Raw genomic sequence first — 72,089 nt, 5'->3', positions numbered from 1 at the left:
TTGATGTTTTAGGAGCACTCCCAAACTCTGTACCTCTTCTTTCTGAGAGAGTTCAACCCTACTTAGAACAGGTAAGCTCCCCAGGTTCACCTCTGGGAACTACCACCCATGAAGTCTCCATCTTGTCAGGATTCATTCTCAATTTATTGGCCCTCATCCGCCCCATCACTGTATTCAGACATTGTTCCAGACATGCACACCCTCTCCTGATTCATGAAGTAGTGCTTAGTGTCATCTGCATATTGCTGACACCCAACTCCAAAGCCCTTGATGAGCACCTCTGATGTTAAATAGGATTGGGGGTAAAATAACACCCCCAAGGAGAACTTCCAGGGCAGTTTTTCTCAGCCTTGGCAACTTTAAGATTGGTGGACTTCAACTCCCAGAATTCCCCAGCCAACTCCCAGGAATTCTGGGAGTTGAAGTCCACCTATCTTAAAGTTGCCAAGATTGAGAGACATTGTTCCAGGGGTAGAGGCAATTCATAGAATCATAGGTTTGGGAAGGACTTTGGAGGTCTCCTAATCCAACCCCCTGCCTAAGCCCAAGGCAGGATGCCTAAGCCCATTCAATACTGCTTTCTGGGACCTCCCCTGCAAGTAGGAGCACACGCATTATAATGCGTCCCCAATTTCCAACTCATACAATGTTCCACAAGAATACCTTGTGGTGATACAGATTGGTGAGTACCGATCTATTTTGCTTTAGTTATTTAAAAATATTAGTTTAAACACTTTATGATTTTATTGTCAATTGACCCGAACACCCATAAAGGGAGCTATTTTAAAAAATTGAATAAATAAACAGGAATCTGAAAATGCTTCCTCTCCTGTGACATACTCTCTGTAGGCACATTATGCCAACACAGAGCCTGAAGTAGTAGTGTTCATTTTATTTCATCAGCAATTATAGCCACTGCTGTTTGTTCAGCACTGCATATGAGGTTTCTTGTTGTGATACTTTTTTGTGTGTGGGGAAGAGAATATTCCTTGACTAATTTTAATAATATCTAAGAGGTTGAACCCAGAGACGTTCCATAAACATCTGTGCAGTTCTGTGCAATTGAAGTCCTTCTATGATCAGGACCAGGTAAGCATGCAAAGAATTACAGTCTTTCAAGAATTACAGCCTAAAAACTAAAGTCTACATCAAACAAATGTCTTTGAAAATCATAGGGACTGAAGTTGTCCTCACTTATGATCTTACTTTGTACAAGTTTCTACAAAATAGGCATAATTTTTATGGAAGTTTAAATGCCCCATTTTTCATATGACTCTCCCAGCTGCAAAATCTTTGTGCAAATGCCCCGACTTACATATTGGTGCCAGACATCAGGATGTGAACATGTGCCATTATTTTGGTGACCTTGCTTTTTGCTGCAGGTGTCCCTGACCTTTTACTGACATGATTATAGGAAACAAGACTTTTGTTGTCACTTACTACCACTTTATTTATGTTTAATAAGTAATTTTGTCCCTCTGCCTCTCACCTCTAAAGTAATTCCATCTCTCTGTCTCTGAACTCTCCATTCTTGGCTTTTTCCTCTTCCCCTTTCCCAAGGAACAATTGGTTGTGTAGAAAGAGGTCATCTGTCAGAAATCTGATCAAATGGTCTATAATCTATGGAAGCTTCTGAGGCATTACAGTGCTGTACAACTCCTGATTTTGTACATTCCTTTATATTTAAAAGTGGTTTTAAAATAAAACAGTGTTGGAACCAGGTATTATCAATGCCCAGAACAGATGATTCACACAAAGGTTTTAAAAGACCTTCCTCCCCACTGTCTGATCTTCTGCTCCCACCCACACCATGAGCAAGGAGGACCCTCTCTTCCTTTGAGTCTACTATTATGCAAGCAAGAAACTTCCTTGTGATAGAAATATAACCAACAACTGCTAGATACAGACAAATTAATGAATGAATCATGGAGCAATGAATCAAGGAACAGAAGCAGCAGTAGGCAAGTAGCAAGACAAGTTTGCTGGTTCTGATTTCCTTTTGCATCTTTTTGGTCCCTCTGAGAAACAATTATACTGTCTTAATTCTGTTCCATTGCAGAAAGGACATGAACCTATTGCATGACAGTGCTTATTTTCTTAAGTTAGGATGTAAAGTCCTCTTTCAGATAAGATTCAGCCCTGGTAACTTCATGGAGCTGTCCTTGTAGGCCTTTTGGCAAAGACAAAAAAGTGGCTTGCCACTTCCTTCTTGTGGATGTTTTTTTCATTTCCAGGTCTACCCTGCAGTACTGTTCTTTCCTGGCAGTTCCATCCAAATGCTACCCTGGCTCAACCCAGCTTAGCTTCTAAATGCAAAGGTCAGTCTGATGCTGCCCCCTGCTGAAACTCTGGTTAGTTCTCGTAAAAGGAAGAAATGCAGCATGAGCTTCTTAGTGTGACTTCTTCACTAAAACAATTCTGGTTGCAAAAGGATGAGGTGCCAGCATGCTTCCCAACCCTTTTGCAACCTTGAATTAGGCCACTTGCTCCCATGCATTATGGCTGATAATTGTGCTGCCTAGGGAGGATGAGATACTGTTGAACAATATTGTTGAACAACAGCAGGGTGGGGATGGCTGCAATAGACATTGGGCTGACAAAAAAAAATATTTGAATACCATCTGGGAAGCAGTGAAGCTATTCCAATATACTTCACTAATGTGTGTAATTTGATGGTGCAACAGAAGAAGCTCTTGATATTCATTTCTGTTCCTTGAAAGGTAGGATTGCTCCAGTGTGGCCAATCAGGAAAATAAAAAGTGATAACAAACAGCATTCCCATGGGAAAGTGAAAGCAAATAGATCAGAACTCCAATCCGCAGATTCAGTGAAGAAGAGAAAGTTTTATATTCCTCAAAAATCACTTTAATAAAAAAGCAGTAAAAAACAAAATTCTTTAAATCTCAATTTAAAAAATTGTATATAAAAAGCCAAATTACCAAGTTAATAATTTTCAAAAATAATGAACGTCACCAAGAGATTCCGCATTTCTTTGTTGTAGAAAGCCTCTGTTTGGTACAAGTCAAACAACAAAAAAAGCTTCATGCTATAGAAATGGGGTGGGCAGCTTTAAGGTCTGTTTTTGGCTTCAGAGCGGCTTGGGAAGATGACTCCCAGCTGATCACTTACCAGTCGATCGTGAAATGCTGTTTGGGGTCTTCTGGCTGTGACCAGCCACCTGGAGAACACATGGGGTGATTCCTGGAGTTCTCCTTAATCGGGAGAATACTTCTGGGCTCCAAGGAAGCCCGCCTGAGCCCAAGAAAAAAAAAGCCACTCTGCCAGGTCAGTCCGCAGACAGCGGAAAAAACCAGCTCAATCTGTCGTTGTCCCCACCGGAAGTCCCACAGAATATATTTCTTAACTTCTTCCTTTTTTAATGCTTGGAGGCTGGAGAGAGTGTTCAGTTACAGCATTAATGACTTTACCTTCCTGAGGCACTAGAGGGTGCCATAATCTTACTGTTAAGAAATATGGAGGAAATTAATTTGATATTTAAAGATCTGTACAATGCTGCTATTCAAGTCCTGGAGCATTTCTCAGAATTTTTGGAGTCCAAATTGTCAGAAGAATCAAAAGAAACTGATAAGGCTGAAAACTACCTTAAAAATAAAGTGGTTTCTCCAAAGAAAAAGATGAGAATTGGTGACTTATGTTTAAATAGTCAAAGGAAAATTGAGTTGTTTGAAAGTTAAAGATAAGAAGACACCATTGCCACCACACCATGATCAAGAAAGAGAATTAAACTCTAGAAGCTACAAGATTTTGGACAAGAATTTGGGCTTTTTAAAGCAGGCTGTAGAATTTGAAATTGACAAGAAGAAAGCAGTTGGGGGCTGCCAGGCTATTAACTGGAATATACAGATCTTCAGGCTACATGCTAGGCTAAAGTGTGGTCTCATAGTTTGTGGCTTAGTGTACTGCATCTACCAAACAAGTGTGATTTGGCTTAAAGTGCTGTGTGAATCCAGGCAATGGGATTAAGTCAGCAAACCATGGCTGCTGGGCTAGCATGGAGTGGACAATATTCTTGCTGCTGGAGACCAGTTTTTAATTGCTTTGGCCTCCAAAGGCCATGGCGGGAATGCGGGGGTATGTGTGATGCCTGGTGATCTCATGTTGATGCTAGAGTGAGTGGAGATAAAATGTGTGGTCCTTCCCAAAAAGCAAAAGTCACCACTTTGCCCTTTCAAGTAAAACAACCACCCTTTGAGGTTTAGAACTTATCAAGCCCCCTGGGGACTGCAACCATTTCCTTTGCAACGGCTGCTTCGAAAGCTGTCCCTGGTCGTCTGCACAGGCAGCGTTTCCACTTGGACCATCAGTGAAGTAAAGCAGCTCTCTACAGATAGATGGGACAGCTTGCAAAGCAGCTGTGAGAGCCTCGTGAAGGGCAGAGCTGTTGCACCCTTCCGAAAGAGATATTTTGTTTGTGCTGATATGCTCTGCAAAAGACCATCTTTTCCATTTCTGTACAGGCCTAGTGTGCATTTTACATTATGTCTGAATGGTATTCCTTTAGGTTTGCTTTTATTTTAATTTTTTTCTTGTTATTTATCTTAAGCATCCTTGCAGATGGGAAAGTAGGACTCTAATAAATAAATCGGTTGATCAATTAAAACGTGACCCAAACAAATGTTGGTCTTATCTGACCATCTGGAGCATGGTTATTAGCTTTACGATGATCGGTTCTTTCCTTGAAATACAGCCTTTCTCACTCTGGTATTCAGACCTTGAAACTTCCTCCCTGGGGGGAGGGAGGCGTTGGCTACTGGATCGTCCCTTTTCTGACATTTTTCAAAAGACATTTATTTATTTATTTATTTATTTATTCTTCAAATTTCTATCACCGCCCATCTCTTCCAAAAAGGGGACTCTTTTTGCGGACCACCAAATCTGAGCAAACCATAAGTCCATAAAATTGATACTCAAGGCCACAAAAACTGCTACTCCTCCCTCCCTCCCTTGTTATTTTATTTGTTTTGTTTGTTTGTTTGTTTTACAGTATATTGCTCCCCTTACTATATAAACAGGGGGACCTGCAGGGGGGCTCCAAAAAGTCAAGATGGCAACCACAATCATGCAATCAAAGTCTCACCCTTTTTTAGGTGTGGGGCTTCAATCCCATGGCTGTGGTGCAACAGTAAGAAGAACAGCAACATTTATAGGCTGCCTGACTCCCAGCAACTTTGTCCCTGCAACCCCCCATCCCTGTTTTGAAGTCTTCATCAAAAAGCAACATAGAAAACTGTGTGAGTGAGTGAATGAAGAGCTGTTCCCCAACTATGTCCAAATAAAAAAAAGGGATCTAATTTGAAAATAATTTACAAATATAAATAATAATTAACGAAGAATAACAAAGTAAGCAGTAATTTTTTTTTCGGGTACGTAGACTGTGCCAGCAGAGGTTTATGCTAGCTTGGAGTTACTCACTATCTATATTGTTTATGCATGTATTGTGGCAACCGGCTATACATGCCAGGCTGTGCAGTGAGTACTGACTGAGCAAGGCTTTCTCCTCAGGGCAGAATAATATTGTGGGTTGGCATTTACAATTCCTTCTTTGAGCCTTTCCATGTGTCCTAATTTGCTTCCTCATATGAGATAATTAAGATGCCAGTGATAATAGCACGATCTTTGGAAACCATCAGCTGAATACCCTTTGAACCCTAGAACCCAAGCAAAGGTTGAAGGATCACTGATACTGAGGAAACAGGACGTGGGACAGGCAGTTACATTCATTAAGCCTGGGACAAAGTGCGCATTTTCATGACATCCCTATGTCATTCTGCATATGTCACGCAGGTATCACCAGTTTGCTATTCACCTCATGTTAAAAATAGATCTTCAGATCTCCAGGCAAATTAAATAGATCTTCAGGCAAATTAAATTAGTCCCACAAACTACCATGTTAGAATCAGAAATGGAAAGGATTCATAGCTGAAGAAACTTGGACTCCCGTCCTGAGCCAGACACTGCCAATTACCATCACCACAGTATAGAAAGGCACTTGGGTTTAGATTAAGCTATACTACAGAAATTGTGTTAGCTGATGTTTGGTTGTTTGTTTTCTTCAAGGGTAGTCCCGTATAGAATGCATTACAGAAATCCAAAAACGAGATGACTAAAACAGGAACAACTGTGAACATTACCAAGGCAGTAATGGCTGCATTTAACACCCAAGATATAACTGTGTGAATGCCCTCCTAGCAATAGCTCCCTCCTGCTCATCAGACAAGAGGCGTGAGTCCAGGAGAAACACCAGATTGTGAACCACCTCTAAATGGGGGGATACAACTCCATTCAGAGTCACAGAAGGTATTTCTCTGGAATTTTTAAGCCCACAGATCCAAAGCCATCTTGGAGGGATTCTGAATCTATTCCTCCTCATCCAGTCCCTGAGAGCCTCCAGAAACTGGTCAGCATTTCTACTACATGGCCTACAGTATTTGACCTGGAACTGAGATATATAGCTGGGTATCATCACCATACTCATGATACCAGACCTTGTGCCTATGGATGACCCCTTACCCCAGCTGTTTTATGTCAAAAAGAAGTGGGGAAAGGAGAGAGAAGAGGTCTGTAGGTGGAACTTCCTTCCCCCAACTGAAACTGCCACTTCAGAAAGGAGGAGAATCACTGCAGGGCAGTGCCACCGGCTCTAATCTCTCAGAGATGATCCAGAAGGATACTATGGTTGATTGTACTGAAAACTGTTGAGGGATCAAGAAGGACCAAGAGGGTTGCATTGTCTTGATTCTGGTCATGCTATAGTTGATCCACAAGTATAACCAATGCAGTTTCCATAGTACACAGTGGCCTGAAACCTGCCACAGATCCAAATAATCCACTTACTTTAGGGCTATTGGAGCTGCAGGGCACCTCTCTCTCTAAAGCCTTTCCAAGAAAGTTGGAAGACAGGTCTAAAATGTTCCAAAACAGGTAGAGTGAAGGCTTCTTGAGCAAGGGCCACACCACAGCCTCTTCCAGGGGTGACAGAAATGCATCCTCCTTCCTCAAATAAGCATTCCCTACTGCCTGAATCCAACCTCTTGTCACCTCATGGGAGGCCCTAGTCAACCATGAGGATCAGGCGTCCAAATGGCAAGAGGCGGAAGTGACCCTACAGGAAGTCTTGTCTGCTCCTTTGTCTTTGAGAACCTTTAAAAATAATCCATTACCTCCAGAAGCAGACTGTCCCTTTGTTGAACAGCACTTACTGTGACAAAAAATTTTCAGCTGAAATCTACTGCCCTGTCATTTAAATCCATTGTTTCTTGTACAGTTGTCTTCTGGAACAACCCTGAACAATTCTGCCTCATCTTCTACATGACAATCCTTTAGATAATTGAAGAAAGCTATCATATCTATCCAGTTTTTTCTTCTCCAGACTGGATATGCCCAAGATCTCCAAATGTCCCTCATAAGTTTTTCTTTTCAGGCCTTTTATCATCTTGTTTGCTCTCCTTTGGACATGCTCTGGTCTATCAAAATCCTTCCTAAAATGCATTGTCCAGAACTGGATGCAACATTTTATTCAGGTGTGATCTGAACTAGACAGAATAGAGAGAGTGTTAACTTCTCTTTAGTTTGATACAGTATTTATGTTGATGCATCCTAGGATTGCATTTGCTTTTTTTTTTTTTTGCAGCAATATCACACTGTTGGCTCATATTCAGCTTGTTTTCCACCAAGATTCCTGGATCTTTTTATGTCTACTGCTGCCCAGTATCCCTCCAGTATGATTTACCATGCAATACTTCCCCCCAGCTCAATACAGAGCTGTTGAGGGTATAATTGTTCAACAAGTGCTGTGTCCATCTATTGAGAGCATAGTCCAGCCCACATTTTTCTCAGCTTCTCTACAGGATCCAAGAGACTAATCAAATCTCCTTGGAGACAATTACAAATTATTATTAAGGTCAGATAAAGATGGCAAGAATCACCAAAATCAAGAGTCCATACAGTCACTGGAAGACAAACACCAGTCAATAGTATAACCAACTTAGTACTTGAACTGTAAGACTACAAACACTCTAGTTATAAAGCAAAATGAAGTTTTGAATGGAGTGAAGCAACATACCAGAGTTGGTAAGATACGAAAAGCAAAAAAGCCAACTCTACAACTGGCCAGTGGAACTATAAAAAAAAAAAGATCTTTAGAGGGTTAGAGTCTGGACAACCAAACTGTGTAGAATACTTTGCAGCTGCAGGAATCATAGTAAAAGTATTTGCAGACAGATCTGTACGCAGAAGGAAATCTCACACACTCTTGAGATTTGGACCACATGACTGCTGTCTATGGAGTGATGCCCTTTTGCTTTCTGCCTGGTTGGCTCTGCTGACATTGTCACACCAACAGTGTACATCCCACAGCCAGGCAAGAGTCTTCTCCATATTGAAATATTAGATAAGGAAACTCAGATTACTTATCTGCAAGCAGAGGACAAATCAAACTACCATGTGTGTGTTTAGAAATAAACCACTTCCCTATAACCAGCAAAGAGGAAAGATAGGGAGATACCTGATGATTGAATGTCTGCTATCTATGACCCTTTCTGCTCTGTTGAAAGGCTGCCCTGCCAAAGGCGTATCTAACACATATGTACACTTAGGCCCAGGTACAGCTCCTTGCTTTGAAGTTGCAAGGAACTGCATTCTGTGAATGCCAAAGCATCAAAAGTAATTATGTGTGTCACACCCAAGGAGGACACACATGGGGCAATGAGTTAGTAGAATGCAATCCTTATTAGCACTATATGTTCATGAGAATGTTGCAAAATAATGTCTGTTGTGAAATATAAACTCCAATGTATAGTTATAGGGGGAGTTTAAAGCTCTAAATTTGGAATGGTCATCTTCTAGCTGTCCACAAATACAGTCTCTGTACTCTCAAACAAATAAACTTTTAAATGTTCTATACTTATCTGGTCTAAGGATAATTTTAAGCAGATGGCAAACATATTCTCAGTGTCTGAAGTTCTGGACACTAGAAGAGAGTCAGAAAGATTAACTCAGTTCAAATCCTCAGTCGGAAGATGTTTAAAATTTTTCCAGAACTGGACTTCAGCTACTTGGTAAAACTTTGAAGGGAAGTCATTATTTTCTTCCGGAGCAACATTTAATATAAGCAGGAAAGAATTATATTACATGACTATAACATCACATTATTATGAAACAGCTAAGTTTAAATAAAATTAGCATGAGCTATTAGCATACAGCTTTTGCAATTCGTAACAAAACCTATGAGTAATAACTAAATCCGGTCAAACCGTCTAAAGCAGGAAGAGAAGTCAGGCTAGAAAGATTTGTTTATGGGATGTTTCCTCTAGGAGTTTACTAGCCTTCTGTATTACTATTTCAACCAAACTTTTATTTGGCTGTGGATATATTTGGATGACTCTCTGATGCAAGCCCAAGTTTTTTACTGGTAAGTGATTTCTTTTGAGATACATCTAACCTGATGAAAGCTTTTGGTTCTCCTTGTTAAATTCTATGGTATCTGCCTTTGTCTTTAGTAAAGATGATCAGGTTAGTGCCTTCTTGTGTTACGTGATTCCTGTTTAATTAAGAAAGGTTTCAAATTCATCTGCCTTGATCTCAGCAAAGGAAACTAAGGTATAATGGAAATCTGCTGTGCTGATTTTTGTACACTCTATGTAAGCGTATATGTTTTACCAGGATTTAAAACTATTTAATACTAATTGCTTTGAATCAGTATAAATTGTGCTTTTTTAACATCTCATTTCAACTGCCCTCACAGAGACATAATTTCAAAGGATCAAGGGATAAACAAAGACAATGCCTGGGTTCACATGCCATATTTATTTGCTTTTGGTTTAGTATGTTGTGCGAATCCAGCCACTGTGGCATGTAAATCATGGCTAATGGTGTAGCATATTACTGTATATAAATTCAGCTAACCGAATTTTATTCAGTGAAGTATGTTTAAGTAAATAATGTCTTACTGTGAACCATGATTAAGCAAGCTGTTGTTTAGTAATCTGCAAACACAGCCAATCAAACCAATTCAAAGTGGTACAAATTTCTAAGGTAGATGAACCCCAAATATTTAGGGGATAGTAAGCATTTCAGAGCAAAAGAGAAGATGACATTTTAGAATTCCTTGCATCAGTAGTTTGATCCCTACCCTGGCACACCCCTAGCATCTCTCATAAAACTTATTATTCATCTCATTTCCATTTTCTTACACATTTTTCTGGTGGCCAGACTGGGTTATAGCAGAAATTAAAGCCAAAGCAATTAAAATTAAAATGAGAATAAGAGTGGGTAAAAAGTGGGAAAAATACTTTTATTTTTATTGTTTGTGCCTTTGAGTCAGCACTGATTCCTGGTGACTGCCTGGACAAGTCCCTGCAGTTTTCTTGGCAAGGTTTCTCAGAAGTGGTTTGCCATTGCCTCCTTCTTCCTAGGGCTGAGAGGGAGTGACTGGCCCAGGGTCACCCAGCTGGCTTTGGGCCTAAGGCTGGACTTGAACTCACAGTCTCCTGGTTTCTAGCCTGGTGCCTTAACCATGACTGGCTCCCTGGGAAAAATAATAGGACACAGGGAACCCCCCCCCAAAGAAATAGATCACTAGCTAATAAAGCATTTCATAGCCTTGGGATCAAATCAAGCCAGTTGTTATCTGTAAGGGGGCTGGCAGCAGCACTCAGCTTTCTCATATAGCTGCCAGGGAGTGAATAGACAGCTGAATGAAGGAGTGAGCAGTCCAGGGTCCATCCCAGTGGGGGAGGCTCAGCAGCAAGTACCTTCCTAACCTGAATAAGATGAAGGAGTATTTAGCTGCCATGATTTATAGCCTTCTAGACTGAAGAGGTCCTTGCCTTCTCTGTCATGGTGCCTGCCCTCTGGAATAAGTTCTCCCCAGAGAGCCATTTGTTCCCATCATGATGATGTTCCAGAAGTCTTAGAAAACTTGGCTATTCTCCTAAGTCTTGGGGTAGGGTGCTTGTGGAGCCCTTATTAATTATGTTTTCTGTCATAGGGAGTGTATTTGTCCAGATGCATGGGATTTTCTTCTGCTTTCTATTTTTTAGGGTTAGCCCCCCAGAGTTGTTCTGGAGTTGAGTGACCTCTACTTCTCATAAATAAATAAATACAGAGCTGTTACCACAGTATGTTTCAAAGAGTGACATATTTAGCATCAGTTTGAAACATACTTCATCATGGAATAAATGGAAATATAGTGTTTTTCATACAATATCATCTTTAGGTGCTATAGTAAATCTTCATATGCTCTATGGATGGTGAGCATGTGTTTCTTTCCTTGTCTCTGCACGGGATGTTTCTCAGTAAACACAATACCATTATATTGTATTCCCACCATCTGATTCTGCATGCAGATGCTGAAAAGATCCGGAGTGTTAGTCCTTATGCCTTTCACAACATTCACAACAAAATAATCACTTTATTTTTGAAACAACAGAATTTTAAAGAGAAAAAAAATACAGACTGAACAAAGAACAAAAAGAGAAACAACCAAAAACTTGGGAGGACTGTGTGTACACCCCCTCTTAAGGAAAAATACAAAAATTTAAAAATCTTTATCCAATATTTTTATCTGGAAAGGTATTTGACCAGTTGAAGGTAACACATTACAAAATGTTTGTAAATACTGTATACAATTAGTGGCCCACTTTGAATAAAACTATCCTTAGTTCTATTAAAGCTTGTTGTGTTAATTTTTCAGCCAAAGGTTTCCCACATTTTTAAATACCACTGGTTCAAAAATATGTGTACTTCTGTTTTCTGGTCCTTTGCAATAACAAACCTGGCAATTATCAACAAATTTGAGTCAATTTATTATGTTGCATCAGTATGTCTTAGGAAAATGGTAAATAAATCAACAACAGGATTCATTACCTGACACCAATTCTGAGGGTAGATTAATCATTTTTTAAAAGAGTTACCATTTTTAAAAGGTGGGCAGATTAATCATTTTTAAAAGGTGATTCTTGGTTTGCCCTTTGATAGTTGTGCTCTAGGCCTCTGTTTAGATGCAGGGCAATATTTGGCCTCAGCCAGAAGTAATGATCAGTACTTATATAGAACTGATGAGTGTGTTGATCTGGGTATTCAGGCTTGCTCACAACACCTAACACCATCTCTCTTCTTCCTCTAAAGCACATGATAGAAGATGTGTCAAATGAAAGGTCTGGTTTCATGGATTCGATGAGGGTTAATGCAGTAAAATTCAGAGAAGGCCTAGATGACCTTGCTGATCTCAGAAATAAAGCAGGATTGTAGGCTGAAAAGCTGAAAAAAACACCCAGGAATAAGGCATAAAGTAACAATGCCAAGAAAACTGTATGGACACAGTCACCCAGAATCATGTTCAGCTTGTGGCAAACCTAATTTTAGTGAAGATAAGACAGTGGTATTGTTGGTAGATAGCTTCTTTGGAAGAACTGATGCTCATTGGTACAGTACATGCATTGAAACCCAGATTCCACCACTGGTATCTTCAGCAAGTCAACCACTTTGGCCATTTCCCCAGTAGTAGTATAGAGAACCTTCTAGAGTCACCCAGATTCTAAAGAATAATAAGGGCAGATTTTATATTGTGTCATTAATTACTGGTTGATACTAGAAGACACTCTAAGTCCCTAGAGGGGAAATGGCCTCTGAGTCAGATCTTTTTGACTTCAGACTAAATCTCTGTTATTACCATGATGCAGCCAGTTGACTGTTAACTAAGTAGCCAGGCCTCCTGAGTTCCAGCCTTAGACTTGATACCAATATAGATGAGGACAGAAACTGCCTCATGTGTTTAATTGTGTGCTTGTCCTCAATTCTGAACTGTAACTGGCAAACAGGGGCAGGGAACTTCAGCCTTACCTGTCTTTCCTTTCTGTAATTGGTCCACGAAGGTTTGTCCTTCCAGCCCAGTCCCACTAAAGAAGCAAACCAGGATGGCAGGAATACATCCAGAGTGATCAATCTCAGGGAAATAAGGCAAGAAGGTTTTGATCCATTTCATATATTAATAATGTTTCCATGCAGTGACCAGGAATTACACTCAATGGAGCTTTCACCCTTTTACCGAAGATATAGGATTGGTTGCATCCTCATTCATCTAGTCTAGTTTGATCCTGAGGAAAGGGATGGAAGTTCAAGATTGTCATGTTGTCAATGAATCATCTGGCAACCCTTGAGTATTTTTCTCCAAAAGTCTTTCATTCTACCTCAGGCTGTGCCAGTCCACTGCTCTCCAGATCTTTGGAACTTCACATCACATAATTCCTAGCCAGCGTGATTGTCAGGACTTGAATGTCAACACATCTGTTGAAATGCCAAGTTGGCAAAGGCTATTCCAACTGATTTCCAATACTTTATGGCAGTCCTTTTTATGTCTTTTTCCTGTATGCTTATTGCCTGCAGTATTTCTGTCCCTCGCACATGAACAGAGAAAAAGCTACTACAAATTAAACAAGTGTGCTGTAAATTTTTAAAACTGATAAAAATGGCCCCAGTGTGTTACAAAATTGCTTCTGGTTCTTTCCTTAGGAAATAGCATCTTCTTCTTCCTGGAAAGGTATCTAAAATCCTAGAATGTCTGATCAAAGGTGAGAGTTGACAACTGCACTATAAAATAAGACCTGGCTCTGAGATTTTGTTTTTCTTAATCAGGAATAACTGCCCTTCAAAGATCAGAAAAGAAGTGAATAGATCCAAGCCAACTATAACTGAAAACTATATTTTAAAAGGCCACTATTCCTTTTGACAGGATGGTGAAAGTGTAACTTCTCTTTTCCTTTCAAGCTCAATCCATGGTCACTTCCATGTGGCCTGCAACAGAGGTGATGTGTTGGGACTGTTCTTCATGGTAGGAGTCAGGTGGCCTGGAACAACTTCTCTCACAACATCCATAACTTAGTTGTGACTTGCTGCACCCCACCCCAGATTTGCTGTATGATTGATTTTCTGACACAGAAAGACACACACCCACTTCTCGTAGCTTCGAGAAGGATTATTCATTAGCTCTCTATATGACCTTCAGGCTGAGGAGTTTGCCTTTAAACAGCAAGGCCAACAGAGGATTCCCACACCACAAGAGAATTTTACACACTAGCATTACTAGTTAGTTGGGTTATTCAGCTGTTGCAGATTGTTTTCTTTCTGAAATTGCTTGCTTCATGCACACAGTAGTTTTTCACTTGAAAACATGGCACTTCTACAGCTACATAGATTCATACACAACTTATTTCATGCAATAAATATTTTCTATCATCCTGTAGGATGAAAACAGATCATTTGAAAGACTCAAATGCATTAGTTATGGACAATGTCATGGAAGGGGTTCCTTCATGGGAGTGTTAGATGGATGTCTAAAAGCATTTTCAGATCACAGATACCCAAACAAAGTAAATCTGCACTCAGTGTAAACTTCACTGATTTAATTGGATCTTGCTCCCAGATAAGTAGGACTGTAGTCTTCATTTGATAGCCCACTGACTTTCTACATACAAAAGCAATTATATAAGGAAAAAGAAATCAACATAGTCTAAATTCTTAATATAAGAGTGAATGTATTCCAAATCCCTAATCAATGTTCCTGAGTAGCTTCATGTAGCACTATAGAACACAAGGGAAGTCTTGGCCTTAAAAAAATTAAATGCAAGGCTATTGTCCTGTGCTGCTGTTAAGGGGAATGAAAAAGAACTGAGGGACTTAACCTGTTTTGCAAAATTTCTTTCTGTTTTTATAGCACAACAACGAATGGTTCAGATTCTGCTGCTTCACTTCATGAAGCAAAACAGCAAGGTAATACAAACAGTACAGAGTTGTTAGCAACTGGTTTGGGGACAAATAGAACTGTTTATGTTCTTGAATTAACCATCCATCAGTGCAGTGACACACACACATTCCTTACATATTCATACAAAGATAGGCAAGCCAGGAGGTAGGCAGACTTTATATATTGGGTGCCTGGCTTTGCTAAAATGAGCACCTCTAAAAAGCAGACATCCATTTTGTTTCAGCATTTTTTTCCCGTGAACATTTGAAAGGAATGGCTATTTTAAGCCATAGTTTGAGTCAGGTTGATATGGTAACAGCTTGACATCCCTTTGGAACTCTAAATTTAGACTTTCCTGATTAGTTCCTTTTAATATTTGGATGTAAATCACTTTCTGAACAGGTCAAAATCTGAATGAATTAAACAATCATATGAAAAATTACTTTTGTCTTTAGGGATGTCAGCAGTATCACAAATCTGCAGATCTGATCTGAGTATAAGTGAGTTTAGTGCTCTGTGGATTCAGTGCAGTAAACCAATGAAACTAATGGCTGTGTCTCCTGTGGTTTTATTCCACTGATGTCCACTTTTGTAGACACTAAAAATTATAGGGTGGCTTCAGGCGTGAAAATACAACATAAGGCCAAAAGCCTTGAGTCCAATGCCCAGAACCCCTCTAAAAGTGTAATTTTAATGTAACAGAAGAAAATGATAAAGTACATTCATATTGATTGCATTTTCTTAATAACTTTTTTTTAAAAAGCCTTGGTCCCACCTTCTTGTGATAGAACAGCCTGTGGCCTGAGGAAGGTTGTGCACCAATTGCTTAGGGATATCCTGTGTCATTAAAGCTGTAAAGCCCTGAAATAATAGCCAATCTGAGCAAGAAATCAGAGGAATGTTATTAATATTTGGTCCATCCTGTCCCTAGCAGCTGTTGCAGGTATGTAAAACTACACATCTTTCATCATGCTTCATGATAAGTAAATTCTTAAAGATCCTTTTTCTCCCATCATTTCAAAGGCAGGAAACCAAAACCGAATAAAAAAACAGAAGTGCAAGAAGAAAGTGAGGACGAAAGTTCTTTGGGGGAGTTAACAGAGAGTCAGACGCAAGGTAAAACAAGCTGGTCCTTATAGTTATCTTACCAGGAGTGAGGCCCCAGAGACTTAATGGGTGCGCTTAGCTGACAGATTGCGGAGCAACTTTCAGGGGCAAGGTACAAGAGAGCGGACTCATTCACACACTCATTCATCCCTCTTCCCACCTTTCCCAGGGAGCAGGGTTGTGCCAGGGGAGAGAAAAGTGACAAAAACTTCCTTCCTCATGACTATCAAATCAACGATCTGTGGGTGGAAAGCAGCAATTTTCAGTAATACCATTTGGGGGGGAAGTTTAAGTCCCCTCCATCTCAACTTCAGAGATCATGGATAGTAAGACTGAGAAGAGGGAAGAGCAACAGTGGATTCCTCCCCTTTTGAGCAATATATTGTGGGTTACTGGTTTCCTGCTGTGATTAACAGAAAAAACAATCTGTTCCTTTCCAGGCAGTTGACTATGTAGAAAAGTGGGTGCGTATCATTTCTGCAGAGAACGTGTGTGTGCAAATATACAGTACACATACACATTCTCACACACACACACACCCCATTTCTGAAAATGGCAGAAAAATCTAATATCCACATAAGCTCATAACCATATGGGAACTGTCTCAAATATTTTTGCATGCACTTGTGCAAAAAGGGTGCTAGGATTGCCATGTCTTTATGCATGCCCCAGACACATATTCACTCTTTCCCTTCCTAGAGTCTGGCCCTAAATAGCACTTCAGAAGGATCTTTTCTGCAAGTCCAGATGGCTGCTGCTCATATGAAATCATTTTTTCTTTGTTCTTGAATCAGCCTTTTCCTAGCAAGTGTTTCCACAAATGGGCTGCGTTCCTTTGAAAGCAGGCCAGATTTCTATCCTTCTCATCATGAGGACTTACCTTTTGAAGATTCATGAAGGCTGAACACTAAAAAAAAAGAAAAAAAGGATACAGTTTCATTCATATGAAAATCTTTCTATTACTTCTCAAATCCTCATTGTTTGAAAACCCTCCATGCTTTAATACCAACTTCAGTTGGAACAAGTTTGAATTTAAACAAACATGAACTAATTTTGTCAATTTTGTGCATTTCTGTCATTTTAGATGTGTCCAGTGAGGTTGTTCCATACACTGAAACAGGTATGAGGGCTCAAATCACAAGCAGTCTGTTTGTTAAAGAATCTTAGGGCTTCTAAGTAAGCCCAACCCATTTTCCTCCTCCTCATCCTTTGGCATTCCCCATTTTCATGTATCTCCCATCTCCTCATGACCTAATTGGCATGTTGAGAGACCAAGAGAACAAAATGAAGGCATTTGGAAGTGAATTCTCTTGGCTTCTCTGGTTGCCTGTGGCTTCCCTCTGCCAATGCAAATAAGCAAGTAGCAAAACAAGGTGGAAGAGCTGTGCAGCCAGGAAGCGCAAAAATTCAGCCCTGAACCTCCTGCAGGGGTGCAGCTCTGGAAAGGTACTCAGTGCAACTTTTCCCCAACTGGGGCCTTCTACTTCTACACTTATTCCCACCCTCAGCTTGGCCTTGGAGCAATGGGATTTAACCTGCAGCTCACCTGGAGGACAGCAAGTTGGGGAAAGATGCCCAATAATTATTAATTCTTGAAACCACCCCTGATCACGGCATTCTATTCTTGGGCACATTCACTTAAATAGGTATAAGAAAACCCCGCCACAGCTATTTTTAATGAAAAAGAAAAGAGCAGTAAAGTGGAATTCAAAGCAGAAAAGTTGCTGATGGGTAACTTCCACCCCAGCTCAACTGAGCTGTTAAACGTCTGTACAGTATCTTTGATGGTGCCAATGAATCTGTGGTTTTGCAGGCCATAATAGCTACATCCCCAACTAGTGGATGAAAGGCAGGATTGATTCCTGGGGGAAGAGGGTATGAGACGCAAGGACGCTGTAGAAAGTAAAGGTTGTGGAGCTGCTTAGAACGAGGTCTAATTATCTTGGGAGAATGCTTTCAGTACACTTTTATGAGGGAGGAAAGTGAACATGAACCTGCAGGGGGATCATAAAATCTTATGAATTTCTACCATCAAAACATTTCACACATTTCACAGAAGTGATGGTCATATCACTTCTGTATCAAGTCCAACCAAGCTGTGAGAAGCCTACAAAAGAACTGATAATTCACTTTCTTGACAGATGGTATAATTCTGTAACATACCGTAAAATGTCCTAAGCATCTGGTAAAAATCCAGAATGAGTTAAAAACTGAGGACCAAAACACATAATGCTTTTTGTTGTGGTGGTTTTGCACATGTACACTTTCATCACAGATTACAGAAATGCTTAATTGAAATTTTCAGTGTTTTTGGCAGACAACTGAGATCGGATAAAAGATGCGGACTGACATTTGTTTGTTTTTATGAAAGTGATATAAACGTTCATACAAACCATACTTATATAAACTTTCATATAAACTTTCATACAAATCGTAAAAAGCCTTATAACCAAGGCTTTTTACATGAATATGAATGAAGAGTATTCATATACTCTTGGCCAGGATGCCATGCCCTACCCCCTGCCCCCAAGAAAAGAAAAAGCTAAGCTTGAACAAAGCAGCTATTTTTTAAAAATTTTCTGTTTCAAGTCTCTCATTGCTCCCTCTAATGGAGTCCCTGGTGCTCTCTGAGCTTGGTTGTTTGCTTGCAGACATTTCATTCCCCACCTAGGTAACATCATCAGTGCGAGTGAGTGTGGGGTTTGCTCCCTGTTTGTAGGCAGTAGCTTGCCCTGCCAGTGTTGGTGGGGGTGTGGTTTTACTCCTTGTAGTTTCTTAATTAGGGTATTGTTTTCTGCTTGATTGTCTGTCTGGTGTTAACCCTCTAGTGGTTACTGCAACCAAGGTTTTGTTTTGGTTTTTGCATATTTTAAAAGACAATACTGCTGTTTGAGTCAATAAGTTACAATCACAACAGGTTGATGAACGAGAAAAGTGGTATTTCACAATTAACAAATCTTTGTGGTTGAAAAAAAGCTTTCTATATAACCCACACATCTTGGCTTGCAAACATTCTAAACATACCAGGCTTGTGGGTTCTAAACAGGTTTTGTTTTTTTTAAGGAAAAGCCTAGATTATTGAGCTCCAACAATACATACCTTCAAAACTAAAGATTCTGAGCTTAAGAAAGTTTGTGTTTCAGAGCTAAAGAAAACTTATGGCCATCCAACAAAAGAATTCTGGTAACCTAAGGTTTTTGTTTAATGTTAGCAATATAATATTTGGAATTATTTTGTTGCAGTGAATATTAAATAATATATTTTATTTAAGAAAGCAGTAAACAGAATATCACTGTAAATAAAAATAATATATAATGAAGAACACACACCACACCCAATATTCAGAATGAATAACTAGATGAAAATATCTTGTTATCTCTGCTGGCCTCCAGGTGCGCTGCTCCGCAAGTGGCCGGTTGTGAGATCCTGTTCTTCAAGTTGGGCTCCCAAGAACAGTTGGGAGTGTTGCTGCTGTACCAGCCTCCCTGCTGCGTAGCAACCTCCCTGCCTGAGCTGCTGGAGGCTGACTCAGAGTTGGTGGTGGAGTTCCCCAGGCTTATGGTTCTGGGGGACTTCAACCTGCCATCCTGGGATGTGCCTTGGAGGTGGCTCGGGAGTTCATGGCTACCATGGCAGCATGGGCCTGTCTCAGATTATTTGGGACCCGACTCAAGAAAGTGGCCTCACTCCTGACTTAGTCTTCTTGTCAGTGCAGTGGCAATGTGATCTGAGGCGAGAGCTAGATCTGTCCCCATTGTCATGGTCAGATCACGCCCTGGTAACCTTGAGATTCTCCTATGCCACCCCCCTCCACAGCGAGGCAGAACCCATTCGATTGGTCCACCCCCGGAGACTGATGGACTCAGTAGTGTTTCAGAGGGAGCTGGGAGTTATACCCAAGGATCTGCTGCACAGCGGAGGCCCTGAGGGCTGCCTGGAATAGGGAGGCGGCCAGGGCCTCGGACAGGATCGCACCTATGTGGCCTCTCTTGCCCCATTGAACCTACACTCCCTGTGGTTTATGGAGGAGCAGAGGGTTCTGAAGAGGATCAAGAGATGTCTAGAGTGCCGCTGGAGAAAGACAAGGGCAGAACTCAACCGAACACAAGCTAGAACTGCTGTTAAAGCTTACCTTGTGGTGGTAAGAATGGCGAAACGTCAGTATTTCTCCACTCTTATTGCATCCACAGAATGCTGCCCGACGGCCCTGTTCAAGATCACCTGATCTCTTTTAGGGAGGGTAGATCTAGAAACCCATCAACAGGGCCATACTGAGGAGTTTTCTTGGCATCTGGAGGATAAAATTGCTTGGATTTGTTCCAAGTTGGATGCCAGGCAGGGTGCAGGGTCTGCGGAGATGCCTGGGGATCATACTTGCCCGGTTATCTGGGAATAGTTTGATCCTGTGGGCCCGAGGAAGTGGACAGGGTTCTAGGATCTGTAAATGTAAACTTGCCAACTAGATCCCTGTCCCTCCTGGCTGGTGAAGGCAGCTCGGGAGGTGACAGGTGGGTGGGCCCAGGTTGTCATGCGCTGCCTACCTCCGAGTAACACACAGACACTGATTCCGTTGAAGCAGGCTCTGGTTTATTCATAGTGTAGATACAGTGGTAGAAAAAAGCTGAGAGTGACAGGAGCGCGCCGGTGCGGGGTTTAAATACCCCGCGCCGGTCAGCGCCCCCTCACTCGAGGTTACGTCACCCCCCCTTTGTCCAACATGCTGTCTTGCCGGTAGGTGAGGGGTTGCGAGGCCCCGCTGGCGCTCCGGGATCGCCCATCATCGGTTTCCCTATTCCTCCGGTGATTGCTGTCAGCTGGGCGATCTCCGTTGCGCTAGCGCTAACAGCTTGGGTGTGCCTCGCGATCCGTTTAGCCATTGTATCTTGTTCTTTTGTCTTTGTGAGTTGATGGCTGCTTATCTTGAGCCCCTTCCCCTGTTTCCTTGTTATTGTCATGTGTGCCATTGCGCTGATGTCTTCAGCTCAACGGCACTCATGACATACTGCCCCCTGTCCGAATAGTGCCCCCCCCCCGGCTTTCCGGTTTTTTACCAGGAGAGCTGTCAAAATGGTTTTTTTTTTTTTTTTGAATTTCCCGCCGGAGTGTTTTCGCCCCTCCCTTTGTTCCGCCCTCTACCACGTGTCCCTCTAGGGTGTGTTCTCAGTGCGCATGCCCCGGTCACACCCTGGGCGTGCGCATGCTCCGGCCACACCCTGTTTGTTTGGCTCAGTTCGGCAAGGAGAGAGGCGTGGCTGGTCGGGTGCTTATCAGCTCCAGGTAGGGCCCTTATTTTTATTCTAAGTGCGTCGCCTTTGTTGTGTGTGCTCCTGGGCGTTGCCCCCAGGATGCACTGTTGACTTGATTGCCACTCCCCCGTGGGCCCGGGGCGGGGGGAGGGTGCTGGCGACCGCTTGTTACTGCCTCGTGGGCCCGGGGCGGGGGGGGTGAGTCCCGGGGGGGGAGGTCCACCCAAGTCGCGGGCTTGGGGGGGCCCTTTCCCTTGGGGCACGGTAGGCGGGGGGGCCCGCGGGGGAGGGGGTATGCAGGTGCCGGTTTGCTAGTCTTGCCTTAGGCTTGTCGGGGTACGCCCGGTGAAAAGCCCGGGTCAGGTCAGGCGCGTTAACGTTGTGCGCCGCCACCCATTCTGGGTGGGGGAAGTGTTTCCACCTGACCAAATAGTGTAAAGCTCCCTGTTGCCTGCGAGAGTCGAGTATGTCCCTTACGTCAAAGTGATGTTGCCCATCGATCATCACCGGTGAGGGCTGTGGCGTGCTTGGGTGCCATCGAGAGGTGGTTGCCGGTTTCAGGAGGCTGGTGGAGTCTCCGTAGGTTGTGTGGCAGGTCCAAGCATATTGCCACCGGGTTCACTATCTGCGTGACTCGGAACGGCCCGATGTACTTAGGCCCCAGTTTTTTCGAGGGTTGGGGCGACTTTAGGAATTTGGTGGATAGGTAGACCATATCCCCAGCCTGGAACGTTGGTTGTTGGCGCCGGTGCTTGTCGGCCTCCTCTTTGTAGGCCGCCTGTGCTTCCTTCAGCGCTGCCATGATTATTGGCCACGATTCCGCAATCTTCCGTCCCCAGTTGCTAGCGTCCACCTGGGGTTCCGGGGGTTGTGGTAGCTCCGGTATGGGGACGAAGTCGCGCCCCGAGACTACCTCGAACGGAGTTTTCCCCGTGCTCGTGTGAACGGCGTTGTTGTATGCGACTTCGGCGAACGGGAGCAGTTCGGCCCAGTCGTCTTCATGGTAGTTGGTGTATGAGCGTATGAATTGTTCTAGGGTGGCATTGAGGACCTCTGTGGCTCCGTCCGTCTGGGGGTGCCAGGCAGTGGATAGGGCCTGTTGGGTCCCCGTCAGCTTTAGGACGGCCCGCCAGAATTTAGAAGTGAATTGTGTGCCCCTGTCAGTCACCACACGTGCGGGACATCCGTGTAACCTGTACACGTGGATGAGGAAGAGTTTGGCTAGTTGTTGTGCGGACAGGACCGATGTGCAGGGGATGAAGTGGGCCTGTTTCGAAAAATAGTCTTTCACCACCCAAATGGCCGTTTTCTTCTGGCTGGGTGGGAGGTCCACTATAAAATCAGTTTCGCGGGGTTCCCATCAAAGAAGATGGGGAAGTCCTTTGGGGCCCGGGCGTTTTGTGAGCCCCTTCCTCTCGCTTCCCGGCCTGTGGCGTCGTCCGCCTGTGCCTTTTGTTGACCGTCCTCTGGCCCGTGGGAGTTCGGCGCCTCGCTCGGGGCGTGGACCTGTGCGGGGACGTCATTGGGCGGCGCGGGGGACATCAACGACTGAAGCATGGTCCGGAGTTCCTTCAGTTGGGTCTCCATGGCCGCGAGTCTAGCTTGTGCGTCCCCGTCCGCGATCCGCGCCGCCGCTGGGGCCGGTTCCATCGGTGTGTCGGCGGGGGTGGGTCGCTGGTGGGGTTCAGGCACTCCCGACCGTTGGCCCGCTTCCTCCGCCGTCGGCTGGGTTGCTTCTTCGTCCTCCCCCGTGCTTACCGCCGTTGGGCTGCCGCTCCACGCCCGTGGCTGGGGTGCGATGTGGGGCGCGGGGTTCTCCGCTGGTCTCGGGAGGTATGTTGCTCCCTCCCGTGGCCGGGTTGCCTCCGTCGCCATCTCCCCTTGGGGTTGGAGCTGAGGCTCGGGTTGGGCCGGGTGGGCGTCCATGGCTCCGGGAGTCCGCGGTGCCTCTGGCCTCGATCGGTCCTCCTCTGCTTCTTGCCGTGCGGCTCGCCCCCCTTGTCCGCGTCGCGCCGGCCTCATCGTTCCTGGTCTTCTCGCCGTCTACTCCTCCCGCGGCTCGTTGTCGTCCGGTGGGGCTCGGCGAGGCTGAGTTTGTGACTCTCAGCTTTATGTCATGCGCTGCCTACCTCCGAGTAACACACAGACACTGATTCCGTTGAAGCAGGCTCTGGTTTATTCGTAGTGTAGATACAGTGGTAGAAAAAAGCTGAGAGTGACAGGAGCGCGCCGGTGCGGGGTTTAAATACCCCGCGCCGGTCAGCGCCCCCTCACTCGAGGTTACGTCACCCCCCCTTTGTCCAACATGCTCTCTTGCCGGTAGGTGAGGGGTTGCGAGGCCCCGCTGGCGCTCCGGGATCGCCCATCATCGGTTTCCCTATTCCTCCGGTGATTGCTGTCAGCTGGGCGATCTCCGTTGCGCTAGCGCTAACAGCTTGGGTGTGCCTCGCGATCCGTTTAGCCATTGTATCTTGTTCTTTCATCTTTGTGAGTTGATGGCTGCTTATCTTGAGCCCCTTCCCCTGTTTCCTTGTTATTGTCATGTGTGCCATTGCGCTGATGTCTTCAGCTCAACGGCACTCATGACACAGGTGATGGTGAATTCATCTTTGGGGGAGGGAGTGTTTCCGGCAGCCTTTAAGGAGGCACTGGTACACCCATTCCTCAAGAAACCATCACTGGATCCCACTGTACTGAACAATTTTTATCCAGTCTCTCACCTCCCCTTTTTAGGGAAGGTGGTTGAGAAAGTGGTGGGGCTGCAGCTACAGAGGATCCTGGATGAAACGGATTATCTGGACCCTTTTCAGTTGGGTTTCAGGCCCGGATATGGGGCGGAAACAGCCTTGGTCGCACTGATGGATGATCTCTGGCGGGAGTGGGATGGGGGTAGCACATCCATCCTGGCTCTTCTTGACCTCTCAGCGGCTTTCAATACCATTGACCATGGTATCCTTTTGGGTCGGCTCAGGGAGTTGGGGGTGGGTGGTGTAGTGTTGTGCTGGTTCACCTCCTTCCTCCAGGTCCCAATCGGTGTTGATAGGGAGTGAGAGATCTGACCCGTGCCCCTCCTTTGTGGGGTGCCGCAGGGTTCAGTGCTTTCTCCGCTCCTTTTTAACATCTACATGAAGCTGCTGGGTGAGATCATCTGCCACCATGGGGTGAGGTATCATCAATATGCTGATGATACTCAACTATACATCTCCATCTCAGGTAACATAAGTGATGCTGTTGTCACCCTTTCATGGTGCCTGGAGGCTGTAAGAGTTTGGATGGGGGAACAACAGGCTTCAGCTGAACCCTGGCAAGATGGAGTGGTTGTGGGTTAGGGGCTCCTCAGTATCCAGGAACGTAGCATCTTTGGTTCTGGATGGGGTTGCACTGCCTCAGACAGACCCGGTGCAGAACCTGGGGGATCTCCTGGACTCACAACTCCTGCTCGAAGAGCAGGTGGCAGTTGTGGCCAGGGGAGCCTTTGCACAACTTCATGTTGTGCACCAGCTACACCCTTTCCTGGATTGGGAGTCCCTTTGAATGGTCACTCATGCCCTGGTCATCTCCTGCATAGACTACTGCAATGCGCTGTACATGGGGCTACCCTTGAAGAGTATCCAGAAGCTACAGCTGGTGCAAAATGTGGCCACGCGAGCAATTTTGGGAGCCCGTAGAAGGGCACATACAACACTGTTGCTGTGCGAGCTGAATTGGGTGCCAGTTTGCTTCCGGGTCCAATTCAAGGTGTTGGTTATCACCTTTAAAGCCCTACATGGCATGGGGCCAGGTTACCTGAGGGACCGCCTGACCCGTAACATTGACTTGTCCCAGCTGGTCAGGCAGAGAGGGCATGTTACGGGCCCTGTCCATGGGGGATTGCTGATTGGCAGGGTCCAGGAAGAGGGCCTTCTCTGCCACAGCATCCACCCTTTGGAACAAGCTACCCATAGGGGTAAGTCAGGCCCCCACTCTCCCAGCCTTTCGGAAGGAAGTAAAAACATGGTGCCATCTGGCCTGGGATGGGAGAGGGGACAGCTATTCATGGGGGTGATTGGTACCAAGGTTAAGATCTTCCCATCTTGAATTTTATATTTTGTATTTTGTACTTGTATTTATCATTTTATGTATTTATATTGAATTGCCACCATTTTTATTATTTGTAAGTTGCCCAGAGTCGTCGTGCATGAGATGGGCAGCAGAGAAATTTAATAAATATATTTCAGTTTGATTATAATTCTTCCAAAAGAATCTAGGGAAAAAAATTAATGCATTCAAAAGATGGTGTAGTATAGGAATTATTTAATAGTTGATTCTTGAAGACTAGTCAAAAATAGATTTAAAGGGAGTGTTTATACCATAGAGACTCATCAAGGCCCAATTTCACATTATTTTCCCATACTTTTTAAAGATGATCTAGACAGCCTGTTTTTATATAAGAGGTTTGTAGAATATGAAGAAGTTTTTTTTTTAAATTTTAAATGAGGTGAATATACATCATTCTTCAGATTTTGTCAGTGTTCTTGACTGGTAAGATCTCATGCCATTAAGAAGAAATTATTGTACATTTTTGAGAAGACAGACTCTGCAGGACTAGATTATTGATGGGAAACCTATTTCTGCTGGATATGTTCTGCAAAAAATTGATCACGAACTCCAATATAATCTCTAACAATAGTAGGAAACCTTGTTGATCTGTTGCAAACCATCGGCAATCTCTCCAGATCTTTCTTACTTATGCAAAACAATTCATATGGCCTTACCTCAAATAGCTCAAGGCAGCTGAGAGAAGTACCATCTTCGGCTCTTCAGCTCTATTGTAATAAACATGATATACATAACTGAATACTTTTTTGAACAAAGAAATGCCTTTTTAAAATGCAAACTTGTTGTCTACCAGAGAATACAAGGACAGAAGAAACACCTGCAGTTGGTAAGTATGACTGTTTAAAATTCTCTAGGTTTTCTTCTGTACAGTATGTATTCTTCATTTGTATCATATGTTAATTATTTGTCTAAGACAGTGTTTCTCAACCCTAACAAGATGAAGATGTCTGGACTTCAACATAGCTGGCTGGGGAATTCTGGGAGTTGAAGTCCAGACATCTTCACGTTGCTAAGGTTGAGAAACACTGGCTTAAGATATGAAAGCTTAAGCACCCGTGGCTGATGGTTTCCCATCAGAAGGGACATTGAATGAAAAAGCAAAAAATATTGTATGTATCTCAAATGTTTTGGAGGAACAGTTGATGGGACAGATTCTCCAACTTACCTTCTCTGTGGCCACAGGTGCAGCTATAGGAAATATGGAAGTCTATTCTTAGTGCTGTTCACCCAATTAGTCAGGCGAGCACTTTGAATCCTCTTGATTTATAGGACAGAAAGAGTCTGTACAGTAAGTGATAGAAGCCAGTAGAAAGGCTCAGTTGCTGCCTTCAATTCCCTGATTTATAACATTCTGCAGTAGTTCCTAACAATAGCTCTTCTTCTTGGATTAGAAATTCCAGGGAGTGGAGCCTACTTGATAAATTCAGGCAGCATCTTTATTGTAATATATAGCACATTGTTTCGTATTTTTCAGCTTCGATGCCTTAACTGAGTTAAAGGTTTTTTTTGGGGGGGGGGTGTCAAACTATACATTTAAATTCAAATTTCATTTCCCACAGTGTGTGAAAATGATATCTGTCACTCAACCCACCCTCCAAGATGGTGGATTCCAATGATTCGGAAAGATGGTAAGAATTTAACTGACCACAAACTTAAATGACAAATTCTCCTCACTATGAGGCAAGGCTAAAGCCCAGACGTCCAGATTTCTATCCTAGAGTGGCATAGCTAAATAATAAATAAGAACATTTATATCTTGTATTTTCCCTATACACAACATTATCATAGTTACAGTAAAGTGCAAATCGCATCCATGCAAAGATGCTTTTTCCCTAACTAAATAAACATAGTTAGATTTTTAGACTGAAAACATTTAGCAATTGGTCAGCAAATATCCTATTTTTAATATGTTTACAGCTCAGGCTACCTACCAATGTATGAACAGAATATACTCCCATACTGTGTAATCTTGAGCACCTGACTCAAGTTCTTTTCTGCTTAATGTACATGGGAAAGTATTTTCATTATTGACACTGAATAGAGTTAGTTAAGCTATTGACTGCTGTTTAAATTATGAAAATATTCATATTATGCCTATATGTGTATGTGTGCATGTGCGTACACACACACACCGTACATACAAGTTCCAATATTAGACCTTTATTTTCATAGGAATATCTGAAATGATAGCCATTAAATTAGAGCCTTGAATAGTCCTTTCTTTCTTTTTTCAGATGAATTCTTCCATTTTGTCATTGTTTGTTTCTCCACTGGAATGTCATTAGTTTGCAATTACAAATACAACAGTAAGTTAACATTACAATCCGTTCATTTCATGTGGAGAAAGAGAGAGCAAAATTTAATCTTGTTCTTTCTTCCTTTAGACTGGACAGTTTCCTGTGGAATCGGCTTGATGACCTTTGCAGCCTTAGAAACAACAGGAATATATTTTGGCCTTGGTCAGTGTTTCATCTGTATCAGGTCATGCAATAGTAAAACAAGTTTTACTCATAATTTAAGATATCACTATGATTAAAACAGCAATTGTTCAATAACTCAAACCGCAATGGCCTGTAATAGAGATGCATTATTTACCTACTTGGTTGCTTTTCTGACAGTGGACTCTTGTTTGTTTTCCACCAGTGCACCGCATTCGAAGTGTCCTGGAAGCTTTTATCCCCCTTATTCAAAGAGTCAAAATACCTGGTAATTCTATTCTTTTATTGAAACCTTGTGCCACTTTCAGGGTCATACTGAGAAGAAGGCCTTACAGTGAAGCAATGACTTCCACTGCCAGGGGCAGGTGCGACACATGTCAAAAAAGAGGCGGAGCTTCAATTGCATGGCTCTGGCCCCCATCTTGATGCTTTTGATGCACACACATGCCCTCTGCGCAAGCCCCGCCACGTGTGAGGGTAAAGTATGGGTACCTGCACTGCATCCAAAGGCTGTGTGTGATTCCTTTCTGCTTCAGAACGGCTTCAAAGAAAAAGATCTGCTGAAGTCTTAACTTCCACATAAATTACACAGTCCATGCATATGACAGACTTCTCTGCAAAGCTGATTAAAAGTTTACAGCTCTCGAGGTTTAATTTAACATGCTTTCATTTTAAAAGCGAGTCCCTTTGGTTTTATTGATGAGAGAGAGCAAGCTGAGAAGCCCAGGGGACAGACTCACCCAAAGCCCCCTGTGTTCCAGCTTCAGCTGACCTCAGCCCTTAAGATAAGAGATTGCTCTACTTTGAGAAATACTGGGAGAATATGACTGGATTCCCATTTTATACAATCCTAATGTGACTTGTTTGGACTGGATTTAGCCTCATTTGTAAAGAAGGCCACGGTGGTTTGCAAACCCTGGTTTATGCCTTAGCTAGTTATGCACATCCAACTGAGTTTATTCCATAAACTCTGGCTATACAAACCTCAGTTTAGAGCAATGCACAAACCCAACCTAAGTGAAATGCTTATTAAATGACCATCTAAATGTTCACTTTTGCTGCATTTCTGCAAAGATGTATTAATAAGTAATTAAAAACTAATCTTTGTGATTCATCTTTGTTTTTGTTATGTAGGGTTCAAAAAGCTTAACTAAGCCAGAAATCTCAAGAGGACTAAATAAATCCTGTTTGTTTTCGAGACTGTAGTGACAACTGTAATAATGTACCAACAGTATAAATGTCTGGGTTAAAGAACTGAGCTATGAGGACTGGAACTGGCAAGTTGGAGATGAAGAATTTGGGGCTACCAAAGACAGTGCAGATGTCATCAGCAACTCCAGCAGCCTGGGAAATGGACTTCAAGCAGTCCATTATAAGGAGAGGGCTGGAGAAATCAACTCAGGATTTAAACCTTGGGACATGCATGCTTAGCTAGTCTTTCAGACTCTGTAGAAGCTATTCTTTGTCATTACTAGAGCTGCTTAGTATCGGCAATAAAGTTACTTATCGATCCAAGACTTGTCCTTGAATTTTCTGCTAAGTTTGTGAATGTCTGTGTTACTGGAGAAGGATTTATTGTGGTGAAGCTTTGTCAGTGTTCCAGTGTCTGTTCTCATCCCTTGATGGGACTTGGGACAATGTGGTACTGCCAGAGAGTGGTAACAGATAAGTGGCATTTTTCTAAAAATGATAACAACTCATTGTTAGCATTAGCAATAGTATAGTCCTCACTTAACAACTGCCTTGTTTAGCAACCTTTTGAAGTTATGACGGTGCTAAAAAAGTAACTTTACGACCAGTCCTCACACTTAAGATAATTGCAGCGTCTCCACGGTCACGTGATCGACATTTGGGCACATTGCAACTGGTGGGCATTTTCAACCATCACAGTGTCCTGTGATCTTGCGATCACCATTTGCATGCTTCACAGCCAGCTTCCAACAATCAATGGAGAAGGCGGAAGTAAAATCACAAGTTGCAGTCACGTGATGTCTCACTTAACCACCAAGGGTGATTCACTTAAAGACTGTGGCAGAAGTGAGGTTATAAAGTCCATCATGGTCACATGATGTCTCCCTTAAAATCACATTGCTTAGCAACAGAGTTGCCAGTCCCAACTGTAGTTGTTAAGTGGGGACTACTTGTAGTTATTTTAAAGTAAAAATCCCAGCATCTATCCATTTAATCAGTTTTAATCAATTTCAAGGATTGAATTACAAGTGGCCCTCATTTAACAACCACTTGTCCAGCAACGATTCAAATTTGCAATGGCACCAAATGAGTGGTATCTATGACTGGTCCTCAAAATTCCGGCCATTGCAGTCTGTTTTTTAAGGGGGCCTGAATGCCAACAATATTGCAAATTAGCAAATGTATAAAAAGGGGGTTAGGGTTATCTGCATATATACACCTTTCTTTTACTGCAGTTGTCTCCAACATGAAAAGCACTTGAAGGAGAAGCTAAGGGTGTAATTGTTGAGCTTATTATTCCCTTTGTGGCATTCCATACTTTTATCAAACTTTGTCTGATAATATGTCCTTACCGGTTTTTATCCTCCTTTGTGTTTCTATACCAGTGATGGTGAACCTATGACATACGTGTCAAAGGTGACATGCTAGCATTCACCAAGACCCAACAACAACTATTCTCCCTGCAGAAGCCACTTCCAATTTGTGTGAAGGGGTGCCTTTGAGTGAAGGGACGTGCTCTTGCAAATTGCAGGTGGCTTCTGCAGGAACCGGCTTCAGGTAAGAGGAGCAAGAAGACGTCCAGGCGAGCTGAGGTGGCGGAGGGCAGTGGCTTCCCGGGGCATGGCAAGCAGCCTCAGAGCCACACAGTTCTGGGGCTGTTTGCCACCCCACAAGACAGGGGACAGGGCGGCCAAAAGGGCAGAGATGGGGGGAGATAGATGGGTGGGGGGAGTTGCAGTGCCTTTTGTTCGTTCAGTTTCTTTGGTAACTCAAACTGCACCACATGATTGGATTGTATTTTTTAAAAATAAATGCATATGTAAAGAATTGTTCCTCTTTTGTTCGGGGGAGGGGTGACACCAGCAGAGTCAAGTTAGGCATTTTCCAAATTTTTGACAGGTTGAGTCCAAAAGGTTCGCCATCACTGCTCTATAGCATAAGTATCTATGAAGTCCATTGGCTAAACCCTCCAAAATTGCAATTCTACTATTAAGGGGTTTAATCCACTCTGTTATCCATGATAAACCTCTTGCTTTATTATATAGTTTTAAATTTGGAAGGGTGACCTCTTTTTTTGAAATCTTGTAAAAAATTTTGTTTGGGTCTTTTCCCAATCCATATGAATTTATTGATGGGTTTCTTGCCATTCTCGTAAGATATTCTCTGAAATTCTGATTGGTGCCATTTGAAATAAGTATAATCTTGGGGAATACATTTATTTTAATAATTGCTATCGATCCTAAGATAACATTAAATTCTTCCACCTTTCAAGCACTCTTTTAATTTCTTACCTCTCTTTAATTTTGGCTCCTAAGTCTTCTTTGCCAGAATCTTTTAGGACACCTCTAAACCTTAAGTTTAGTTTTCTTTGCTCAGAGTCCAAAATTTCCAAAATAACCTCTATCCCATGATTTTTAAGTTGTTGAGCTTCCTGGTCTCTCTTCAGACTTTCATATTTTTCTTTCAGTTTTGTTATGTCTTGAGTGTTGGCTTGCATATTTTTTGTAAGTCATCTTATTTCAGTTTTCAGCTGTGCATTTGATTCCTCTAATTTGTAGAATAATTTATCTTGTAATTGCTGAAATTGATTGCTCATTTGAGTGGATAATGTTTCAAACATCTGATTGATTTTGCCAAATTCTGATTCTTTAGATTCCCTGGGCTCTTCTGATTCTTTAGATCCTTTTGAATCCCCATCTCTCATCTTACGTTCAAGAGACATTCTTTTATCTGTTCTGTCTTTAAAGGATGAGAAAACGTTCTCCATACAAGTTATTCTTTTACTTATACATTTACTGAGGAATCACTGGCTTTTCCCTTTGTGTATTAAAAAAAGAAAAAAAAAACCATTTTGCAAAATTGCCAATCTGGTAAATAAAATACTGTCTTTGGCTCCCTTTTGTGGCTTCTGTAATTCCTGTATCAGTTGTACAATATTCTGGTGTATTCAGAAAATAAGTGGTAAGTTAGCTCATTCAAGGAATTTCAAGGTCAATGTTTAGCCCAAACTCAGAGAAAATATTGCTCAAAGATATTACAATGTGTTACTCTCCTTTCACAAGCCTCATCACATTCCACTCCTGTCTCTAACCAAAGTTTAACTGTACACAAGCCACACTAAATTTGTTACAGTTGTTATTGCTATTTATCCCCTATAAAAGGTATGCTATACACAAGTTGACAATATTTTTAAAGCCTTTGAAGTTCCTTTTTTTTTTTTTTTACTGTTTTCCTGGTCTCCCTGATGATTGTAAATCCAGTTAGAGAAGTGCAATTTTCTCTTTAAAATTCAGTGTCTTGCCCAAACAAACTTTTTGAAATGCACCCAGCTCTCATGGTTGATGCAAGAAGATACTATGACAAGTTGCTCACCCTTCACAAGCCTCAGCATCATCACTGCCAGTCTCTTTAACCACAGTTCACTCTACAAAATGCTTTACAGTCCATACTTAAATTCTAGTTCCAACTGTAATTCTTGTTATTTAGCCCCTGTAAAAGATATATATTATGCACAAGTAAGAAGTAAATCCCAGGAAAGAAAAGTTTATTTATCACCACAATTTTCTCTTCAAGATGTTTACAGAAGTTTTGAAGTTCTCTTGGAATCCTCTTCTGTTTATCTAGTCTCCCCCACAATTGAAAATCCAATGAGAGAGCTGCAGTTTTCACTTTAAGATAATTCTTAAGATAAAAAGTTTCTGAAGCTCTTGTTCTCCCAGTTTCCTGCCATGACTATTGTAAATCCAATCAGGAAAATTGTAAATCCAATTCAGCTGGGCTGTTTGTAATCCAGCAAACAGAAAGCAAAAATGATCATAAAGTCAGCTGGTTGTAAATCCTATAAGATTAATGATCCCCAAAACTCCACAGCAATTAGTTCCCCAACAATTGCTAGCATAGAAAGAAAAAGAAGGCAATTCTTAGCTTAAACGAAGAGAAAAAGGGAGGAAGAAAAGTTCAGTATAAATTATGGGCTGGTTGGCTTCACTATTCTGCTTGCTCAGGTTGCTGATGTTAAATTGAAATTAGAAAGGGGGGGATTTCTGCCCCCTTACAGCTATGCTTTCTAAGCAGAACCTCCAGTATAAAATCTGGAGTTAAAAAAAACCACCACCAAGAAACAGAGTGGGACAGGAAAGCTGCTGTCTACGGCTGCCATTAGTCCCTCCTCTGCCAAAGGGTAAAATAACATTTTTATTGATATAACATTTTGTTCTTTTCTGGAGCTTCAGAAGCAAGAAAGTATACCTGCACCTGGTAAATATAATGGAATTAAAAGCTTTCTGCTTTCCTGTAGAATGCCTTTTAATTTTCATGCCATGTATTGTATTAGTTCCCTGACTAGGATAAGAATGCTTAAACATGGCACCAGTTACAATGCCATCCCTCATTATTGCCCGATAGAAAGGATGTCAAACCAAAAGCAAACAAAAATATTTATATGCTTACAGAATTAAATGCTGCTGATGCATCATTTGAGGTTGCAGATCACAGGATCTGCCACGATACGGTGCTTCCCCTCAGGGAGGTGCATCAGGCCCCCTTGATACAACAAAGCACCTCACAGCTGAGGTGGAGGGCCTTACGAGAAGCCGATCCTAAAAACGCACAGAAATGACTGCTGCACGGCCACTCTGCTGAACAGAGTTGGATGTCCTTTCACTTTGGAGAGCTTAAAGGAGAGCTTTGTTTCAATATCCAATGAAGCACCCCTTTCAAAATATCCCTATTGCTGATGCAGGCAGCTTTAAATTGCCCCAATTCTGTCTAGATGACACTAGCAGCATCATTTTGCCTCCCTTATGGAAGGGTGGTATAGAAAGTATAATAAGAACACATGTAACATGTAATCTGGGGTAGCAGAGGTGATAAATCATGTTTTAGTGCTCTGTGAATTTTATAGAGTTACAATACATTCTATATTACTGTATTAATAAAATACCTAGGAAGATATTTAATGATACCAGAAACCTTATTATTAAGGGAGAAATATATTCCTGTCACAAACCATACTGCTAAATTTTTGTGGGCAGCTATTTGTGTCAGGGAAAGACCACTATTACCAGCTATAGCTCAACTGACCTTTTTTTTTTTTGTTATGGCCTGTAAATTTAGAACAGTAGCCTTAACTGCCAAGAATTAAAAGTTCTAAGACATAATTGCTCCATATAAAACCAACTATTTAAAACCATACAAATATAGCCTTTAATGCATGGGTATATTTAATCTAACCGCATATGCATGTTTTTCTCAACAGTTTTAGCAAACAGTTCACTTTGTGAAGAAATGGGTACAGGCTCCAGGGTCTATAGTAAAAAGTTTGGCTGTGGCCAAGCTGACCAGTTTTGCACTGTCCTATTGGTCAGCTGAGGGAGCGTTTCTGGCCTTTTCATAGTGTTTTGAGACTGGTCGGAACAAAGACAATTGCACGTCCAATTTGAAATGCTCTGCTGGGATTGGAGAATTTTTATTGATTGACTAGTTTGTAGGGCTTATAGGCTGCTCCAGTCAGGACTGGTTCCCCTCTGTAAGTCAGGACAAAAACATATTAATAAAAATATAATATCACAAAACAATAAAATTACCAATATATGATCTGGGAATAAAACATAATCAGCAAAGTTGCTCCAGATAATTCCTGTGGACACAAGCTGAGGTTCAGACTGATCAAAGTCGTCAGTTTCTGATTTCTGACAAGAGGTGATTCAGGTCTGAATGACTGTGAGCAAACTGGCACAGCAGCACAAGCACCATCTCTGGGTTTGTATGGAGGAATCTGAGGATGAGATGGAAGTGAGAGAAGCACGAAGCAAGATGATATATATATGTATGTATATGTATACATAGGTATATGTATAGATGTATATGTAACCTCCTAGCTTTTCACTTGATATTGCATAGCTGGATAACTATTGATCGAATAGTTTATCTGCTGGTTGTAAACTATCCATCAGATATGTTTGGCTATAAAGTAGAAATGTATATACCAGCAAATTTTGGAGAAGAATTTAAATAGTTGATCAACTTGAAAACAATGTATTTCCATCTTATCAAATTACAGCCTCAACTGACTTGGTTCCCCATGCTATTCTCTCTTCCATGGTAACCCAGAAAAATGTTCTTAATGGAACATTTTCAGAATGAAGTAATTAATGTTGGGTAAGTAGTGGTATATCGATACACAGTATTTAAGCTCAGCCCTGAATTGACTTTCTGGATAATGTAGAAATCACCCAATGCTTTAAACCATAATACCTTCTAACTTCGGCACTATGCGGGTTTGTCTGGTAAGTATTTTAACTCATTTCATTTTGTAGGGGATAACTTGTGGAGTTCTTGTTGCTCTCTGAGCTTGGTTGTTTGCTTGCAGATGTTTCATTACTCAACTAGGTAACATCATCAGTGCAGGTGAGTGTGGATTTGCTGCCTGGGCCTGCCTGCATGCATACATGCACGTGTGCGCGCACATGCACACACACACACACACCTTTGCTGTTTTGGTTACTTTATTTTTCTAAAACCAGAAGATTATTTATGAATGAAACGGTTAAAAAGAAAGTGAACAGTAATAACCTGTCCATGTTCAGCAGGCTTACTCCTGGGTAAGACTCCATAAAATTGCAGCTGAAGTTACACTTGGAAGATCCTATAATATTGGGATAGCTCTATTAAATTTTGCAGTAATTTGAAACAGACGTACTGGGTATTAGAGGCATCTGTAAAGGGGGTAAATGACAACAGATGCATCATGTCATCACACAATTTAGGTACTTGCTTCAGAATCAAGACACGCATCATTTTGATGTGGCTTATTAGAGATGCCATTGGGTATGACTCAAAAATGTAACAGCATAACCAACCTTTCCACTAGCAGTATTTCAGATTCAGTGAAAAAATATCCCAAAGAGATTCTGTAAAGAAAAATGGTTTAAATCATTGGAAATTTGTGCCACTTCTTCCTTCGCTTGATTGATATGAACGGCGTATGATAGTTAATCAATGTATGAAATTGCAAAGTTAATGCTGCAGACCATGTATGCTTTGCACTGTTTTTCAGCATATTGAAACAAACATTGTTTCAGACTAAAAGATTATAGAGGAAGCAAAACAACATTACATCTAATTAGCAGACTCCTATGCTTATTCACATATAAGCAAGCATTATTCAGTTAATCTAATTTTTGAATAATTATACATATCAGACTATAATGTAATATCTTGTGTTTGACAACTCAGGCCCTGAGATTTGATTTGTATCTGAAGACAAAGTGCTGTGCCATATTGCTTGCTTTCATTTTGTGTATACGAGTGATGCTACATATAGGCAACAAAATCCTAGAGCTTACAAAAATGCATTGTAACTCATTGCAGCCACACATGAATACTTGTTGTTAACTTGTTGCAGTAAAACCCAAACTTAAGAGGCCCTCCAGCTGCTCATACTTATGTACAGGCAGAATCATGCTTGAACCTAAATATTCCTGGACATGAATGAGAGATCATTTGGAAAGAACATTCAAGGTTCTCTGAACATCTCAAAGAACAGTGAAATGCAGTGAAGAAAATTGCAAACTTTTGTTTACTTTTCCATTCTCTTGGGATTGCTCGTTCAACTTTGTTCTAAGCATCAATGGCTGAATAGGCTAGTAATAGATTATAAAGCCGAACTACAAGACCTGAGGCTTCTTGTCTATGGATTCTGCTTACTTGAAATGATTAATGGGTCTAGCTAGGAACTATATTCAGTTATTTACAGTTTAGACAGCACTGATGTCAAACCAGCAAGACTAAGAAATGACACTGCAACTGATTGTAAGAAGTAATTCATGTGGGCAGGTTGGGAAGCATGCCTCCTTCACCATAAGGCTGGAAACAACAACAGTTCAAAAACAGTCATCAGCTGGAGAACCACCTTTAGTTCTTTTTTTTTATCAGGCATAAAACTCATTAAGTAGAGTTCCAAGTATCTTTCAATCTAACCTACCACCTCAGTACTGTGAGGAGAACAAAGATTTATAAAGCATTTCAGTGTATTTGACAATACCATCAAAGTGCAGTAATTTAATATTCTAGGAGGTTGAAGATAACGTTTCACATCTTATGCTGCTGGTTATACAGCATGCAGGTTTCCAAACAATTCCAGCACTCTAATGCAAATTTCTTTTTGACAAGACAATCACACAACTTTCTTCAGAAATGTTTACTTTTATTAGAACTCTTTGCATATAGTTTTAAACATGTACTCAAATGTTACAGTATTCTTTTAAAAAAAAATCTGCCAAAGTTCCAGTCATAATACAACACACATCAGGTTGAAATTACTTAGCATTCTTTGATTTGGACACCATCTCCTTCACTGCCTGGAGGATGGCATCCTTATCGATGCCAAACAACTTAAGCAGTTCGTTTGGCTTCCCGCTTCTCGGTATGTGAAGGACAGCCAAGCGACGGACCGTGATCCCTGGTTCTCCAGCCAAAGCTGCAGATACAGCTTCTCCAATGCCACCTAAAGAGGTATGATGTGCAGAAGACAGTAAGTGAAGAGCTTGTTTTTAGTAAGTAGCTAAATACAGTTATTTAGAAATTGAGGGGGGAAATTGGGCAATTTAGAGGGGTCAGGAGGTTGTAGAGTGACTGCTTTCAAAAGAGGCCTTTCCTTTAAAAGCTTCTAGAACAAGATAATGGTTTGAATCTCAAGAGAACTGTGGGGCAGTGGAACTAAGTTTGATGTGAGAGCTTTCCAAGTGGACAAGTATTCACTGGTCTTCGATCTTTCCTTAGTGGAAAGCAGCACCTTCAGTCTCAGGCAAATAAAAGGGCAGCGCTGATGCAGAGAGGTAGAAGAGGGACTGGAAATTATACCATTTACCTGAATAGCTAAGACACTTCTTTTTTATATTCCAGCCTACCTTCAGGGTAATGGTCTTCCACAGTGATAATTCTGCCTTTTGTTTCTCTTGTATTTTCAAGTATCGTTTTTGAATCCAGAGGTTTTATAGTGAATGGGTCGATCACTCTGATAAAAACTTTTTCTGTACACAAGGAATAAAAATACAATCATGTAATACAACATGTGCCTCACAAAATGCAAGTCAGGAACATAAAACTTGATTTTTTTAAAAATGCAAACCTTCAGCCACTAGTGGCTTTAGCACACGAATTATGATGTCTGAGGGAACTACTAGATACCCAGAATAAGCTTAAATGTATTTATATTTCTATATCTTTCAAATACATAAATCAGATCTTCTGTGTTTCTCCATACATTTGAAAGAGGATACTTGTATCTCCCAATTCTCACATCCCCCCCAACTTTTATGTTACCAAAATATTTTCTTGACTTTGTCCAGGTATCATACAACATAAAATCAGAGATGGGAATGTCCTAATCCAATTGACCATTTCTCTGAGGGGCATCAACTCATCCAAGCATGGTGCCTGACAAAGCTGAGGAGGGGGAGGGGGTTGCAAATGATGTTTTTCTGCTGGAGCCTCCATGTTGCACAACAGCTTCTCCCTGAGGTCAGATGGGTACCAACCCTAATGGCCTTCCAGAGGTAGTAAAAACAAAGCTTTTCCAGAGAGCATTTGGGGGATAATGACTACACACCAGCTTTATTACTGTAATGCATTATTACTGTATTGTCTTGGTTTTAATAATTTCATTGCCTTCCTAGTCCTATGTTTTGTAATCTCATTTAATTAGGACAGCAACATGGACTTTTTAATGTTGGCAAATGTCAAAATATTTAAATGTTTCACACCCTTCTTCCACCTTGAGCTCAATGTCCTGCTCTTACACAAGTTGTCTGCAATGAAGGTATCCTTTGTTTCAGAAGTGGTGTTATTTTATCGTCTGTGGTGTACATTGAAATTATTGTCCTTATACAAATGGAATAATGAGGACTGACTCATTCAAACTACCCAGTAGGACATAGTACAGATCCAACAATTCTGATCAAACTGTGACTGCAGATCATGTGTCTTTACGGGTTTGTATACGTCTTCCCTACTACCCTTTTTCTTTTTTTAAATCACAAATGAAGTGGTACAGGTAGCATTGATATAATCTGCCATCATGCAGACTTCAAAAAGTAGAAGGGAAAAGATGACATTACGTAAATCCATTTTGATATTAATAGTTAAGACTTGGGAATGTTAATTTTACATAAGGTCTATAAATAGCTAAAGAGGAACCTGGATCTGAAGTCATGTTATCCAGATTTTCTTTTCACTGTAGAACTATCCGATCTGGCTGCAAAAATCTGGATGACCACTAGATAGGAGCAAAGTCATACAGAAAACGTTTAACCCCTTGCTATCCTCTTGCATCGCAGTCCACATGGCAGCCCTATTTTATAATCCTTTGTTTTCTATATGACACCTGAAATACATTTTCCAAGACAGTTCCACATAGTCACCTTTTTTTAGTTGTTCAGCTGCAGCTAGTGCTTCATGCAGAGTCACTCCTGCCCCAATGACAGTAACCTGGTCCTCCTTACTCTTGAACACCACCTGGTAATAACAACATTTAAACTAAAATCAGATATAAGTTTAGGCAATTTGTTGCAAAGATGGTTAGTGCTGCAATTAAAGACACAGTCTTTCATAATGACATTGCTGTAGTTCAATTATTTTGGTGACTTTTGAAATCACTTACCTTGGCTTGCCCAACCTGGAAGTCCTCACCACTGTCATAAATCACAGTGTTTTCTGGACGACTAGTTCTTATGAAGCATATGCCCTGTTATCAAAATGAACACAGCACGAACTGTAAAGCCAGTTGCAAGCTATGAATTTATTTAAACGTCAAAATTTTTAAAAAAATTAATTAAAAATGGAGATGCAAACATGTTTTTTTAATCTAAGTCTACTTCTTAGCTGTAATACTGTTTTACCTGAATCCACAGGAAAATTCATCTTCAGCAAAGAGTCTTGTACTCTTTTAAAATACAGATAGGGAATTTAAATTCAGAGGATGTCCAGGATCATCATACTGAACTCAAACATTAAAACTCACTACCCTAAGAATATTCTTCAAGGAAATCTGTGCAGCCACTTCAAAAGAAACCTTATACAATCTACAAAAAGTTATAAAGATGAGATGAACTGTTGTTATGGCACAAAAACTGTTATAATTGCTTAAAGAACTGCCCCAAAGTGAGGATTCAATAGGAAATATAAATGGAAAGTGTGAAACCCCAGGTTCTTAGGCTATCCTTTTTGAAAGGCTCTGTCTACCTTATTAATGGCACAAACACAACAGACCATAGCTTTATTCATACAAGGATTGTATTCAGAGGATCACATCTCAACTTAACCAGCTGTAAGTGAGATAGAATAAGCCTTTTGGCTGCCTCCTCCATCCTTTCACTAACCTTTCTTCTTGACACACTGAAATAAGTAGGACTTCTTCAATTAATCAGTTGCCCTTGATGTCAAAACTTGGAACCACCCAGGTTATTAAACAAACTTCAGACTGTCTTGTACTGAGCATGACATATCATAAACTGATTTCGTTGTTTAACTGAAAACTACTTCTAGATCACTTCCAAAGGAGCAAAGGGTGAATTGTAAAGAGGAGGAGGAGGAGGAAATGCCAAGTTAAGCTTATGCAGAGGTACTGCATATATATGTATGGGGTTTTTCTGTGCATGATGAGAGAGAGTGAGCTCACAGGCATGAACCTGTTCTATTCTCTGTGCGCTTAATGTACACAAGGTTGTGAACAGGGTTGTTTCCAGGTAATGAAAACAATAGTGGCAAATGTCTCCCAAGTAAACTTTGATTGATTCCCAGTAATCGGCACCCTGAAGGCTGAACTCCTTTATCCTTCAAGAAGATGTTCAGCAGGTGTTCTGGCAGGGTTAGTCTTCTTTTCAATCCATTAACACATAAGATCAATATTTTTTTCTATACTGATTAGAAAGGATTTTAAACAAGAATTTGAAACAGGGGTAGGCAAGCCATGGCCCTCCCAAAGTTCCTGACTACAACTCCCAGTTTCCACAGTTTTGGCAATACTAGCTGGGATGGCTGGGAGCTGAGATTCAACAAAAGACTGCTCACACCTTCTTTAAAGAAAGGGAATTAAAGAAGAATTGCTGACCTTCGTATTTGCAGCCAATTCTACTGCCTTTTCAGTGGCTACAGCATCACTAGGATAAAATACAGTTGAATTAGGAATGGCTCGGAACATGGATAGATCCTCAAGGCCCATCTGTGAAGGCCCATCTTCACCTAGAAAGAGAAAGTTAGAAGAAGATGTAACTATAAAATTGAACAAATGCCTTCTCTGTGTACTTCTTAAAGCAAAAGGTATCCAAAATAAATATAACACACTCACAGACTACCTTCCATCTTGTCCTTAAACTTGGAACCCTCTAAATAGCAAAGAAAGAAGACAGAAGTAAACTAAAAAGAAAGAAAATCTGGGTTAAAAAGAAAAATCAAGGATAAGATAGCAGTAATAAAGCAAGCACAGTGGTGAAAAAAAGGAAATAAAAAGTAGTGTGCATGTACACATCACGTACACAAGCACAGCATAAAATAAACATAATTGGAATGAAGAATTTAGGAATCTATCAGAGCATCCCATTGTGATCATTTACAAGAAACATCAAAGTCACAGCAAAATGTATATATCCTATATTTTAGACAAGACTGGCTCTCAAACCAATAATAGTTAAAATCAGCAGGAACGTGCTCTGTATATATAGCAATAGATGACACAGTCTTCATATGAGACATCTCCCCCCAGGGAGACCATTTGGAAAAGTTACTGTATGGTTTGGTTACTGTTGAAGAAATTAGAATAAATCTTGGCAATGTATTTTTTCCACTTTCCCCTTGATTAAACTACTTAGTAACATTACTTGCTTCTTTACCGTGCCATAAGAGTTTAAAATAAAGTCTTCTATATTCAGTAAAAATTGATTTGAAAATGGTACGTAATTCTACAACAGTAGTTCAGTGAATGTAAAATCAAGGTCATCTATTGCAGAAAATGCCACAGTTGCTCTGCCTCTGCAGGGTTTAAAAATGGAAAAGACAGAGGCTTTTCCTTAGCCTTGAAATTTGAGATTATATGCCTGAAATGAATATGCTTTCCTCTGCAGAAAAATATAAGTAGCTGGTAATATTGAAACCATTACAGTTCTAAATACTTCCCATAAGCTATGGCGGAACTGTGTTGCTCTAAATTATTTGGAAATGAGCTAAAAATGGTTGGCTGACTTTGTCAGATACAACAGTATTGATATTATCTATACAGCATACAAGGAAAAAGTGTTCTTAAAACCTCACTTTGCTGTTTCATTTTTGTTGGGTACAGCCAATGTCTCCCACATATTTAAATGATGGTAAACCTATTGGAAACTAAATCGTGCTGGCTAGCACCAGCTGGAACTTTTTTCAGCACAATTACAAACTCTAGCACTTGTTCCTTAATTCATGCATGGATGGCCTATGGGGAAGTAGGTCTAAAATACATCAAGTATTTTAGGAAGTAGGTCTAACGTAGGTCTAAAATACTTTAAAAAGCAGACTTCAGTCAAAATATTAAGCAAGCCATCAATTCTGCAAGTCCTTTTTCCAAAAGGAAAAAATGTTTACAAAAGGAAAGCTAAAGACTCACTCAAGCATATTCACTTTGTAGTTATAGGTATATAGATGCAATAATTATTAATGCCTTGGAGGACCACAACAGCCTGGTGAAAAAATGTAAGATACTTACCAATGGATACACCACAGTGAGATCCACAGAGATTAATGTTGCTCTCAGAAATGGCTGCCATACGAATCTGATCATACGCCCTGGTGAAAAATGTGGCAAAGGTGCTAGCAAAGACAATGTTTCTGTCACGGGTGGCACAACCAACCGCAACACTCACCTGCAAAATGGAGAAGGAAAAGAACATCATTCATCCCGGCACTTGTCATATTTTAGGAAATGCTTAGTCTTCCCACAGCTGTGCTTATGTCCTGCTCTTCCACCAGCGAACCTGGAGAAGTATACAGGCTGTTTCCCCTTAGCTCTTCCACCCTTATGGCAAGCCTGCCACCCCATCAGGTAGGTTAGGCTGAGGCACAGGAAGTGGTGCCCTCTGCCACTGAGTTTTATGGCTGAATCCAAGACTCCGTATCTTCTGCACCAACTCAACAACATTTTAACATTAAAAAGAGAGAAGACCCTTTTCATTTTGTTTTCTTTTGATGACTCTTAAGCTAATTAATACAAGAGAGAGGGCTTTTTTTGCAGTGATCCCATTCCTACCAATTGCTTGTCAGCTGGGGCCTGTCAGGTCCCATCACTTCCAAGCTTTAAGAAACCTCCAAAGACTTATCAATATTCTCACACTTTCCCCTAAATGGGACTTACTATTCCATTCTGGGTTTTCATTTGCAACTGAGCTAGATTATAAAAATTTCCAGAGAGTCTTTCTTTTCCAAAAAAAAAAAAAGGGGGGGGGCAGGGGTCCTTTGTGGAAAAAAATTTCTAAAACAAGCTTTTGTTTATTATGATTTATTTCATCAGATCTTTGAAGTACCTTACTGAAAGAACATATTAGAACACACACCATGTGTTATAAAGAGAAAGGGAAAGAAAAAATAAAAAAAGAACAATGTAGTAGTAGCAGCAGCAGCAGCAGCAGTAACATTATCTTTGTTTGAACTTGGTTGCACTGCCCCATTCAGACCCGGTGCGTAACTTGGGGCTTCTTCTGGACTCACGACTCCTGCTCAAAGAGCAGGTGGCAGTCGTGGCCGGAAGGGCCTTTGTGCAACTTCGTATTGTGCACCAGTTACGCCCTATCCTGGACCGAGAAGCCCTCTGAACAGTCACTCATGCCCTGCTCACCTCCCATATAGACTACTGCAATGCGCTCTACATGTCCTAATAGTCAGGAACCATGCTGAGATGAGAAATAAGTCTCTAGTGTTTTATTACTGCTACATTAGACAGAAAATCCTAACAAACTGAAGAAGTATGAGAAAACCCAGACAGATAAACCCCAAAAGTCAAGGCGGGTCTGTTCTGTGTCTCTTTGAATGACTGCTCAACTCCTCACTACTATGCATGCGTTTTCCCCCCTGGATAAGGGCCCCCTCCTGCTCACCGTCAGTGCTCATGACAGTACATGGGGCTACCCCTGAAGAGTATCCAGAAGCTTCAGCTGGTCCAGAATGTGGCCACACGAGCAGTTACTGGCGCCCCAAGATCAGCATTGTGATGGTTTTAATCAATTGTTGTAAACCGCCCAGAGGCCTCCGATGGGAGGAGATGGGTGGGGATAAATTAGATAGATAAATAAATAAATAAATGTGTGACACCACTGCTGCGCAAGCTGCACTGGGTACCAGTATGCTTCCAGGTTCAATCCAAGGTGTTGGTTATGACCTTTAAAGCCCTACATGGCATGGGGCCAGGTTACCTGAGAGACCACCTCATCCCCTTAACATCAACCCGTTCCACCTGGTCATGCAGAGAGGGCATGCTACGAACCCCGCCGGTAAGGGAATTCCACCTGGTAGAGTCCAGGAGGCGGGCTTTCTCTGCAGTGGTGCCCGCCCTCTGGAACATTCTGCCCCCGGAGGTGAGACAGGCCCCTTTGCTCCCAGCCTTCTGGAAGAACTTGAAAACCTGGTTCTGCTGCCTCACTTGTGGGGGGGGGGGGCACCAGTTCTTCTTGGGGTTGGCTAGTACCATAGATATCTCCCCAACGAATAAGACCTTCACCGCTTGGATTTTATATTTATTTTATAGTTATTTATTGGTCTATTATATTGTAATTTGTTTTAATTCTGATTTTATTGTAAACCACCCAGAGTCCCCCTTTGGGGGAGATGGGCGGTGATAGACATTCGAAAAATAAACAAATAAATAAATAAACTTTATTTAATATTATGGTGGGATTTTCTGTTAATAAAAACAGTGTTTTCAGTGTAGCATATACAGAGGGTTTCAAACTGGGCTCTGTGAGAGACCCTTCTCTTTATATGCAGCAACCAAAAACAAGTATAGAAATAAGCTAAATAAAGAAGATGATCTCTACTTCCAGGAACATCAATTGCTCCAAATAACAAACTTTTATCCAGGGAAAAGCAATCACATCCTTGTAACTGGGCATTGATTTGTTTGGTTAAAGCATTAACCTCCTAAATAACTGTGAAATTCAAGATTTATTTCTTATACAGCGGAAATGTTAATTTTGTATTTATAATTAATAGTTTGTTTTTTGTTTTATTGTCAATTTTCTATCATCACAGCTTTGCTTCTTAATCAGAACTAGCAGGCTCTGAGGCCTGAGAAAGACTGAAACCCCTGCTGTAAGCCACCTTTAAAAATAAAAAGTATGTAAATGTAATCAAACAATTTAACTACAAGCACTTTTGAATAGTGAAATTGGTGCACAACAGAGGAGCAGAAGGAAATGATGGAGACTTTGGCTTTGAGAAATTCATCAATCTTTAACACAGTATTTAGTGACCTATACAGTGAATGAACAGAAAATAATGTTTCGTTATTCTGGACTAGGACAGAGGTGTTCCTGCTCTAGCTGATATCTCACAGAGTTATTGTTGTGAGGAAAAAATGGAGGAGACAGTTCTGTATATGTTGCTTTGAGCTCCTGGAGGAAAAGGGGATGTAGATTAAATTAAATTAAATCAAATTGAAATACCTGCTCAAAAGAATCCACTCCTTCACAAATTTCTAGCTGTTCCTATCTTCTTCTTCTTTCGTATCCAGATCAAACCTTAAGCTGCCAATATGATGCCACCTTCTTGGCTTTGTCATTGGCCAAAAACAAGTCATTTTCAGTGCAAACTATTGGTAGTAATCGGCAGGTCAGCAGGTAGGCTGACTTCTGTATCTCTCCACGTTCACACGGTGTGTTATTATCCGTCAGCAACCCCCATTTGAGCATATTAGTCTTACACTGAGGCACTCCAACCCTCAACCTATTCAGAGTCCTCCAAATGACATAAGGGAGGTCAAACCCATCAGCCATATTCTCCTCTGTTCCTATCAAGCAACTGTACCTTACCAGGCACAGAAGCCCAGGCTATCTATGACCTTCTCCTTTCATGCTTCATTTCTTTCCCATTACTATCAGGCATTGCCAAAGTTTGGAGAAGAGAAATTTCATGCCCATGTCCATGTTTATTATGTATACTGTTTATTTTTAGTTATTTTTCCTATGTTAACCTTGTTTACGTATGTTAACAGTGCCAGTTTGGTGTAGTGATTAAGGCATCAGGCTAGAAACCGGGAGACTGTGAGTTCTAGTCCTGCAAAGCCAGCTGAGGGACCTTGGGCCAGTCACTCTCTCAGCCCTAGGAATCAGGCAAGGGCAAACCACTTCTGAAAACCCTTGCCAAGAAAACTGCAGGGACTTGTCCAAGCAGTTTCTGAGAATTAGACATAATTGAACAGATTAAAAAAACAACACATATGTTAAGATTGTAAGATGCTCATATTTGGTTGAAATAAATGTGGCTACTGAGCAACAAACATCAGCTCAAGATCCATGCAATCTGGGTATCAGTAGAGAAGTGACAGATTATCCAAGGCCTGGAGGAAGGGAAATGCACTGTAAAAAAGGATGGGCGGGAAAGAGAAGATATGGTGGGACAATGTGATAATTATAATATTAGGAAATACGTGACCCATACGTTGGGACCTTAAATCGACTACATCACTTTTTATTGTACTGTACCTCTCAGTTCCAGGCACTTTATTTATGAAATGGGACAATGACAAGGATACAGTAATGATGGAGGTCAGCACTGACAAATCAACTTATTTCATACATGTTACACTGTGTATGCAGCACAAGAACATACCATGTTTTGTTCAGCAATGTAGCATTCAATGAAACGGCTGGGATGTTCCTTTCTGAACAGGTCAGAGAAAGTAGAATTCTTGGTGTCCCCATCCAAAACAACCACACGGTTACAGGCATGGCCTAGTTTTGCAAGAGCCACACCATAAGCTTTGCGGGTTGCAAACTGTGAAGTGAACAAAGATGCACCATTTAAAAATACTCCATAATTCTTGAAAATAAAATCTTTTAGTGACAAAAATCCAAATAAACACTATCCTATTGAAGAATTTAAAAAGACCTCTTTGTGATAAATTTTAGGTTATAGAATAGCAAAGTCTACTATAGGTTTCTATGGCATTGATCTTAGAAAACTTTTCAAATGCTTAGCATTTGATGACCCCAAACATATACTCTGCCATAGCTAGGCAATATCTATGAAAAATTCTTGCAAATTTCATATCCTTTTGATATTATTCTGATAAAATTATTTGTATTCCTCTAATTAGATGCATAACTCAATGAGGCATGTTTTTCTGTTTTGATGTAGCACAGCACTTCATGAAAGCATTGATGAAAATTTGAGGCAAGGCTAATTTGCCTTAAGTGGCTGATTGTCATGACCCCGTTGCAAGGCACATGGATCATGATCATCAGGAAAAAGAGGAAGGATATAATCAAATCAATGCTCAACTAATCACCCAAAGCACCCACACCCATGAACTGGTCTACAGCTTCATAGAAGGACATCACAAGGTAATTCAGATAAGCATCGATGACACAGAAGGACTCACGCCTTGTGCCCCGGAGGACGCACCTGCACCAATAGGACAAAGACGGCAGCCGGGAAAACGCCCAAACAACCATCACAAATCCCATCAACATCTAAATCTCCCGTCCGGTCAGGGGAATGGGGACAATGGAGGGTGGGGGAGCACGGGGTCCGGCAAGGGGGTATAAACAGGACACCATGCCACCACGCCTCCATTCCCGTTTTTCTTTCTGTCAAGCATTCCATTCCAATAAACCGGAAATCCTTAATCCCTATTAAGTGAGTCCGTGACTTATTCGGAGCGAGGCTGACCCTGACACTGACCCACCTCACTAATACAATACACATGGGAGACACAATCAATTATAAAGCACCAATTTATTCCAATGTTGCAGCCACCCACTGAGTCCACTCTCTGCTCCAGAGGTTCTCTATTATTTCTACCAACCTTTATCCTTTTGTGGACAGGTGGGCACATTTCCAAACAAAACACTGGACTGAAGCAACCTTCATATTTATTTTCATATGTGAGGTCCATTCTTGCAAATTAAAAATCAGGCTAAAGAGTGTTACATCTGCTTTGAAGCATGCTAACTTTTTTTTTTAATTAAAAGAATTGTTTGAAAGCATTAACATGTCAGGCAAACCGAGGAGCTCCTGGGCACATCATGCCGGGGACCTCAATTCAGCACTAGCAAGTGAGGGAGACTATTGGGGCATCATATTATTTTATCAACCACAATGAGACTCTTGCAGTCCAAAATGACAAGCTAGTATTTAAATTTTATTAGGATGTGCCTTTTCCAATCTTTACAAACATGTCTCTACTTTCATTAACACTTGGGACAGTATCTAGGCAACTTGTTGTCTGAAATCCTCACTAAATTTCTTCAGGGACTGTTTGGACATTTTTCAGAAGCTTTTACAGAAGTATTGCCAGTTATACAGTACAAAAAATCTTGTTTGGCCCCATTCTGCAGAGTAACTCTAGCTGTGCTGGAAAGGTAATTATGCTACTATAAAAAATCAGTTACGATGGCAATTCCTGAAGATAGAGTTCTGAAAGTACTCCAGAATATTTTACATGATTATAAACTACTAAATGAACTCCACTTATTCACATAATCTACCTCCATAAACCATGCAGTCCTTGGATAGGAAAGCCCTTTTTGCTCTCCTTTATGTCTAAGCAACATACCATTATTTGAAAACATCATAGTACCTTATCTCCTGTCTTGTAGTTTGGTGGAGATGGCATCTTGACATCTTTAATGTTAACTGCTGGGGCATCCTCTTGTGGAAGTGTTTGAGAAAGCTTTTTCTTGTTCTGGATTTTGTCACTGATCTCCTCAATGATTTGCTCAGCCATATCTTTCGGAAGAGGTTTGCCATGCCAGTTTTCCTTATCTTCAACCCCTGTGGAATTATTACACATTTAAAAAAAAAAAAAAAACCCTCCCTACAATGAGAAGGAAACCAGAGTTTACTCTTCAAAATGGTTCAAATCAGCATATTTGAAACTAAAGCCGTATCATATCTTAACTGCAAGATGCAAATCGACTTGTTAGATTTGCGCATGTTTGCCTGCATTCTCTGTCACAGCCATTTCATTCTTGTAACTGAAATGTTTTGCTGCTGAGTACTCCAGTCCCAAATACATTTTCTCCTTCTCCTTATTTTTCCTTCAAAGTATACTCCAACAGCACTATTCAGTGATACAATTGCTAGGCTAGGATTAGGGAGCTCAACCATTGAATTCATGGCACAGTCCTGGAATATGCAACCTGACCCATCTCAAAGGGTTGTTTTGAGGACAGAATTATGCCTAGGGGAGGAAGAGCTACGTAAAATACCCTAAATACCTAGAAGGAAGGATATGATAAAAATACAGAACTATAGAAAAGAACCAATCAATTAAAATACTGACTTTATCATTCCCCGAAGCATCTTCTTAATACTTCATTCCTAAAAGCATCTCTACTGATGACTGTCTCACCAGTAAAACAAAAAAATCCTTCAAGCAATGTATTTATCTGCATCCATTTAATTCTACTGTATAAATTTGATACTCTCACACATGAGCCTGTCTGTATTCTTTATACAATGAGTTTCTGCAGCTCATATGATTATTTTTATTTCCTGCAGATCCTGACTCCATGGACAAGGGTGGGCTATAGTAATTAATTTAGTCAGCATATCAGTAATCTTAACTGAATGAATGACATGCCAGATATTCCGTAGTTAAGGATCTGAATAAGCAGGAACTCTGTGCAAGCATGAAACATTTCTTTGCTTCAGGAAAGAGCATCAGGCAGACTGAGCTCTCGCTGTAACAGGATCTAAATACTGGATTTTTTTCTCCATACAGAAGCTTCACAGAGTGGCAGCATTTGTTACTGAAAAATGACAAACATCTTAAGCTTTATTTATAGTTGCAATTGAAATTATTCAACCCCCATTGCAAATCAGGTTGATTGTCAAAATGTACAGACTTTCAGCTGTTTGCAATGACTTGTAATGACTTCTCCAGTCTCAAAATTATTCAACCCCTTCATGGCCAGCATCTTCAGTACTTAGTAGGACACCCTTTTGCTGTTATGACCTGCTGCAAACAAGATGCATAGCCAGACACCAGCTTCTGGCAGTGTTCCTGAGGAATCTTAGCCCATCCCTCATGAGCAATGGCCTCCAGTTCAGTAATATTCTTGGGTTTGTGTGCTGCAAACGCCTTTTTCAATCCCACTATAGATTTTCTATGGGGTTCAAGTCAGGTGACTGTGATGGCCACTGTAGAATCTTCCAGGACTTCTTCTGCATCCAGAAGAAGTGGAGTTTGAGGTATGCTTGGGATCATAGTCCTGTTGGAAGGTCCAGTGACACCCAAGCTTCAGCTTCCTTACAGACGGTATGACGTTTTCTCCTAGGATTTCCTGATACTTCAATGCATCCATCTTGCCATCCACACGCTGCAGGTTTCCAGTGCCAGAGGATGCAAAGCAGCCCCAGAGCATCATTAAGCCACCACCATGCTTAACTGTAGGCAGAGTGTTCTTTTCAGTGTATGCTTCATTCTTCTTCCTCCAGACATACCACTGATCCATTGGGCCAAAAAGTTCCAGTTTTGTTTCATCCCTCCACAGAAAAGAACCCCAAAACTTCTGTGGCTTATTTATATGATTTTGAGCATATTGGAGCTGACTTTTCTTGTGCTTTTGGGTCAGTAGTGGTGTACATCTTGGAGTTCTGGCATGGAAACCTTCTGTGTTTAGTACGCACCTTACTGTGCTCACTGAAACCTCAGTGCCTGTTGCCACCAAGTCTTGCTGCAGGTCTTTTGCAGTCACTTGAGGGTTTCTCTCCACCTGCCTTCTCAGAAATCTGGTTGCAGCCACTGACAGCTTCCTTTTTCTGCCCTGTCCAGGTAGTGTAACCACTGTTCTTTTAACTTTGAACTTGCAAACTATGCTTTCAACGGTGTCTCTAGGAACATTCAGTGCCTTCACTATCTTTTTGTATCCTGTTCCTTGTATGTGAAGGGTGATGATCCCTTCTCTTACCTTATTGGACCATTCTTTTGACTTAGCCATACTGTATGTCTAACATGCAGTCAAACGTGACACTCAACATACCCCTAGCCAGTTCAGGTATTTCATGTGTTCCAGCAGAAGCACACCTGGGGCAACTAATGAAGCCCTTGATTAGTTGCATCAGGTGTGCTTGAGACAACACCTGTTTTGCATACTGTATGTGTGCTGTTGTGACGGATTCTATTCAGGGGGTTGAATAATTTTGAGACTGGAGAAGTCATTATAAGTTGCCTTTTCAGTTGACTTTGGGGACACCACTTGAAGCATTCATTGTGCTGAGCTATTTCAATTGCTTTTGTTTGATTTGTTCATTGCAAACAGCTGAAGTCTGTACATTTTGACGATCAATCTGATTTGCAATGGGGGTTGAATAATTTTGATTACAACTGTACGTATTTTTGAGAAGGCTTAAGACTTTTGAAGAACACCAAAAGACTTTCTGGCCAAGCGTTCCACACTAGCCAACCAGTTTCATCCAGAAAGCTCACAAGAAAGACATGAAGGTGATAGCTCTCCCCAGTGTTGGTCTCTTGCTTGTTTTCTGTCTTTTCCTTATGGTACAAATTGTGAAATTTAAGCAAGCCCAATATAAATATTGTAGCAAAAATATTGTACAAAAAGACTTAAAACATTTATTCTACTTTTGCTTATTCTCTCATTCCTAGAAATTGGTGGGAAAGACTATTATTCAAGCACTGTGGCAATTTCATGTTGGTAGCATGACAGATACTGTAAAAGGCTTTGATTATGCACAGATTCAACTACAACTAAGGTTCAATGGAAAATAAAAAGGCTGAGTGTTCAGTTACAATACAAGCCCTTGTGAGGCATGGAAAGCTTTCCCTGTCCTTACAATATAATCAGTTGCAATGAAGATTCGAACAACAACCAAGAAAAAAAAAAGACCCCAGGCACTTTAGCTTCATTAAAATAAACCATTTATTAAAATAACCCATTTCAAAAAGATGATTCATATTAGTCTTAATATTTGGTTTTTAAATTGTAAAATGAGATCATCGGTGAAATTTGGCTACTACAGTCCAGATATACTATAGGCACAACTTCACAATATACAAGACTTCAGTGAAAAAGGTCTTTGTCCCCACTCCCCCAGGGGCCATATGTATATACAAATTTGCACAGAATGGCCACCAAACAGTTTAGGAACACTTGTAGGAGTTGTAGAAGAAAACTGCCTCTTTCTTGTTTGGTTGATGGAACCCTTTTCATCAGAAGGAAAGGCTGATCATAAACAACTCAGGCTGATTTAAAAACAACAACTAAGTGACAAAATAATACATTCCTGATTTAACTCTGACATTTACCTTGAACTTAAATAGATTGCCCCCTCTTAAGACCCTCATCTGCCCGACGGGGAAAACTGTAGTCTACAAAAATGGTAACTATTACAAGATAAGATTTACGAAGTACTCTAAACATACAAAGATCTTATGGAATTACTTACTATAGTTAACTTCTTATTAAATCAAACAAAATGTAATCCTTAAGCAGTGGCTGAAGCTGTACTGAGGAGCCTGCTGCTTAGCATTACCTGTTATTCCTTTGCCTTTGAAGGTCTTGGCAATAATTGCAGTTGGCTGGTGTTTCGTCTGACCAAAAGCTTTGCACAGTTCCTCCACACTGTGCCCATCAACAATGATAGCATGCCAGCTAGAATGTAAACAAATTAATCAGCCTTACAGAAATAAGACCAGCTAGCCAAATAAACACTTTTTACTATGATACCAATACATATGGCCTGTTAAGTATAAAGATATAAATATGCATATTTACATACACCAAACATATACAGGGGGTTCTCTTTGATGGGACTGTTGTATGAGATGTTCAAAATAATCAAGTTCCAAAGAATCATGTTAGAGATGTCAAAGGTCTTAGACTGCTTTGGCATTCATGGATGGAGGGCATTTCTTGATTTGTTGTTGTCTTGTTTTGTAAAAATCAACAAACAAAGCTAACAATTAGATCCATTTATATGGGATAGGGAAAAGCCAATCTTTTTCTCAATTCCTTCACTTACAAAATGTTCAGAGGATAAAAAACAAAGCAAGACCAATGGAACTTCTCTGGGTTCATGTGACACACCTAACCACAATATATTTTGTTTTCTAAATGTGTTAATACTGGACACTACCCACAACGGAGGAATGGTTGGTGAAGATGGTGGAACTTGTGGAGATGGCTAAATTAACTTCTTTGATCAGGGCAAAAACAATACTCACATTTATGGCTGACTACAAACCCCTTATAGACTTTTTGCATGAAACAGAAAAAATGCACTTATGATTTGTGGTTTTGATGTTTAGAAAAAAACTGGATAATAGAAAACAGTGAGGGTTTTTTTGTAATCATAGAGTCAGAGATAATTTTGTAATTGTACTTATATTTTCTGCAAAGGAAATTGGAACCTTCCTTCCTTCCTTTCCTTCCTTCCTAGTTTGTGCTAGTTTTTATGTTCTTTGCAAAACGTTTTAATAACATTTATTTTAAAAAATGTGTCAATACTATAAAACTCAATAGGAAGATACTACTGTCAACAGTTAAGACAGTCAGATAAAATCCTAACCATACTTTTCTCTTCAGATTCAACAAAAAGACTAAGCCCCTGAAATATTTAAGAATCTTGAATATTAAATATCAGTATTTATTTTATTTCTTAGATCATTCTGGTAATCATTAATCTGTATTTAATTATCAGCCCAACTGAGTACAGATTTAAAACAAGTACAGTGCATTAAAGTATTATATGACTACGTACCCAAAGGATTCACAACGTTTCTGGTAAGCTTCTACATTATGCTGCAAAGGAGCAGGATCACTTTGTCCCAACCGGTTAATGTCAAGAATAGCAGTCAAATTATCCAGTTTGTAGAATCCAGCAAAGGCCATTGCTTCCCAAACTGAGCCTTCAGATATCTCCCCATCTCCAAGTATACAATACACTCGATAGCTATATATAAAAGAAAAGGCAGAGCAACAGTATTTAGCCTCCTAAATTACTGAGAGATGTGCAGTGGAGCAGCTCAGCCACCAGGCCAGAAGGCTGGGAGTCTCAAACCCTTCTCCTGCAAGCCCTCTGGGTCATGACACCCCAGCCCTGCCTCCTGCTTTGGGATAAGAGTTGGGTAAGAATCATCCAGGGGGTGACTCACCTGATGTCCCTCCTCAACCCTGGTATGTGAGTTACTTCTATAATGCATGGTAGTTTAGAGTTATGTAGCTAATACACTTGTCCTTCCTTAGAAGACAGAACTGCTGGTTCCCAAATACCAGTTTACCAAAAAAGGAAAAATACAAAAGGTAAATGCAGTGCTCTGGCTAAACCACAAAATGGTGCTGGTCTGCTACAAATAAAAGAAAACTTGCCCTGGCTGTATGTGAACTTGCAATAAACATTTAATTACTTGAAAAATAATCTGGGTCTCTGGTCTTACCAAGCAAGAGCATTATGGAACTAACTCAGCTTACAATTAGTTTTAATTCTGCAACATAAATCTGTAGTTTATACCAGTTCTGCAAATTCCAGGAAATGGTTTTTACTGCTTAATCCATAGAGACAAGCTGTGTAACCTTTATTCCACTTTCCCTGTCCCCTTTTGGCAGGGCTACTAAATCTGGCCTGCAACCACTAGATGGCAGCAAAGAGATGCAGAAAAATCTAATTCTTCCCTGCAATCTGGTGGCCATCTGGAGTTTGACCACCAGGACCTAGTACTGTAGCTCTCCTTTGGGGGAGTGCTGCTCTTGTGACAAAGCCAGCCCTGACCAGTTGTTTTTTAATATCAAATTTATTACTTTTCTTACAAATGGCTTATATGATTTTTTAAAAATCAATTCAAACTATTCAAACATTCCTATATATAGTTTGTCTTATTTAGGTAAACAAGTATATGATTGGGTCAGTCATAAGAAGATTCTTGCATACAGGGAAGGTGCCTGTATCTTAGAAGCAGAGACAGGAAATGCCATTTATCAGATGGTGTTCTCATACGGACTCCCGCAGGCACACAGAGCACTGTATTAGCCATCACAGTAGTGGGAGTCACGACAGCATATAAGTGCTGACTAGGAATGATGAGACCCAGTAGTCAACTCTCAGCTTCAGACGCACACTGGGTGACTTTGGGCCAGTCACTCTCAGCCCAATCTACCTCACAGGGTCGTTGTTGTAGGGGAAAATGGGAGGAGTGATTATTATGTATGCTTTATGAATTCCTGTATGAAAGGCAGGATATAAATCAAACAAAGCAGGGAAGCAAGCAATACACGGCACCTATATAGCAAAGGCTGAGTTATGCTAAGGATCCCTAATGAGGAATGACTCCAAAATTTTACCTATGAGAACATACATTTTAATTCAGTTCTGACAATAACAGAAACAAGTTGTGATCAAATATAATTCAGCTCTGCCCAGGGATTATTGAGAACTAAATTCAAGCCCTCCTAGAGTAGCTAACATTAATATTTTTCTTTCTTTTCTTTCTCCCCTTGAAGTGTTGCAATTAAGAGTCCTGACCATTTGTGAAGAAATCAATTAAGAGCATCAAGAACAATCAGAAATATGAATTGTTGCCTACTTACAGCCCCTATCTTATAATAACACCAATGAATATTTTAAGAGAGGTTATGACACATTAATGTCAATTAGAGAAGAAAGTTTTAGGAAATAAGCTGTTCTAACAATGATTGTAAAGCTCGCTGCCTGTTAAAGCACCATCACTGTGACTCAGCAAAACTATTGAGAAACTGCAGCTCTTCCACAGAATAAGCACAGCTTACTTCCTCATTTCAGTATGGCAAATTGTATCTGTATTTCCCCATATCAGCAGAGAAATGACACCTTTAATTTCATCCCTCCAGAACAAATACAATACTAATTGCTTGAAGTTGGTTTTAACAAATAACACGTGCTGTGAGCATTCTTTCCATTCAAAGAATGGTTTAATCTTTCCCTTCCTGGTCTCAGCTATGGGAAGAAGCACCACCCTTCTTGGTTATCAGATAAAAATTCCTCTCTCCTGGGGCAGGGGAAGGGGGCGCAGTTCCTGCCTCTAAAAAGCAAAAGAAAAAGAAAAGAAGGAAGATCCCAGCTTGGGTAAGAAACAGGAAGGAAAAAAGGGAGATCCCAGCTTGGGTAAGAGACAGGGAGGACAATGTGGCACCCTACCCCCCTGGAGAGAAGCCAGGGCAGGGAGTCCAGGAGCCAGAGGAGGGAAGAGCAGGCAGAGGGTACAGCTAGTGAGAGGACATCCACATAACCTCTCGGTAGACACAAGAGGGACCACTTCGGTGTTAGAAACAATGTCAGGGATGAAAGTTGGGAGAAGCTAGAGGGAGTGATGGGGGCTGGAGAGTGGGGGAAGGATCATAGTGGTGACAGGCACAGGAAATATGATTAGAAGCGGGGTGGGCATTACAATTGAAGAGTTATAGGAAATTTGTTTTCAACCCTCTCTTCTGGCCTCCCAGACTCAACCCAGGCTCTGGATATAGAATCCCTGAAGGCTTTAGCTTGAGGTTGATTGTGCTGAATGCCAAGCCCCTGCTCTTCCAGAATTTAGGGGTGGAGGAGAGAGCCGACTTCCCAACGTATTACCAAGACTTGGGTGGGCAAAATGGAGGGCTTCCTTTATTTCAGATCTCCCCAGCCAGGTTTCAGGTGGTACAGTAGCCTTGATACCAAGGCTACAGACAAGGGATGGTGAAAATATTACATGAGAACCTGATGTTGTCCAGGTGTATCATTCCTCAGGTGGCCATATATGAGATTCTATTTCTGAAGTGTACTGGCCCACATTGCGCAGCAAGCTCCCTTCCCAAGCTGCTTGACCTAATTGCCAGGCTGATGTTGGATTCACCTACGCTCTGTGTACTCAGGGGTGGGGTCTGAGGCTGCTATTACCTGGGCTTGTCCCAAGTGATCATGGCTCTAATCCACACTGGGGACCATGAACTACATGTAGTGTTCAACTTGCAGTAACCAGTATGTTTATTTTATTTATTCATTTATTAAATTGATTTATATGGCTGCCTATCTCTATCCTTGGGAGGGAGATGGGCGGTGATAAAGCTTGATAAATAAATAAATAACTCAGGTACATGATTCTGGGTAGCTCACAACATTAACATAAATAAAAAATATATACAAATACAAAATAAAACAACAAATAAACACACAACAGCCAGAGAATCATACAAAAGCCTTCAACATAACCAGGAGACAGGCTCTATCAAGGAACCAAGTTTTCAAGGCCTTGCAAAAGGGCAGCAGATTTGGAGCCAACCTAATCTTTAGAGGGCTGATATTCTAGAGTGGGTGCCATGGCAGAAAAGGCTCTCCTACAGGGCCCCGCTAGCCGACACTCCTTGTCTGACGGTACCTGCAGCATGCCCCTCCTTGCCAGATCAGACAGGATGAGTAGACACAACTGGGAAGGGACAGCCCTCTAAGTAACCCAGCTCCAAGCAATGTAGGGCTTTAAAGGTAACTACAAGCACCTTGAACTGCACTTGGAAGCAACCTGTTGTTGTTGATGGTTGATTAGATTTAAATCAATCTTTTGCTATGGCCAGATCACCAATCACCTTTAGGATCACAGATACCACCAAATTCCAAAAGGGGGGACAGACCTTTTAAGATGGTCTGTCCCAAGAATTTTATAGAATTAACTGGCTTCCAGTGGAGATGGGGAAATCTTCCAGGGTAATGGTTAGCATTGCTCCCAAGTGGTCTGTAATGGTGTGCTGATCCAGAATGCTTCAGCAAGTGAAGTGCCTGAGGAATGCTGGCAAAAGACAAAGAGCAAAGATGACTAGACATGAGTATGAGCTCAAGTTTGAGCCTACATTGTGGTGATAAGAACAACGAAGCATCAATGCCTGTCCATACCAAATGAATCAGCAAAACGTGGTCTTATTTGATGTGACCAAAGCCCAGTATCTTAGAATTACTGTTGTTAGAGAAACTGTATTCCATCTATTGTTCTGGATGGGGTTGCACTTCCCCTGAATAAGCAGGTGCACAATCTGGGGTTTCTGCACAGCTCCTGCTAAGACAGAAGGTGGAGGCTGTGATCAGGAAAACCTTCAGCCACCTCAGCTGGTTTACCAGTTGCAACTGTTCCTGGACCAGGAAGGAGTGACAACAGTGACTCATGTTCTTGTCATCTGTCGGTTAGACTCCTGCAATTTGTTTTGCAAGTATCTGTCCTTAAAGGTGACCTGGAAACTAGAGCTAGCACAAAATGTTGTTGCCTGCCTACCTGCTGACTGGTGTTAACAAGTTTAGTAGAGTAACACCTATACTTTGTATATATTATTAGTTGCCAATAGGCTTCCAAGTCCAATTGTTACTTACAAAACCTATCTGTTGAAACTATCTTCTCCAGAAACAATCTGGCCAGCCAGTACATGGCAGTGAGGAGGTAGCACTGCAGGAGCCCTAGAGGATCATCTTCCTAGTAGCAGTCCCCTTACTTTGGAGCAGCTTGCCTCCCCAAGTTCAGGATGGCCTCCACCCTATTAAAATTTAGGAAGTCTGTAAGATCTTTGCTTTTCTGCTGGATCTTTGGTGTGGAATACTCCACCTAGGCGGCTAGCAATGGTAGGACTTCTTTTATCATTGCAAGCTGCCTAGAGCCTTGAGAATAGGAGACATACAACTGACTACAATATATTATTATACTATTACAAATTATAATATAAATATATTATTATAATATATTAATTATTCTGTTGCCTACCACAAACAAGTACTGTGTAGGATTGCCTTGAACTCCAACAACATGTACAAAATGTTGTATGGCTGCAGTATTTGTTTAATTCATTGGTTATATTAATATATTATTCACGTACAATAAAGCAGTTATCAGCCCTACTTCAAGGGGAAAAGGGCATCCTTCTCAAAAGCTTTGAAGTTAATAGCCTGTTATACTTCGGGTTGGGAAGAAATACTCCCTCCAGGTTCGTCTTTCCATATAGCAAAGGGTTTTGTTTACTTGGCATGAATCATCTGGAGACAGTGTTCAAATGACGCATATATTATATTCTCTCCATCTTTATTACAAAATGGTAGAGATGACCAGGCCTGTGTGTAGTGACTGAGCTTCACTTTCACAAAGAGCTTTGTGCTGTAGAGGTAACAGGATTTCCTTGACCAAAGTGGTTACAAGATTCAACTTGACAAGACAATTCATTATCCTCAAACCAGTTGGGTCAGTCCTTTGGGAAAAGGCGGATTTTAGACCAGCCAAAATATTTTCAGACTGAACAGCTTTGGTCAGCACATGCCAAAGCTGCCTAGTCTGGAAGACCAGGGGAGGAAGCACCAGGTGGTGGCTTTGGTGCGCCCTGCAGAAACTCCCACAGCAATGCTGAAGCATCCCAACCTGAAAGCACTTTGGCCAATGCTGTAGGAAAGGGTTACTCTACAGCTGTGTTTCTCAACCTTGGCAACTTGTAAGATGTGTGGGCTTTAGCTCCCAGAATTCCCCAGGTTAGGATGGTCCACACATCTTAAAGTTGCCAAGGTTGAAAGACCGTGCTCTAGAGCCTCTGTATGATTATCTTATTTCACTGTTAGAAGTGAAATACTGCTTCATAAAGAACTTAAAGGGAATTCTTTGCTCAAAACTTTGACAAAGCAAGTACCCTCTGATGATTGGCTTAGTCCTACATATTGTGTCAACTACCAGTATGTATAGCAAAGGTTAGAGAGCTAATGTGAAGTTAGCATTTCTTAAGGGAGATGTTGCTATTGCAAGTATTGGCTGGAAGAAAACTGACTTTTTTTTCTGGTAGAACTTCCATACTAAACTGGTTGAAATTCAAAAGTCCTGTCCCTCTTGTGGGAAAGGCATCACCAATTTTAATCTACCACACAGCTGTTAAAGATTCAGGAGGCATATAGAGTAAAAAAGCTGGCTACCTCAGTGATCTTCTCATAGCATTAGCATTTCATGAATTAAAGCAAATTACAAGTGATCGTTTGGATGCATGCATATTTTTTCCAATTATTTTTAGAAGGTTGCATTGCTTCTGCCAAGATTTGTCAATCTGCCCAAACATCAGTATACGAATTATATACAGGTCTGTGTGGGTATAACATGAGTACACTAAAATGGCAGCAGAAATTAAAAATATTTGCAACCTAAGCGCAATTAAGTTACAATCTTACCAAATGCTAGCTACTTTCAGCATTGTATGGAAATAGCAAACAAACAATAAGCAGAAAAACATTTTCTAAGAATATCATTGGTCAGACTACATTAAAACTAGCCAATCACTGTTCAAAAAATGCTCTCAGGCTAGTTAAACGTACAGCTTAAAATTACATCTACTCAACACTGTAAAATATATTAACTTTCCAGTGCAGACATGCCTTTAGATATCCATTTTCTTTTAAAACATGTGAAGAGTTTCATGCCAATAATGATTTATTGCCAAACATTTGTTCCTTTGAGCAATCAAAAGATTGCACAATACCTCTATTATTTCTCCACACCCACTTTTGTTCTACATTGTGATATTTCCATAACAACTTTTGAACAAAAGCCCCATCGTGCAAACTAAAGATTACAAATTGCTTTTGCCTAAACCAAGTCATTTTACAATTAATACTAACATTCTTACAGAAATACAGTATATCTGGACAGAGACAGAGAAAAAACGATCATTGCAATCTGAGGACGGTATGCTAGCTGTAATCAAATTAAGAGCAAAGCCACCCCGGTATTCATAGAGCTAATTGGTTAAGAACTGATATATATTAATCATAGTTTCCAAATTAAAACAACACGTAACCAAGAGTTAAAAGAAGACTTTGAAGTTTGTTCATTCATGCAACTGAAAAGGAGCTGCATGCAGAGCTAAAAGTCTCATTCACATTTGTACTATTTAGGATGTTACCATTATCTGCAATCTTAGAAATAAATCTAAAAGTGGAAGTGGACTGTGAAAGGAAACATCATTAGTGATCATCAGGCAGTTACACTCTGCTCATTTTTATGTGATTTCATGCAATTTAGGTGAGTTAAAACTCAAATTACCTGGCTTTGTCGAAGTATTTCCCAGTATAAGCCATACCACACGCAGCACCCAATCCTTGGCCAAGTGATCCAGTAGCCACATCAGTGAAAGCTTGTTTCTAAAAAACAAGGAGGTTACAATACAACAAACAGGATCCCCAATTTGCAAATACTAAAACTTCGATTCTTTGCCATGAATACCTGATGAATATTTATAGTTCTATTTTCTGCCAATATAATATATTAACAGAATATATTTATTAACAAATATAATTAAAAATGGGCCAGTTGCACTGGTCATATTACTATATTCTCATGAATTAAGAATGTATCCAGAGTAAGAATTAGAGGGAGGGAACATTTTAGTTTCATTTGGTGTTCCTGAGAGAACACAGTAATGATTTTGTTAAGCAACCTGTTCTCTTTTACATCAGTCCAGAGACAAAGTGAGTGGCATTCGGGGGGGAGGGGGGGACCAGAGGAGTTAGTTGATGAACAGTGCATTGTAGTGTTGCAACATAAGCTCTGCCTCTCTTCTGTATGTATTGCGACTTTGCATGCATATCCAAAAGAGGCAGAACTTGTATTGCAATTTCACAATGCTGCTTTGCAGATGATGCTGGACAAAGCAGAACAGAGCATCTACATCTCCTTGTGTTTATTCTTCTACATGGAAACGGGAATACAGGTAGTCCTCAACCTATGACTATTCATTCAGCAACCATTTGAAGTTATGACAGTCCTTGGAGTTCCGACTGTCCCAGCTTCCTTGTGGTCACGTGATCACGATCTGGGCAGTTGGCAACTGGATTGCACTTACAACTGGTTGCAGCACCCTGCGATCACATGATCACCATTTGCAACCTTCCCTGCTGGCTTCCTCAGAAAGTCAATGGGGAGCCAGCAGGGAAGGTCACAAATTTCTGGGATAAGTCTCCCCCACCCTTGCACCCTCCCCCAGCCCCTCTGTGCTTGCTCCACGCCAGCCATTCATGCACCCTTGCCGCACTTCTTGCACACCACCTCGCACCCTTGTGACCCTCCCTGAGTCTTGCTGCGCCTCCCCTGCACCCCTGAGCACCCTTCACTCCCTCCTCCACCTTGCAGCAGCCACTTACCTGCCTGCTGGCCTGGGACTTGCAACTTCCTGCCAGCTTCCCCACTGACTTTGGTTCTGGGAAGCTGGCAGGAAGTTGCCTTGCCTAACAACCAAGGGATTCAGTTAATGATGGCAACCGGAACTGCAGGGATTGCCGCTGCTAGGCAATGTGGTCGTGCTTTACGACCACATTGCTTAGCAATGGAAATTCCTGTCCCAATTGCTGTCCTAAGTTGAGGACTACCTGTATCCCAAAGATCAAACTAGATTTTTGGATCCTGGGTAAGCAATGGCAGTATATGGAGTGAATAAAAACATCAGGAATCATGTAGTAGGACTACCATACCTGGGCTGCAAAACCACGCAGTGGCAGCAAAGTAATACAGAAACCCTAACTCAGCCCAAACCCTAAATAAGAGAGTTTGACCATGGCTAAATTTGTCACTGTGGCAATTAACATCATTTGCCTATTGACATTAATTGATGTAAATATTGTCATTTGTGTCAAGATGTCGTCAAGTAAATTATGTAAATTGCCACAACATACTTTATTTAACATACATTGGTAAATAACAAGCACCTCCTCTCCATAATTAGTTCATTAAAACAAGGTTTTGCAGTAGTCTTTTTTCTTTGAATTAATTCACTGAAAATTCCTTAATTTCACTTTAATTTTTATTGGCTAAAATCACTACACATGGAGCATAGAAGCTTTTGTGAAAGTCACTGAAACATCAGTTTATCAGGAGACTCTGTGCTTTCTAAAACACTTACAGGCACAGGATGACCTTCCAAAATGGAATCAATTTTTCTCAGTTTCAGCAACTCCGATTCCTGAACGAAGCCTGCCTCAGCCCAGACAGCATACAAGATTGGTGCTGCGTGACCCTGCAAGAAGAAAGCGAAGCTCTAGGATTTACAGAACATCTTAGAAAGAACACCATACCATGAAACAGCTGTTATCACATTGATGGTTCGAATAATCTGCAAAACAATATACAAAAACACAGATGGCACAATTCCTGTCCAGGAGGCTAGTTTAGAAAAAGACTGAAAAATTGAGAAAGGGAAAGTAAACTAATAACAGAAGGAAAGGGCAGTGGCTTGATAGAAGATGAGCCCAGTAGTTCTAGAAATGACAATGAAATATGTCTCAGAAACAGGAACAGAAAAACAATACAAATGTGAGAATGGAAAGCCCACCTAGAGTTAATGAGCAATAAAGGAAATTAACAGGGGAGGCAGCATCTATAACTGCAAAAATGGTTGACAAAAAAAGCTGAGGAGAAGATAATGGCCATAACAACCCTGCATTTTATTTATACACAGAATCCCATATAACTCTTAATATAAAATCCACGAAACTTTCTGATTTGCTTATTTATTTCTCTCCAACAAGAATAAGACTATTCCTCATCTTTTCAGCAATAGTGAATTGCCAAAGAAATGTAAAGGTCACTCAGTTTGCCTCATCTGTCTGAACTGGATTAAGGGATGGCTAATTTTTCTGGGAGAGCCAATTTGGTTTAGTGGTTAAGGCAGCAGGCTAGAAACGGGGGACCGTGAGTTCAAGTCCCACCTTGGGCACAAACCCAGCTGGGTGACCTTGGGCCAGTCACTTTCTCTCGGCCCTGGGACAGAGGCAGTGGCAAACCACTTCTGAAAAATTTTGCCAAGAAAACTGCAGGGACTTGTCCAGGCAGTCTTCGAGAATTGGACTCGATTGAACGGATTGAAAAAAAATTTTTTTAATGGATTTGAATCAATTCCAAACAGTTCAATAAAGATTTGGTGCCAAAAATCCAGAAGTCAGTACAGAAATGCTTTCATGTTGTTTATACCATTATATAAAAATTCTGCAGAGGAATTTATTCTCCTCCACTAATGTTAAGAAATTGAATATTCAATCAAAACTACCCTCTAGAAAACTGGGAAAATACTGCATAAAGAGTTCTAGCTCTTACCTTGGAAAGAACAAATCGGTCATTGCTGGGATGTCTGGGGTCTTGTGGTTTATATCTCATAGTGTGAAAAAACAGTACAGACATAATTTCGGCAGCACTGCAACATGATGTGGGATGGCTGGAAGTCAAAGTACATGAAATATTACAATAGCAGCTTCTTGTCAAGTAACAATCCATAAGTGAAATGCCAGCATGCCCATTTTCTAGTCTTCTACTAAAAATGTGTCATATGAAGTATGTATTAATACTATCTTAAGTGAATGCAGATTCTTGTCTTATTTTATCTAAAATGGATATTTAAATATTATCTTTATTAACAGAAACACCCTTCTCTTTTTTTAGTACTATCAGAATCAGCAATTGCTGTGTTAATGAAGTCTACCTAATAAATAGTTGAATCTGTTTTCTGTAATCTTTTAAGTAGGAGAAATCCTCTTCTCTTATAAAGAACACAACAATCCCTAATAATATAGAGGTAGTCCTCGAATTATGACCATTTGTTTAGCAACCGTTTGAGGTTATGACGGCACTGAAAAATGTGACTTACAACTGGTCCTTGCACTTATGACCATCACAGCAACCCCACGGTCACTTGATCAAAATTTGGGTGCTTGGCAACTGGCATGTATTTACAACAGCATCCTGGGGCCACGTGATTGCCATTTGCGACCTTCCCAGCTGGCTTCCGACAAGCAAAATCAATGGGGAACCATGTGATTCATTTAACGACTGTGTGATTTGCTTAACAACTGTCACAAAAAATGTAAAATCGGATGCAGTCACTGTTGCCTCACTTAACGATCACACCACTTAACAATGAATTTTTCCAGTCCCTGTTATGATCGTAAGTCAAGGAATACTTGTATACATATTTTATAGTGATAGATGCACGCAGACATTTTCATTTAAAAACTGTTTAATTTTCCAGTTGCTTTCCAGGAAAAGCATGGTGAAAGAGGCTTGCAAAAGGTACACCCAGTACCTTTTGCAGTACCCGTATATTCTCTTACTTTCTAAACACTATCTCCATTTTAAATATTATCACCATTCATATATTTATTTCCTTACATTTATAGTATTCTTTCAGTTGCACCCCACAAATGTCTCCAGTTGTTGCAAGCACTGGCCAACAGTGATGCCTCTCCTCATCATCTCTCACCTGGATTACTGCAATTCAGTGTACACTGGGCGATTTGGACAGCTGACACAAAAATGCAGTGGCCCACATGCTGACTGGAAAGAACCAGAACAGTACAGCAACACATATTTTGCAGAAGCTGTGTTAGTTGCCAGTTGGCTTCTATGTCCAATTCAAGTACTAGTTATTTTCTATGAAGCCTTTTACGGCTTGGGTCCTCATTGCCTTCAGAATTGTCTGCTCCAGTAAAATCTACCTCTCTAGTACCTTCTGGCTGGAAAGGCATGCTGTGGATTGCAGATTTATTTGTCTGAATATAAAATAAATACTTCAATACATTTTTGTAATGATTCAGTGTAACTGCAGATCAACTAGTGGATTTAAATATTACTCCGTACTGCCTTAGTAAAATACCCTATTTATAGTATAAAGTCAATTACATCCCATAGCATAATTTCATTTCTTTTACTTGTTAGCATTTTAACACTACAAAAATCAAAAGTATGTTATACAAGTCAAGTGACATCACTATAACTCTGTAAAATATCTTTGTGATCATGATATCAATTACATATTATATCCTAAAACTAATCCCTTTATAAGTATCACACATGCTAATAATTTTTGAAACACATGCAAACACTTTTGAAAAATGAAACAAAGGTTAGTGCCCATCCCTTGGTAAGTACTTGCACAATAGGAAGTTGATTTAAGACAGGAGTCATCACATATTAGTATGTATGTTTATACATGGCAGTTAATCAATAATCCTAACATGCTTGCTTAATGCCCATTTCTTAAATCTTATAAATTTTATACTTAACCATCTCTCTAAAGAACTGCTGCTCTGGGGAAAAGGTTTTAACAAACCTAGTGGTGAACAAGTAGAAGGAAAGAAACACAGATTAAAACAGTTTACAAAAAAATCAGGCAATAGATGCTACTCAGGGCCAGTATCGACTCTTAAAAATTAATATATTTATTCTGGCACAGGCTTTTGTGGAGTAGAGCTCACTTTTGAAGATGCACTGCTATAAGCAACTAATATAGCTCTGGGCATTTATTCTTAGATAAACAGATTTTTTTATTTGACTATGGTAGAAGACTTCTATAATATTGTTAACATTTTAAATGACAGCATTATAAAGCTGAATTAATAATAAAAAGAAATACTGAAAACGAGTTAATGAACTCGTTGGGAAATAAATGTTTATGTTTATAGTTCTGATTACTAGGAATGCAAGTCCCATTAAATATAGTGGGCTGAACTACCAGTTTAGAATTTGATTGCAAGAAAAGTGATGTTACAGGAAAAAAAGCTGTACAATTTCTATTATCTTGTACAAGGTTTTCCAGATGAACTGAGGTATTTAAAACCCATGTCTTAGAATAGATAGATTTTATTTCAGGCTCTACCCATCACTGGAATCCAGTTTATAAACCAACATATGCTCTAAGCTTTGAAACTTAATAAATCACAAGTTCTTATGAAAACTATGATTTATATATGTTCAGTTTCCATATGTAAACATAAACTTTAAAAATGTAACCTACTTCTAAAGATAGGGCTTTTAAAAATTATCTTAAAGGAAATTCTCCTTTAAAATACTCCTTCGACCAGTTGTTCTTTTTCTCTCTGAAAAAACAACAGTGACTCAATGATAAAATTCTATTAGTCCTAAGACACCCAAACTGTTTGCATTAACACAAAAGCACTTTCAACCCACCCAAAATAAACAGAGTTGCATGCTAAAACTCCTGTTCAGCACACACAGTCGACTAAGCAAAAATCCACCAGAGGCAGGGGAAATTATGCTAAGACAAAAATGGCCAAAGGAAATGAAAAATAACTTGAAAGTGTACAGTAAGTAGCCACAACTTTATAAGATCTTGCATTTACAAGTATGAATCACAAACTTGACTAAAACTGCACACCTATGACAAGCAACAAGTGTGCATCATTCCAGACACTGAAAATGGAAGCAATAATTGAGACTGCCTATGATGCCACACCAATAAGGGCTTGACAAAAACACTGATGCTCTATAAAAGCCTTATCCATGGCTTTTTTCCAGTTACAGAAGATGCTCCTAGCCACACTGAATTTCCTTAAACTCCCATATCTATCTAGCTGGGGAATTCTTAACTCTTCTCCGAAAGCGTTCTCCCTTCAGTCCAGCTCTATCATAAAAAAAAACTACAAGTCTGTCACAGTACTCATTAACAACTGTGGAAATCTGGCTTTAGAAAATAAAATGGATACTGTTTTGATACATATTGCAACAACACATTGACAATATGAAGTACAACTTCCTTCAAAGGAACACAATAGTTCTGCTTCATAGAGTGGTGGTTTAATTTTAGTAATTTCCTATTTCTTCATTTTTCCACTGTAACTCACCTTATTTCTCACAAGTTAAGTCATACCTTCTACAGAAGAATTGTGTCAATAGTTCAATGCTATATTTTATACAGTATGTATATTTGTGATGGTAAGAGTGAAGAGGTAACAAGCTATCCCTTTGCAGCTATTTCCTTGTTGAAAGCAAATTGATTAGAACAGTGTTTCTCAACCTCGGCCACTTGAAGATGTAACCTGAGCTGGCTGGGGAATTCTGGGAGTTGAAGCCCACACATCTTCAAGTGGCCAAGGGTGAGAAACACTGAACTAGAAGCTAAATTGCTTATTTAATCTTATTTGTAAAATATATGTCCCACTTTTTCATATGAAAAATAATCACAAAACACAATACAAAAATCCTAAAGCAGAATAAGATTTTCATTTTGGAATATTAATACTTGAATAAAACATACTAAACAAATACATTTCAGTGTAGAATAACATTTCCCTCTAATATTAAGAACTTCACCCAATTTATTTACTTTAGAAAAAGGTGAAAGAGGTAAGAAATATAGATAAATGTTTCAATCTTATATTTAAGCCTTATTTTTATATATTAAAAAACAAATATTCACTGAATGCAGTCAAAATTAGGCTTATTCCAGAATCTGCAGGCAGCAGAGCTGAAAATAACCTCTCTCACAACAGAAGCCTGAATAAACTGATCATTTGGGACAGCAGGCATTTTGGTTATATCCCACTTCATTTGTAATTCTCCAGGAATTTTTCACTGAGAGACACAAAATTAGCAATAATGTAGCCTAAAACATTTTTTTTTTCCTATCAACTTGGTGTTCTTATGTTTTCTTTCTATTATGGATGCGCAGAACATTCTGTGCACAAAGCTTTCTGTATATGGAACATGTAGCTTTAAATAGACCATGCCCAAACTGAAAGGTGGATTTTGGATATTCGGTCCACAGACTGAAATGGCCAAGGGGGAGATCCGAACCCTGGCCTCTGCAATTTTTTTTTCTTTTTTAAGCTGTCAACCTAGATCAGTCAACCTAAAAAGTAACTGGCAAGGATTTGTTTGGCTGAAAATCTGTTCTGAGTAAGATGATAATGAGTATTTCTCCAGAACCTTTCCATTGTTACTTAATGCATAGGGTGTGGAGTACATGAATGTTTTAAGCCCTTCATTAAGCAAATTGCCTCCCTCCCATTTTAATAGTTAGGAAGGGGGCTGTTGCAAAAGTTCATTGTCACTGCTCCTCAGATAAGCTTTCTCTTCACAATGTGGTCTGGGAGAAAATGGATTTTTCCCTTTTTTCAAAGAGCCACCAGGAGGAAAGGGGAACTGGAGGGAAAATCCCACTGGATTTAAAAGTTACAAGAGAAAGGGGAACATGTCAGTAGCCCAGCAAAAGTTGCTGCTGCCATCAGTTTTGTATTAGAGAATTGCATTGGCTCATCATCTTCCTCTTCCTCCCCCACAAAAGCAGTCTCACCCTGAAGAGAAAACCAGGAAGAGCTCTTCTTTAATGCCACAAGGGAGCAGGACAGGAGGACCTTGCCAGTGGAGAGGAGTGGCTGCGGTGTGCATCTCCCTTTCAGGCGCCAAATGGAAGACAAATGTACTGCAGGGGTTTGCATCTTACTATTTATTATTTTGCTTTCTGGTGCTCTACGATATGTTTAAAAAATGCTAAATGGGAAGGAGAAAGAAATGGATTTGTGCAGGAAAAGTTGTATGCCTGTAGACTTATGCAGGAAAGTGGACTTACGTGGAAAAGCTGTGTAAGTATGTGCTTATACCTGTTTGGCAGGCACTGATATAGGAGGCAACATCTGCCAGATCCCAGAAAACCTAAGCAATTATCTCACCCTGCCCACCCTCCCACACACACACAAAAAAGGTCAAGCTGTCAGTGGATGATCTTAAAGGACAAAAAACAACTAGTTCTTTCCACCACAGTGTGAAGGGGAGCTGGATTCCAGTATCAGATCAAGCCTGACTTACCCCAACACCTGATTCTTCAGGATGGCCCTGCCAGGGGAACCCCAACAACCTTTCTTCAAGTGGTGTTTAGCAAGGCACTCCAATGTTCATCTTCTTGACCCCTAGAGCGGAGACTGGTTTGCAAGGCCATTTCTACACTTGAGCCATTCTTCACACTGAACCTCTTATGCCCAGAGAGAGCCACAGTTACCCAGGTTCTGCCCCTTAGTTTTCTTTTACAACTTGCTCACAAGCAGGAGGATGTGGAGCTGTTACAAAAAAGCTATCTCGGTCCTGGGGAAGTAGAAAGCATGAGAAATCAATTCAAAACAACTCTGCCTTGATTGGGTTAGATATAAGCTGAAGTATAGAAGGGCTTTGACATCCTTTCAAGATTGATGTCTGTCCTTCAAGGTAGACCAGAAGTCTACTAGGAGTCACTTGGAGTTTAAGAAAATACTTAAGGCACAGTAACAGAATCCTCAAAGCCTGTCAAACTATTTGTTTCAACTTATACCTAACCCAATCAAGGTAAAGTTGTTTTGAGCTTCTTTCTCACATTTTCTACTTTCCCAGGACTGAGATATCCTTTTTGTAACAGTTCCACATTCTCCCAACATTCCATTACACAAGCAAACAGAAACAAAATAATTAATAAATTAGATGTTTTATCTGCAACTTAGCTTTATAAGTAATTTTCTCATCTGCTTTTATGCCCAAATAAACCATCTACTGAAGCAAGTGACAGCTGAAACTGACAGTTGAAGGTTCTCAAGCAACATTTGTTCCTTGCAGGCATTATGAAATATAAGCAACACCTAAAGTCTGTTTCAACACTGTTTCAAAATACAATTTTACCCCACAAGCAGCCTTTTGTGCAATCCAAAATCTTCTAAATTATCATCTTATTTTTGTCCACTTTTGTTTAAGGTAGAAGTAGTGACAGATGTAAAACTAGAGATCACCAGTCCATTCTGAAATACTGTAACTTGGCCATGTTGCAAGGTGGATGATTTCTCTGAGACATGCCCCACTAAACAAAATGACAGTATTGCCAGATTACAATCCAGAGATACTCAGTTTAAGGGCAGCCACAGTCAAACTGACTAGGTAGGTTTTCTGCATTAATATTTAACAATTTCCTGGGCAGCAATCAAGTTCCATTGTGGCAGAGGAATTCAAAAGGGCATTTTAAGGATGGCAACGTTTCCTTCATACATCTACACTCAGCAATCTAGATACAAGGGGGAGGGGAGGGTTTTGCAGAAGTGTGAGACAAATGTGCATAATGGCACTACAGCATTTGATCAGAGACAAAACCTTAGTGCTACTATTTTCAGATGTTGAATGTGTTTGATCTGCTAGGGAAGGGAACGGTGGAAAGAAACGAAGGAAAACAGCCGCAATCCTCTGAACAGCTATTTGAACGAGGACGATGGCACGGAATATTTCGCTAGGCAATGGTGCAGATTGGTGCTCCCGTGAGGACCTGGGGGATGATCAAAATGTAAAGCAGGCTTTCTTCACCAAGACCTTTTCTGCCGCCCTCCTCCACGAGTAATTTGAACGATGCTCCCAATTCTCACGCTCTTCTGCAAGGGCTGGGCAAGCCTCCTCTCCACAGCACGTGCGGAGGGAGGGAGGAACAAAGGAGCTCACCCGAGCGTTTGCAAAGGGTTTACCCCCGTGCCAGACCCCCCGCACCTGCGATGCCAGGCCTCCCCGAGGAGACGGCGTGTGCCCTGCACCTCTCCTGCGCCTTGTCGTCGGCCGCTCCCTCCCAGCCCCCTTTGCTCACCCGGAGCCGGCCGCCGTGGTGGCCTTGATGGAGTTGATGCGAAGGCGATTAGCCGTGTCCTTCAGGGCCTGCAGCGTCTGCTGATCGGGCTTGTGATAATCCTCCATGAAGAAACAGGAACGCGGCCGACAGCGAGCTCGGGTTACAGGCAGGAGCTGGAGAGGCAGCGGCAAGCTCTGCGACTGGCGGAGGGAAGGCGGAGCCGCTCAGCCAAGTCCTGCTAGCCAGCAGGAGGGGCCAAAGAGCGCGGCTGGCTCTGGGATGGGCGGGGCCTGCCTGGCGGGAAAGCGGGCCGTGGGGAGCGGCCCCGCTTCCGGAGAGCGGTGGGCGCCGGGCCTCGTCGGCTTGTTCACGAGGGGCCGAGGGCTGCAGTGCCGACGGTGCGAGCGCAGAGGGACTCCCCGCCCGGGCGCCCTGGAGTTGTTTCCCCAGCCTCGCTTGGACTCGCGCGCCTGGGCTGGAGGGGCTCCTGCCAGAGAGACCGCCCGCTTCTTTTCTGGCTGGCGTGCTTTCCCTTGCTTCCAAGCGCCTCTTGGTTTTCCTCCTGGTGGGCTTTGTGTGTGTGTGTGTGTGTGTGTGGAGGGGTAATTTTTAAACTCTCGGGAACACAGACACGCTCCGTTTCTTATTTTGTGAATTAGTGAGCAGCAACGCCTTGCTCCTCTCGGTTCCTGCG

At 41.0% G+C, this 72,089-nt stretch overlaps 2 protein-coding genes across 2 annotated transcripts; one reads left to right on the top strand and one right to left on the bottom strand.

Annotated features, from left to right (window-relative positions):
• The first annotated feature begins 9,289 nt into the window (after positions 1-9,289).
• On the top strand, positions 9,290-29,165 carry TMEM40 (transmembrane protein 40). The gene is made up of 11 exons (XM_063291784.1): positions 9,290-9,430; positions 13,531-13,589; positions 14,732-14,787; positions 15,785-15,877; positions 16,953-16,988; positions 26,006-26,038; positions 26,772-26,840; positions 27,447-27,518; positions 27,597-27,671; positions 27,856-27,918; positions 28,785-29,165. The coding sequence occupies exons 2-11, from the start codon at positions 13,576-13,578 to the stop codon at positions 28,802-28,804; spliced, it is 531 nt and encodes a 176-aa protein (XP_063147854.1). The 5' UTR covers positions 9,290-9,430; positions 13,531-13,575; the 3' UTR covers positions 28,805-29,165.
• Positions 29,166-36,872: 7,707 nt separating this feature from the next.
• On the bottom strand, positions 36,873-71,620 carry TKT (transketolase). Its single transcript, XM_063291783.1, has 14 exons — positions 71,414-71,620; positions 64,135-64,252; positions 62,945-63,058; positions 61,093-61,190; positions 53,805-53,996; positions 52,578-52,696; positions 48,661-48,854; positions 46,689-46,853; positions 42,577-42,733; positions 40,951-41,081; positions 39,502-39,585; positions 39,263-39,356; positions 37,751-37,873; positions 36,873-37,347 (listed from the first exon to the last, which is right to left on the bottom strand). Exons 1-14 carry the CDS (start codon positions 71,518-71,520, stop codon positions 37,160-37,162), a joined length of 1,884 nt encoding a protein of 627 aa, XP_063147853.1. The 5' UTR covers positions 71,521-71,620; the 3' UTR covers positions 36,873-37,159.
• Positions 71,621-72,089: the final 469 nt, after the last annotated feature.

The sequence above is a fragment of the Candoia aspera genome, chromosome 2, assembly GCF_035149785.1.
Source record: "Candoia aspera isolate rCanAsp1 chromosome 2, rCanAsp1.hap2, whole genome shotgun sequence".
Classification (NCBI taxonomy): Eukaryota; Metazoa; Chordata; class Lepidosauria; order Squamata; family Boidae; genus Candoia; species Candoia aspera.
Note: the sequence above shows the minus strand (reverse complement) of the source record. Positions and strands in the feature narration are given on the sequence as shown.

Bases quoted from the DNA above. Each gene is read 5' to 3' on its own strand.
- TKT (XM_063291783.1), bottom strand. From the start codon at position 71,520: ATGGAGGATTATCACAAGCCCGATCAGCAGACGCTGCAGGCCCTGAAG. The intron at 41,082-42,576 runs GTAAGTATCTTA...TTCTCTTTCTAG, and splicing joins TCACTGTGGTGTATCCATTG to GTGAAGATGGGCCTTCACAG. The intron at 39,357-39,501 runs GTAAGTGATTTC...TGTTATTACCAG, and splicing joins TCCAGGTTGGGCAAGCCAAG to GTGGTGTTCAAGAGTAAGGA.
- TMEM40 (XM_063291784.1), top strand. The intron at 15,878-16,952 runs GTAAAACAAGCT...CTGTCATTTTAG, and splicing joins AACAGAGAGTCAGACGCAAG to ATGTGTCCAGTGAGGTTGTT. The intron at 16,989-26,005 runs GTATGAGGGCTC...GTTGTCTACCAG, and splicing joins TGTTCCATACACTGAAACAG to AGAATACAAGGACAGAAGAA.